The sequence below is a fragment of the Arvicola amphibius genome, chromosome 12 (genome assembly GCF_903992535.2).
Source record: "Arvicola amphibius chromosome 12, mArvAmp1.2, whole genome shotgun sequence".
In the NCBI taxonomy this organism is placed as follows: Eukaryota; Metazoa; Chordata; class Mammalia; order Rodentia; family Cricetidae; genus Arvicola; species Arvicola amphibius.
In genome coordinates, this window is record NC_052058.2 from 166,358,449 (window position 1) to 166,422,049 (window position 63,601).

The 63,601-nt window shown below is 43.9% G+C and overlaps 2 protein-coding genes across 6 annotated transcripts; both read left to right on the top strand.

The window, feature by feature from the left end:
• The first annotated feature begins 7,973 nt into the window (after positions 1-7,973).
• Lipt2 (lipoyl(octanoyl) transferase 2) lies at positions 7,974-9,559 on the top strand. Of its 2 annotated transcripts, XM_038314035.1 has the most exons (3): positions 7,974-8,463; positions 8,581-8,738; positions 8,894-9,028. In XM_038314035.1, exons 1-2 carry the CDS (start codon positions 7,998-8,000, stop codon positions 8,727-8,729), a joined length of 615 nt encoding a protein of 204 aa, XP_038169963.1. In that variant the 5' UTR covers positions 7,974-7,997; the 3' UTR covers positions 8,730-8,738; positions 8,894-9,028. The 2 variants fall into 2 exon arrangements, with proteins under 2 accessions (XP_038169963.1, XP_038169962.1); XM_038314034.1 differs by lacking the exon at positions 8,581-8,738 and having other exon boundaries at positions 8,894-9,559.
• An 11,502-nt stretch (positions 9,560-21,061) lies between these two features.
• Positions 21,062-27,765, top strand: Kcne3 (potassium voltage-gated channel subfamily E regulatory subunit 3). Of its 4 annotated transcripts, XM_038314266.1 has the most exons (5): positions 21,062-21,150; positions 21,231-21,412; positions 22,124-22,316; positions 24,975-25,115; positions 27,036-27,765. In XM_038314266.1, the coding sequence occupies exon 5, from the start codon at positions 27,076-27,078 to the stop codon at positions 27,391-27,393; it is 318 nt and encodes a 105-aa protein (XP_038170194.1). In that variant the 5' UTR covers positions 21,062-21,150; positions 21,231-21,412; positions 22,124-22,316; positions 24,975-25,115; positions 27,036-27,075; the 3' UTR covers positions 27,394-27,765. The 4 variants fall into 4 exon arrangements, with proteins under 4 accessions (XP_038170194.1, XP_038170193.1, XP_038170195.1 ...); XM_038314265.1 differs by lacking the exon at positions 22,124-22,316; XM_038314267.1 differs by lacking the exon at positions 22,124-22,316 and having other exon boundaries at positions 21,076-21,150; positions 21,231-21,292.
• The last annotated feature ends 35,836 nt before the right edge of the window (positions 27,766-63,601 follow it).

The following is a 63,601-nucleotide window of genomic DNA, read 5'->3' on the forward strand; positions in this document are numbered from 1 at the left end:
CCCAGCCAAGGAGAAGGTGTGGGTGGCTTCCCTGGGTGGGAGCTCATAGCCAGGGAACACTAGATTGTTCCTTAGATAGCTGACAAGACGTCCTCACTCCTGGTGGATGTGTCCTGGGTAAAATGGCTCGAGTTGCAAAGCTGATAGATTTCTGTAGTTCGGGAGGCCACGCTCATTCTTACTAAGGATCTCCTCACCAGAGCTAAGCTGTCCGCCTGTGCTCATTGCGCGCAGTCTAAATTCTTTGTGATCTGCACAGCAAGGCAAATAGTAAATAAAGTCACTGACCTTATATAACTTAAACATCTTTGGTACCATGAGTCAAAAGGCATCGTTCTAAAAAGATATTATTTTCATTTCTCAATTGATGTATAAGGGAGAGAGACTTATGGCTTTGTGCATATGCATGCAGTGCTTGTGGGAGCTGGAAGATGGGGCAGATACTCTGGAACTGAAGTAGCAGGCAGTTAGGAGCTTGCCCAACATGGGTGCTGGAGTCTGAGCTTGGGTCTTTGGCTAGAGCAGTCCTTGCTCTTTACCACTGAGCCATTACTCAAGCAAAGAAGGCATTGTTTTGTTGAAAGAAAATTTTCTGAGTACAAACTGCTTTGACTGAGTGTTTCAAAGTTTACAGACCCCTAGCGCTGTGTAGAGCAGGAAGCTCCCACCATGCTTCTCTGGCCGGATCCCTGAAAATGTTTTTCCTCTAACCACACAATGTCTGTTTGACTTTCACTTGGCAAAGAAGCGTCATACCATTCATGCCCATCTCCTGATGCTGTCCCAGTTAACAAGGCGCCAAATGATCTGTTATCTGGCACCAAAATGCCCACAGAAACGACGGTAACATCAATGTGTCAGGGTAGGTGAGCATTTTCCCCATGGCTTGTTAGCTTTCAGTTGGCATTATTATCAAAATGGAATAGAACGTTAAAACGTTTTTTGGATAAGTTCAGGCCCCTACAGGAATTTCTATAAACCAGGCCTTGAGAGACTCTGTTCTAAATATTTCCAAAACCCGGGCTATCTTTCCCTGAAGAGCTATAAAACAGGGCCAGGGTGCTGTAGAGAAGCAACCACATATGCATTACTGCTGTTTCCCCTATCCGCTGGCAAACTTCTCCTTACCCTTTGAGATTTTTTCCTGGAAACCATTTTTGACTCACACAAGTTGATCAGGTCTTAACCTCCTTTGCACCCTTATCTTACATGACACACTCAGCCCCCAGTTCTTAGACAAGATGGTTTCACTTCCTGTCTGGTACCCTAGACTGCAAGCTCCATGAAAGCAGGGTCTGAGTCTATTCCTCTCCAGACCCTCCCTTCCCCATGCAGGACAGGCTCAGGAATAAAGAGTGAGTGAGCTCAGCTCTAGAATATCAAGCTCCACCAGTCAGGTTAGCGTTTTCTTTCCTTCTCCAACTCCCAGTTTGGTGCCTGCAAAAGCTTGGAAAGAGCAACTCATAGACTTGCTCTGCGTGGGTGATAAAAGCTCCCCTGTAGGGCTCGAAAGCTTCCCTACTTTGTTCTTGAACTAGCAGAGATGCAAACAAGGAAAATCACCTGCCTCAGGGCACCCAGGTCAGATATGATTGCATTAACTCAGAAGTTATGTGCTGGCTACTTCCATTTTTTCCAGCACATTGTCTGTTTGTTACTTATTCATTTAGATGTTTTTGGTCAGCGCTGCCACAGGGAAAAGCAATGTTCCCTGTGACCTCACCTCCTGGTGGCACTGTTTTGAGAACAAACTGGATTCTCACGGTTCTCCCAATGGTGGCAGGGTGCCCACGTCGGGCAAGGTATTTTTCATATTGAAAAGAAACAAAGATAGCATCAGACCTCATTTGTAATTTTCCCAGAGCAGCCTGAATCTAAAAATCTCTTTGTTTCCATTCTCAGCTTATAAGGCTTCCTTTTGTCCTTAGTAAAGTAGACCAGAAAAGTGCAGTTGTGGGAGGGGGACCTTTTACTTATTTACATATATATTTATTTCTAGACGTATTTGTTTTTACAACATGGGCCAAAATGGACATCCTGAAATGCCCACCCACCTTACTTCCTTAATATAGATATCTCATTTCTCTCCCATGGCCCCAAACACTAGTGTCATCCCTGACCCCGGACATCCTTCTTCCTTCCAGACCGGGAGGCAGCTCAGCTCCTCATGCCTGGCCTTCTCAGTGGGCCATCCTGGCTCAGACCTCACAACCACCAGACCCTCTTTCAACATTTAATCACTTCCGCTCCCAACACCCTGCCAATTCTTCCCTCACCTCGCTTCTTGGCCACGGTCCTGGAACCCAGTGGGAGAGAAATCTAAGCAGGAAGAGGAGGAGAATGTGGTCCCACAGTCGAGTGTTATTTATGGAAATACACCGTAGCAAACTATAGAACACACGATGATATGGATACACGGAAATAAATTTTTTGAAAATTAAAAACACAAATGATAAATTATAGTTTTGTTTCACCGTGTAAATCACTACCACATTGTCTTAGTCAGGGTTTCCATTGCCGTGATAAAACACCATGATCAAAAGTGACTTGGGGAGGAGGGATTGAATAGTTTGAATTAAGACGGAGGCATGGCTTCATGTACATGGTGCTCCGAGAGTCAAGACCCCCTAGCCTGTAAGTGACCTTTGGGGCTGTCCTCGGTCTGGTCTTTTTATAGCAGTATCCACCTGCTCTTTATTTCTCCAGCCAATCAATGCCCCCAACCCTTTACACAGGCTCTTTTCCCTGCCTGGAATGTTTCTTGGTCATCACCAGTTTGGCCTTCAGCCTCCTGAGAGAGACCTTTCTGTGGACATTGTCTCAGAATATTCTCCCTCTTTCCTGTCTATCGCTAGCCCAACAGACTGATGAACTACCTGACTTAGCCAGAGAGACAGGGACTGTAATATTCACAGATCTGTCTTGTTGTTGAAGATGCTTCCTGATCCTTTAGGGCAAAGTTCATGGCTCCTTCTTCTGTGTCTTTGTGTGCATTGTCATTGTCTGTGGACGTGTCTGTCTCTGCCCCAAGATTGGCAGCTTCTTGAAGACAAGGACAAAAACACACTTTCATTTACTTTATTTTGTGGGTTTTTCTTTTGTTCTCTCTCTCTCTCTCTCTCTCTCTCTCTCTCTCTCTCTCTCTCTCTCTCTCTCTCTCTCCCTTCCTTTCTTCTTTTGAAGCATGTTTTCATGTAGTTCAGGCTAGCCTTATCAAACTAATTATGTAGCTATGTAGCCCTAATTGACTTTGAGTTCCTGATTTTACTACCTAGATTTCCCAATTGCTAATATTACAGGGATGAGCCATCATATCTAGCAAAATCTTATTTTGAATTCCTGTCACCTATTACAGGATGGAGAAGTGAGGGGCAGGGCAGTATTTCATTGGGTGGATCCACCCACATGCTGAAGGGAAAGGCTGGGGCTCAGTAGGCACAAAGGAACTCAGCAACTCCATTCCTTTCAGACACAAACCTGAAATAACTGTAAGACAGAACTAGGGGGCCAGACATCAATAAAAACAGGTGGCCCAGGTGGTCCAACTCTCAGGGTGCCTCTGCTGCAGTTTCCTCAGAGTTCTGCATCCAGAACAGCTTCAAGGCTGATAGTTGAGATGGGCCAGCCTCACAGACTACTACAGCCAGACTTCCAATAAGCTTTATATTTTCCCATCATACTGAGACTAGAAAACATCTAGCATTCCCAGGACAAGAACGTTACCCTAATTTTTTCAGAGTTCCCTAAAGATACCAGTGTCCCCAGACAACAGGAAGCAATCTAGAGAACACAATGCCCACATTCCCAAGAGTTGAGGTGGGTGAGTTTTGGTCTTTTGGTGGGATATGGATATTTGTCATCATTTAGGGGAGTTGGTTACAAAGTGTTATAGGTCATGGTCAGAAAAAAAATGAGAAAAAGGAGATTAGATTCAGGGATCTCTTTCTGAAGAGAAAAAGGGAGGATATAGTATAGAAATGATGGGATAAAAGGGTGGATTGTGGAATCTACTTTTGAACAACTAGTATTCTCAAATATTTTACACTGGTATAGATTTTTGTATATTTGATGAGGAATCTCTGTCAGCCAATGAACTTTAAGAGGTGGGACCAAGTTGGGGCATGACCTTTTGGGTACCCAGGGTTCGCTCTCTCTGTGGTTCCCCTGCTACACAGCTAAGCTTGGAGTTCTCATTCCTGTTTTGTGAGTTTGCCTCTTATAATAAAGAAAAATATACTTGGTCTACCTTGTAGCTAGCCTGATATTTCTCAACCCAAGATAATTCAACATATATTGATACAAATTTAAGGTTATTTTTGTTATACTGTATATATGTTTCTATTCTTGTTTAAGATATTGTACCTATGCAGTTCATTTAAAACATAGTGTAAAGTTTTAATCCTTGAAATCTATTTAGGATAATAAAGAAATACAGGTTAGGGCTGGAGAGATGGCTCAGAGGTTAAGAACACTGACTGTTCTTCCAGAGGTCCTGAGTTCAATTCCCAGCAACCACATGATGGCTCACAACCATCTATAGTGTGATCTGATGCCCTCTTCTGGTGTGCAGGCATGCATGCATGCAGATAAGAATGTTGTATATGGAAGAAATAAATAAATCTTATAAAAAAGAAATGCAGGTTAATAGTCATCTCTAACAATCAAATTTATAGTCATGTTAGGTAAGTTTTCAAGATGAAACAAAGATATATTTTAGATAGGTGGTCTTTAAACACTTCAAAACCTACAGAATATGGCATTTAAAATGTTTTAATAGCATAAGACTTTGCATGACAGTGAGCCACATCTGCTCCTGACAGCACAAATTTACTTCCCAAAGCAGCACTGTGACAGATGAAGTTGACTTTCTCTTGGGGGTCGCCAGCCACCAAATAATGACACAGAGACTTTTATTATTAATTATGAAAGTTTGGACTTTAGGTTAGACTTGTTCCCAACTAGCTCTTATAACTCAAATTAACTGTTTTCATCTACATTCTGTCATGTGGCTTTTACCTCGCCCCCCATTCTGTATGTCGGACTCATTCTGTGTCTCATTGGCGTCTCTCGAGCACTGGGATTTATCTCCAGTTCCTTTCTCTCCCTGGAAGTCCAGCCTGTTCTCTCCTGCCTAGCTATTGGCCATTCAGGTCTTTATTAAACCAATCAGAAGGCAGCCTAGGCAGAGATACTCTTTACAGCATACAAAAAGATTGTCCCACAGATTCTGGCTTTCCTGCTTATTCTACTTCATACCAGGACACGTTGTAGGTAGAACCTCTGGCTTTGTCTTCTACAGGAACCAAATCACTGCCATTGCTTTCCCCACCCTACATGTAACTATTTAGGTGCTCCGGAACAGGGCTTTATGCAATCCCATTTCCCAATTTCTCTTTTTCTCCCGGACCCTGGGGCTATCTAAATGTCATGTTTATTTTCTAAACCACATCCCCACCATTGATGACTCACAATAACTCTTGTCATCTGCTCTGAAACCTCCTATTATAGATGTTTGCCCATGCCAGTCTGTCCACCTCGTTAATTCTTGGCATTGAGCCTTGTCCTGGATGTTATTCTTATTCTGTTCTTCCTCTTTTCACTTCCTGCCTCATCCACACCCTGTGTTACTGGAGATATTAAGAGTCAAAATCTATCCCAGCACTTGGGAGTCAGAGGCAGGCGGAGCTCCGTGAGTTCGAGGCTAGCCTGGTCTACATAGTGAGTTCTAGGACAGCCAGAGCAAACAGCGAGACCCTGCCTCAAAAAAAACAAAACAAAACAAAACAAAACAAAAACCCTCAAAACCACCACCAACAGCAAACAAGAGTCAAAGCCTGGGACCTGACAGTTCTAATCAGTTGGGCTTGGCCGTCTGTGCTCTAGGCCAGCTAAGCAGACGGTGTAGAAGTGAAGAGCAGAGAAGAGATTTAACGCTGTCACATGAGTAAGAACAGAGAAGCCCAATGACCCCCTCTGCCTCCACATCCCCAAGTCCATCCCTCAGGTCCTGATATGAGGTTTTGGTTTAAACAGAGGGCAGTCCTGGGCAGGGTGTGGTCCACCCATCATTACTTGGACTCTAATCTCTCCTGCAAGATTATGCAGGAGAAAGACTGTGTGGAATCTCTTGTAGGGAGACAAACTCCCCCATCAGCCTTTTCCTTTACCCAGCAGGAGACTCCTTGAGAAATTCTATTTCTTGAGGTCCACTCTTGCAGTAGTCTAATAGCTGAAGGGAAGGTACAAGTGTCTCTTTAGTATATTTTCATTCCTGCCAGGTAGTTACACCAGGACTATTCCTCAGTTACATGAAGATTCATATTTATGTTTGAGAGACTTCACCCTTAGCCCCACACATATCCCATAGTGTACGGGGTTGTTCAGACAAAGCTCTCTCTCTCTCTCTCTCTCTCTCTCTCTCTCTCTCTCTCTCTCTCTACCCCCCCCCCCAGCCCACAGCTCTTGTAGCCATCAGGCCCAGCATCCTGAGATAGCAAGCTTTTCAAGAGCCCGAAAACACCTGTCAACAACAGCCCCTCACCCTTCACCGGGCATCTTAGCTCCAGGCTCCTTTCTTGGTGTCATCAGAGGAATCCAGGTTCCCTCTTTTGGATTCTTAGTCTCTTAGTAATATAATTTTAAAACAAATTGAGTAGAATTGTATTAGAACTTAGGAGAAAAACAATCAGACAAGCAGGCTGAAAAATCTCATTGGTTGCCAAGGGGGCTGAGGAGAAAGGGGACAAAGCCACGGCTTTTGAGGTGGAGGTGGACGCTTTCACAGCACAGATGGGAGACTTCTGAGAAAGTAAAGAGCGCCAGAAAAGCAGGCTTAGGTTTTAGGCCAATATCTGAAACAGAAAAAAAGAAAAGGGGGGGAAGATATGCTTAGTGGCCAGAGCAGAACAGAGGTATTGTGTCCCAGGTCAGAGGCTTGCACCAGAGACACGTGACTGGATTAGAACTAGAGACTGGTTATTAAGGAAAGAAAAACACTCCCTAAGAATGGGAGTGCACGAGTGAGCTAAGTAAAAGTCTCACAGAATGAGGCTCGGGATTCTTTATAGGACTTTTACATGACACCTACCTCTCTCCAAATGGTAGTTCTGGGGGCTTTTCTGGCACATGCGGTGTTGTATGAAGCTCAGGTGGGGAAGGGTTTCTGGGTCAGCTGGCGTCGTTCACAAATTAATCTTGATGTTCTAGCCTCCAGCCCCTGTCCTTCCCTCAGTTTTGGGGAAAAGGTTGCTGGTGACTCACCCGAGTTCCCCTCAGAGATCAGCTCTCCATAATGGAAGGAACCTCCACAAGGCAACAATGCCTTTCCTGGGGTAGCTTGTTTCTGTGATTCATCAATGCAGGACACCATTTCTGCCTGCTTGCTTTAATATGGAATAATTCTAATGAGTCCGGCCAGAGTCAACTACAGCCTCTGCCTGCTTCCATCACGTCTTACAGATTTTTTTTAAAAGTCCTGTCTGTCTTGGAGCTCACTCTGTAGATCAGACTGGCTTCGAACCCTTGAACTCTGAGATCCGCTGAAGTGTGCACCACCACCCCTCAGCTTGTTTTACAGACTCTTAAAGCAACTCCTATGTCCCACGCCAAACCACAATAAACCTCCTTGCACACTAATCTCCCTTTCAGTTTTTGAGGAACTCAGCATATCATTGAGTTCTGGTTGTTTTTTATGTTATTGTTGCTTGCTTTTTCTTCCAACAGTATACAGCTTTAATAATAGCTTGTCAGTTGTGAACACCTCAGCTCCCAGAGCTGGATCTTCGTTCCTCACACACTGCACACTGCTGGGTCAGGCTTTTGGGTCTATGTCCTGCAGATCGCAGCACGTACTGATCATAGGAACGAATGGGAGGGTCAGGCCGGTCAGTAGGCGGGAACGGGAACCCACACCGGAACCGCAGCTCATGGGCGTGGCCCTGAGTCCCCGCCCCGAGACCCGACAGAAGGCGGAGCTCCGGCACGCTGCAGCCCTGGCAATGCAGCTGCCAGCGGTCCGGCTGGTGTGGCTCGGGCGGGCTCAGTACTCCGAACTGCTGGCGCTGCAGGAGCAGTGGCTGCGGCGGCTGCAGGCTGACCCTCGCCCGGGGGCCCCGTCGGGGACCCAGGCGGGCGCGCTCTTGGTGTGCGAGCCGGCGGGGCCCGTGTACACCGGCGGGCTACGCGGAGGCCTGACGCCCGAGGAGATTACACGGCTGAGGGCCTTGGGAGCCGAGGTGCGCGCCACCGGCCGCGGCGGCCTGGCTACTTTCCACGGCCCGGGGCAGCTGCTGTGCCACCCTGTGCTGGACCTGCGGCGCCTAGGCCTGCGCCTGCGCACCCACGTGGCGGCGCTGGAGGCGTGCGCCGTGCGCCTGTGCGAGCTCCGGGGGCTGCGGGGAGCCCGAGCGCGGCCGCCACCCTACACCGGTGTCTGGCTGGGCGAGCGCAAGATCTGCGCTATCGGTGAGCGAGCCGGGGCGGAACCGGGGCGGAGCCGGGGACAGGGCCAACCCCGGGCAATTCTGGGCTCCGACTACCCCTGACCTGCCTGCCTCAAGGATATTTAATTTTCCGAGACAGGAGAGTCCTCTAGTTCAGCACTCATGGATGGAGAAACACCAGGCATGAATTGCCAAGTTACTTCCTATGACTCACAACGGGAGGACAGAATGCCAAATGTCAAACTTCCAAAGCAACGTAGTCCCTGTATTAAGGAATCTCGAAAATAAGAAAGGCTGGTGTGTAACCACAGCCCCCGCCCCCACACCTCATAGAATTAGTTCCCTACCCAGTCTGTGCTTCAAGCCCACTTACCTTTTATGCACTAGTGGTATCCCGAGGCTCCACGGAAGGGAAGTAGAGCTATTCTAAGACATTTTGGCTTGCCTTGCAGGAGTCCGCTGTGGAAGACACATCACATCCCACGGCCTGGCTCTGAACTGTTCTACAGACCTCACTTGGTTTGAGCACATTGTGCCCTGTGGACTTGTTGGGACAGGAGTCACTTCCCTGAGTGAGGCGCTCCAGAGACTTGTCACTGTGGATGAAGTAATGCCATCTTTCCTTGTGGCCTTCCAGGAGACTTTCAAGTGCACGTTAATCTCTGAGGACAGCCCCAGCTGATGGGTACTCATGGTGGTCCTGCGATAGAACGGCCCTAGTCTGACTTGAGTCCCCAGAACCCCATTCTAGAACTACTCTGTGATTTTCTGACGATGACCGAGGACAGATCCTGAGCTCTGAGCTATTGCTTCATGGGTCTCCCCACCTATCTCACGGATCGAGATGAAAACATTATGAAAAGTCACATGCTTCCATGTTTCTCGGCTTGGCGACACTCCAGTGTTATAAACTGTCGTTTCTTAATTACTTTCTCAGTGCTGTATCTAACATCGATTTTGGTCCATAGGTCTTTTGAGTTCCTCCGTGGCCCAGGTGCAGTGATGGGATTTCATTCTCAAGAGACCTGGATCTGTCTGTCTTCAATAAAGGGGACAACCTCTTCAAAAAATAAAATGAGATTTTTGCCTTTGGGGGTTGAATCCCTCAGGTTTGATAATTTACCTGTTTGTGTTTGGGGGTCAGCAGAGATGGGTTAAGAGGCCCTGGAACTTTCACAATATGAAACACTGTCTCCCTAGGCATGAGAGGAGTTACATGGCTTAATGCCAGGTAAAGTAGCTGACAACAGTATTAACATAGAGCCAATTCTTAGTAACTAGTCTCATGATTGTTAACCTTCTGCTCTCCATTGGTTTTCTTAAGGAAACTATCCCCAGGTCCTATAACTTCCCCTCATGGCAGCAGGGTCTTTAAGAACAGAACTGTGGGGCCTGGAGAGATGGCTCAGCGGTTAAGAAGAACACTGGCTGCTCTTCCAGAGGACTCAGCTTCAATTCCCAGCACCCACATAGCAGCTCACAACTGTCTGTAACTCTAGTTCCAGGGAATCTGACATCTTCACACCAAATAAAGTGCACATAAAATAAATAGATTTAAAAAAAAGAATAGGTTGGGCAGCGGTGGCGCATGCCTTTAATCCCAGCACTTGGGAGGCAGAGGCAGGCAGATCTCTGTGAGTTTGAGGTCAGCCTGGTCTACAAGAGCTAGTTCCAGGACAGGCTCCAAAGCCGCAGAGAAAGCCTGTCTCCAAAAACAAAAACAAAAACAAAACAAAAAAGAATAAGCCTCTGAGTGATTTATTTGGGAGCTGGGTGGTGGTCCCCCAAGAGTAAAACATCACACAGCACACTAACTGGGGACTACAGGAGCCTAGAGGTGACTTTTCTGATTCAAGTCACCACATGTATGTATGCCAAATACATGAAATTAGTACGCCATAGAGACGATCACTCTCACGCTCACATCAGTTATTCTCAAGAGCCAGGACATGGAAATGGGGGCACCCAGAGTGACCTCAGCTGATGAACGGATGAAGGTTTACGTGATGCGTGTGCAATGGAATGCTATTCAGCCTTGTTTGGATGAATCTAGAGGACATCCATGAGTGAAACAAATCAGATTCAGAAAAATCAAATGCTGTGTGGTCTCGCTTATATTTGCGTCCTAGTTACATTCCTGTCGCGTTAATAAAACACCTGGCCAGCCGGGCGGTGGTGGCGCACGCCTTTAATCCCAGCACTCGGGAGGCAGAGGCAGGCGGATCTCTGTGAGTTCGAGACCAGCCTGGTCTACAAGAGCTAGATCCAGGACAGGCTCCAAAGCCATATATACATATATATATGTATATGTATATATATATATATATAAATACCACATTGTACCCATAAAGAGATACAATTATTTTAGTCAAATATAAAGCTTATTAGACATATCATATATATAATATGTGATATATATATATATATACATATATAATATACTTTTATTCCCAGCAACTGGGAGGCAGAGGCAGGCAGAGCTCTATAAATTCAAGCTAAACCTGGTCTACAGAGTAAGACCCTGTCTCAATAAATAAATAAATAAGCTTAATAAAATAAGAGGAGCATGATTTATTTATCCCTGGTCTCTAGCTCAGAGTCTGGTACAGAATAGATTACAGCAAGTAGTGTATGATACTTATTAATACTCACCCATGTTTTTGGCTCCCTGCTCTCTGGACACAGGATAAGAATGTACTTCCTGACACCCCGGAGTCGGGCAGAGCCAGGTAATGTGTGCTAATAAGTGAGCTATGAATATGGTTAGCGTCTCCCTTCCCAGCTGGAGCCCTGAGTAGCTGCTGCCAGACTTCAAGGCTCTTTCCATACAGAACAGGACCCATTGACATTAAAGAGGACACCTGCTTCCGGGGGACCACAATAAGCAGAGTCTCATCTGATGCTAGCACAGACAGTTCACCTAAAGGGGAGGTTGTCAGTTAACACAGCATAGACTCATCTGTCCCAACTACCGTGATACATTTATGATACTTGGGGCACTTTATCTGCAAGTATAGGAACCTACTGTAACATAGGCAAAACGAACCCAAAACATCTGGACTCAGTGGTATATACATATTTAATCTCGGCACTCGGGGGAAGAGGACTCTTTGTGAGTGAGTCAAGGCGAGATGTTATTAGAAAAGGTTCTGGAATCTTAACAGTCTAAGAGGAGAGTGTCAGCAAGGCTCACAGAATAGGACCAGAGCAGAACACGAAGCCTTGGTGGACGAAAACTCCTGGAAAGAAGCTGTGACTGCAAAGGCAGGACAACCAATTAAATATCAATGATGTGTAGACGTTGGAATGTTGGAGGACCAGACCCCGATGGAAGTTTGTCTTGAGTTAGCTTTAGCCCCCTAAAGAGCCATTCCTTGCCTGTTTGTGTTGGACCTAGCAACCTATGACTTGTAGATAAAGCCACACACAACTTCATGGCAAACAGGTGTTAACTTAAAACCCCATTCCCCACAGACTGTATGAATGGTATTGGATAGCATCATATTTGCTCTAGAATAAACCGTCTCTCATCCCCCTTGCTTTGAGAGCACTGGCACCCTTAGGGAACCCAGGTAGCCTTCTCTCTGCTATTGTTTGCTGTGTGCTTCAGCAAACTTTCTCTATTTCCCAGTCCACATCAAAGGACTACGTGACTGCTGGGCTGGAGTCAAGGATTGAGCAGGCCAGTGGGTGCCAGACTTCCAGGTTCTAGAGATATGGATGGACAGAAGGCAGTGGATGAGAACCAGGTTTGGGTAGGAAGATGCTAAGTTAAGGTTGTTGTTTTGTTTTTGTTTTGATTTTTTTTATAGGAAAAAAGGTTTGATGTAGCTCACAGTTCAAAGGTATGAACCAACAAGATGGGTTAGTCAAGGTGGCAGAAGTTTAATGCAGTTGTCCACATCACATCCACAATCAGGAAGCAGAAAGTGATAAATGCAAGCTGCTGCTGCCCAGCTCTTTATCTAAGGGGTAAAAATGATAAGACTGACTGATTGCCTTCTTTCTATATAAATTAATGATTAATTTTGTGCTACCAGCACTTACTGAACGTGGACTATGGCAATATTTTTCCAGTGAAAAGTTATTTCATTTAATCCTTACAATAACCCTGTACATTTCAGTTCAGTTCGTGCAAACCTAGCATATTTTGGTAGCAAAACCATGAGTTAATTGGACTACTCACCCATTAGCTCACACTTGGGAAGACCTATGATGGTGTAAACTGTCAACTAGGCAGGATCTAGAATAACTTGGGAGGATGTACTGAACCAAAGTGGGAATATCTGTCACAGGTGATACTGTTCACTGCCTGGGACTCTCTGTAACCAAGTTAAGTTGTTGATGGATCCAGTTTGAGACAGTCACGGGAGATGAACATGGAGAAAGCTCAGAGACAGCTGGCTATATGGATCTGGTGCATGGGTGTGGTGAGCCCTAGGAGAGAGAGGAAGGCTGTGATGGATGAGACGCAGGCTGAAGAGGAGCAGGCAGAGGAGACGGACAAGAAGGTAGCCCGGAAATGGTGCTGGTTGTAGAAAGAAGCTGCGCTTCTTTTGTTTGCCTAGCAGCTTGTCAGTATAGGACGATTTTATGGGTGGGACGATTTTATGGGTGAGAACAGGTAGGATGGGGCTGGAGGGATGGCTCAGCAGCTAAGAGCAGGTGTTGCTCTTGTAGAGAACCAAGGTTCAGTTCCCAGCATCCACATGGGGATTCACAACCATCTGTAACTCCAGTTCAGGGGATCCAACGCCCTCTTCTTATACACATGAAACAAAACACATAGGTTTCTAAAACATGCCACTGAGAAGCCAGGTGTTTTGAATGAGATCATATACATATAGATGGTCAGGGTAGAAGGCTGTTCTCTAAAGGGAATGAGGCTTCTGTCCTGAAGGAAAGGAGCCTCCAACAGCAGGTGGGCAGAGCCAGGGAGGATAGGGGGCAGAATACCAGAGTTTAGCGGAGGTTGGCTTGTGGCATCATGTCAGGCTGCTGGTGCAGATTCCTGGCTCTCCTTCCTGACAGGACAGATCTCACCTCCGGTTTCCCACTGGGGACCTTCCTTCAGGAAGGAAGCTGAGCAAGAGGAAGATATGTAGCTCCCTGGCCTCCCCCTGGAGAAAGCCCCCCTGTTGTTTGTTCAGAAGCTTTTCCTCATGCGTAAACAGATTGTCCAGGGTCTGGTGGGCCAGTGTTGAGGGTACGGACGTGACTGGCTGCAGTTAATGGTCTAGGATCTTGTTCCTTCAGTGAGGATGACCAGGAAACCAGACGGAACCAGCTTTGGGAACATGGCCAGGTGTATCTTGCTGCATACAAAAACCCTCTCTTAAAGTTTGGCATCAGTTTTCCGTGTTGTTATATGGTCTTTATAATTAACATATTTTTGCTTGTTTGTTTGTTTGTTTGTTTTTTCAGATCTCAATATGCAGTCCAGGCAGGTCTTAAACTCAATACACCTCTCCTTCCTAAGTCCCCCAAGTATTAGGATTGTGAGTGTGCACAACTTGGCATATGATTTGTGTTTTTGAATGATTTAATTTTGTTTTACTAAAAGCTTTTATTGGTTTTTATTTGTTTGTTTGCCCAAGTTTGCTATGAAGCAGCAGAACTTGAAATCCTGGTCTTTCTGCCTTCACCTCCTAAGTGCTTGGATTATAGGAGTCTGCCACCAGGCCTGGCCTTCATCATTTAATAATGCACGCAGAATAAAAATTTAAATAGTGCATGTATGCAGAATAAAAATTTAAGGGTATAGCATGTTGAAATGTAAGAGTTGTTCCAGTCCCTCAGCCCTGCAACCCCGGCCTTCTTCCCTGGAAACTTAAGTATATGTTTTAGAATATTTGCGCGTGTGTAAATGTATGCATATATGTGTGCATGCACATGTAAATGAATGCACATATGTGCTTATGCCACCCTTTCTCACATAGTAGCGTATCGTGTGCTAACCCTCTGCTTAGGATGTTGCTTCAGATCAGCACATAATGTTACACCCAGCCCGTTATGTGTCATGGGGAAGGAGAGAGAGAACACTTATGAGTTCCAAAGATTTATTAAATCACCACATAAGCGGGTCATTGATCGATCAGGGCTGTGGTACAAGCAAGGACTTGGGAGCCTCGTTTCTCCTGACAGCCCTGAGCAGGGGCAGAAGTGGGGTTTTTAAGCATAACATTTATCGCCAAGCTACAGTTATAATTTTTCACCAGTCAGGATTTATAGATTAGGGGCTTCCTTGAATGTTCCATCATTGTCGACTGATATACAATGCAAGCCTCTCAATCCAACCAATCAACTTCATTTGTTCCTTCTGTTCTTGGGAACAGCCATAATGTTTCCAGAGAACTAAAGATGTATGATGACCATTTCTACGGTTTAGGGAGGAAGTTGGTCAGCCACTGGAAAGTTCTCAGCTTCTCTAGGGCTTGGGAGCCTGAACTTTATTTCATCCTGCAGGTAAAGGGGAGGTTGAAGTAAAAATGGCACTACTCAGGCCAAGGTGATTTGGCCTACTCCCTCTGAGCCCCACATTGGAGCACCGGACTGAGCTCCCAAGGTCCTGATGAGGAGCAGAAGGAGAGAGAACATGAGAAAGAAAGTCAGGACCGTGAGGAGTGCGTTCACCCATGGAGACGGTGGGACAGATCTAACGGGAGATCACCAACTCCAGTTGGAATGGGACTGACGGAACATGAGACCAAACCAGACTCTCTGAATGTGGTTGACGGTGGAGGCTGACTGAGAAGCCAAGGACAATGGCGATGGGCTTGGATTCTACGGCGTGGACGGGCTCTGTGTGGGCCTTGTCAGCTTGGTTGATTACCTTCCTGGACCTGGGGGGAGTTGGGAGGACCTTGGACTTAACATAGAGTAGGGAACCCTGATGGCTCCTTGGCCTGGAGAGGGAGGGGGGGGGTATGGGTGGAGGGGAGGGGGAGGGAGGGGGAGGAGGAGGGGAGGAGATGGAAATTTTTAAATAAAAAAAAATAAACCAAAGAAAACCAAAAAAAAAACCATTTCACTTTGTTAAAGGACTATTCAGTATTCCATTGAATGATTTTCTGTGCCTTGTTTATTTAACTAGTTCCTAGTGGAGACATTAAGGTTGGTACTAATCTTTTGTTTTTGAAAACAAGACTGTGGGGCTGGGGTTATCACTCAGTTGGTAGAGTGCTTGCCCGGAGTGCTTGAAACTCTGTTCATTACCCACCTCTGCAGGAAACAAGGCATGGTGGGGTGTCCTTGTTATCCTGGCATTTAAGAGCTGAAGGCAGGAGAATCAGAAGTTCAATATTATCCTCCAATACATATCAAGTTCAAGGCCATCCTGGGATACATGAGACTGTGTCTTAAAAGAACAACAAAGAGACACTAGACTAAGGTCATAGTATTTATTTTTCCGAATTCCCAGAATTATGAACTTCTATATATGAAAGATTAACTTTGGTAGCTTGCTTATTTTCTTGTTGTTGTTGTTTTGTTTGTTTGTGCAGTGTTACTAGGTAGCTGTGCCCGCCTTTGCCTCCTGACTGCTGAGACTAAACGAATGTGCCGCCCAAGCCACTGCCTTCTGCTTTTGTTTTATATCTGCATTGCTAGCACAGAGGAGGAAGTGGTGGTTTAATAGCTTGCATGATGAGCCTTTATATTTGTCCTTCTGCTGATACACATCAGTGTTCAGTCCGGGGCTTCTGCCTCCCGAGTGCTGGGATTAAAGGCGTGCGCCACCATCGCCCGGTGATGAGCCTTTATATTTGTCCTTCTGCTGATACACATCAGTGTTCAGTCCGTGGCTTCCCAGGGAAGCCTTACTCACATACCCCAGATCTTCCTCCTGAGCTGGCCCTTTGCCCGTTTCTGTTAGCACGCGATGGAGTCTACCTTGTGCATGTTGAACAAGCGCTCCACACAAAGCTCAACCCCAGAACCCTTTCGTCTTTTGCTTTGTCAGGGTTTCACGTGGCCCAGGACCAGAACTTAATTGATCCTCTTGCCTCCATATCCCAGGTTCTGGGTTACAGGTCAACAATTATGCCCAGCCTAGCAGGCTCACAACATATACATAAACTTATATTATTACGATTGTTGCTGTTGTTGTTATTGGCTTTTTGAGAGTGTTTCATTATAGCCTTGGCTGGACTGGAGCTTGCTATGTAGATCAGGCTGGCCACCAGCTCATAAAATTGTCCTACCGCTGCCTCCCAAGTGGTAGGATTAAAGTTGTAAACCACCACGCCCAGGCGAACACATAAATTTAAAAAGTAATAAATATTTAGCCGGATGGTGGTGGTGCACGCCTTTAATCCCCACACTCGGGAGACAGAGGCAGGTAGATCTTTGTGAGTTCAAGACCAGCCTGGTCTATAAGAGCTAGTTCCAGGACAGGCTCCAAAGCTATTAGAGAAATCCTGTCTCAAAAAACAAACAAAGAGCTAGTTCCAGGACAGGCACCAAACTATACAGAGAAAACCTATTAAGAAAACAAACAAAAACAAAACAAAAATAAAAGCAGTAAATCTTTTAAAAAGGAAAATCATTTTTTAACCTAAACCAAAATCTGTTACCAACATTGTCATACTTGGGCCCTCCCGGAATGTCTCCCCCGAGGCCTTTCTTGGGCATAACCCTCATGTCTCCTGGTGGCCCTGACCACACTGTGCCATAGTTCCTTGTCTATGTGTCCAAAACCATCCAGACTGTGAGCTCTGCAGCCAGCGTGGTAGCTGCACACCTGTGGCTTCATTCCAGAAGCAATGTCCAGAAATGGTCTGCAAAATCAGAAAGCGGATTAATTCTCAGTTGGGGGTCTTTCCAAGCAAAACATTCTTGATTCTTCTATTTTCATGTAAGATGGTTCCTAGACCCCATGGCACCCCTCAGTAGGCTTCTATTGGCCAATGTGTCCTCAGTCTGTCCAGCCCATTCTAGGAGTCACAGCCTTGCAGCAGAGACACACCTGTAGACAAAATGAGTAATCAAGTTAAGGCCCCACTTTCCTAATGCATCTCTTCATGTATGACCTATTTGTGATTAGGTCCTTGTCCGAAGACCTTTTTCTGGGAGATCCAAATTCACTTCTGACACATCAAGTAGGAAAACCTCAGTCAGGACCAGCGTTTTGGTCTTTAGTAGCCTTGTGTTGGTTTACAAATATTGAAAAACTCCAAAGCACAGCCCTTCCTTTCAAAAGTTGCTGATCTGGTGGAGAAACCCATAATGACTCCTCCGTAAGTATGCTGGCAAGTTTTATGTTGACTAAAAGTTGCTGATCTGGTGGAGAAACCCATAATGACTCCTCCGTAAGTATGCTGGCAAGTTTTATGTTGACTTGATATAAGTTAGAGTCATCTGAGAGGAGGGAGCCTCAGTTGAGAAAATGTCTCCATAAGATGAACTGTAGGCAAGCCTGTAAGACATTTTAATTAGTGATTGTGGGTGGAGCCATCCCCAGGTTAGTGGTCTTGGGTTCTATAAGAAAGCAGGCTAAGCAAGCCATGATGAACAAGCCAGTAAGCAGCACCCCTCCACGGCCTCTGCATCAGCTCCTGCCTCCAGGTTCCTGCCCTGTTTAAGTTCCTGTCCTGACTTCCTTCAGTGATGAACAGGAATGTGGACACAAGAAAAATAAATTCTTTCCTCTCCAAGGTGCGTTGGTCATCACAGCAACAATAATCCTAAATCCTCGGGGTGCTTTCCAAGCTGTGCCTTCATTTGCTTTTCAGGACCCTCTGAGATTTGCAGGACCAAGATTCCTGTTTGGCAGGCAATGATCCTGAAGTGTAAAGTAATTTGGCCCAGGTCCCAGAGCCAATGATGTCCTCAGCTGGCTTTTCCCTCCACTGCACTGAAGGCTTTACTGTCTAGGAGACTACTAGACTCAGAAGAATTAGGAGATTCTGCCTGACTGAGTTCAGATGTGCTCCAGGAAAGACAGCCACATCTGTTGCTTGTCTTCCAAACATCTGATGATTTTTGAGGTGAATGATTTGAAGCACCCAAAGAAACAAACAGCGTACTTATGAGCCAGGGATCACCACCCTTAGACTGGAGGCCTCCCCAACCAGGCATATTTTCAATGAGTTTGGAGATTTGAGAAGTCAGGGAGATTTTTCTCACCTCAGAAGGCACTCTCTCTAAGAAGAGAAAATCCCTTTAATCAGAGTGATATTGTAAGGAAAGGGAAAATAGATGGGAATGGATCCTAGAGAGAGAGAGGAGGACATCTGACTTCATGCAGGAGACCTTTCTGCGAGGAAGTACGTCCAGGCAGAGAGAATAGCACAGCTAAAGGCCGGGAGAGATGGAGAGCACACGGGTACTTTCCAAATTGAAGGTTGCTGTCTTCTACTTCCCGAGATGTTTCACACCCTCCTCTCACACACCTTACTTCTCTTGCTCCCACCACTTCATCTCCTCACCCCCAGACCCAAGACTGGGAGGGAACACAAGAAGAACCACCCATCCTGCCTGTCGTCATTGCCTCTGTTAGATCCTTCTGCTTGTCCCTCCGTGTGCCAGTGTTCTGCCCCCCACAGGCCTCCTGGCTCTGGAGCTTGCATCTGGGTTAAGCCAAGAGGAGGCAGTGGTAGAAAGCCAAGGGCAGGAGGGGAAGAGAGACTGGTATTTATTCCAGCATGGTTGGTTGTAACTCCACCCCTGTCCTTCACCAGATTCTTGGAAATCCCCATCCCCTCTACCTTTCATTCCCCTGCTGGCTTCCCTTCCTGCCGCTGCTAACCAGTGTACTGCCCTGCTCCTCGCTGGTTTCCTAAGCCCTCATCATACTTTCTTTAAATCGTCCCGGTTCAGGTGTCACCTGTTTTCTGCTGAATGTGAGACGGAGATTGAGGGGGAGCTGGAGCTCTGGACTCAGCGTGTGTCATTTAAGGACGAGTGAGTTGTCAGACCTGGGAGTCTGATGCCAACAGGATTCAGCCTGGAGGCTGAAAAGCACCCTGCCTTTCCTTCAGGCTTTCTCCAAGTGTATCTTTTCTTGGAGAGTTTTCCTTGAGAGCACAATGTCAAGTGATCTCCATGGCCATAACCATCATTCATTCATTCATTCATTCTTCATTCTTCACTTAACAAATTCATCTTAGCATCTACTCTGTGCTAGATTTGGTACTGAGAATGACTTGGTACCCAGCTCTGTCCCAGGGTTGGAGTCAATCATAACCCTGGATGGGAAGTGTTGGGTTAAAGGGAACAACAGTTGTTCTTAGTTGCTGAACCATCTTTTCCACCCTATGTGTGTTTTTTTGTTTGTTTGTTTGGTGTGTGTGTGTGTGTTTGTGTGTGTGTGTGTGTGTGTGTGTGTATTTTGCCTGCATATATGTCTGTGCTCCACTTGTATGTCAGGTGCCCTCAAGGCTAGTGTTGAGCATCACTGGGAGTCTTGTTTTTTAAAATACTGATTTCTGGGCCCTAGTTCTTCTGAATCAGAGCCTCTGGGAGGAGCCTGAAGTCTACTTTACTGAAACCAGCACTCCCTTGGTTTGTAGACTGGAAACTAAGAGCATACCTAGGTGGCCAGGTGCCTTCTCTGAGAAGTATTCTCCAGTTTAGGGAGGAATGGATGCATAGAAGCGTATGGCACAGAAACAACACAGCAATGATGTGTTTTGAAGATTAGAAATTATGCATAAGATGCCTACCACATGACAGGTTCCCCCCGCCCTCATCCTAAGCACTTCTTAGATAATCACATACTAAAACTCTGTGATTGAAATTGCATGCCTCAGAAATACTGCAGTAGATCTCTGCAAGGGTGTGAGGAAGCTCATCTGAATGCGTTGTGTGGCCCTCCGCTGGTAAAAAGAGCTTGAATAAGTGGTCCCTAAGTCCCTGAGAGGCTGGTCCATGTTTCTGTCATCTTCCTGTTGATGGCCTCCTGGCCCCATTTCCAGGCTTACCTGGGCTTCTTCTCTTTTACATAGCCTGTAACATCATCAGAAACAATTTGAATGAGGACCCAGTGATCTGGGGCAGACACCCATTAAGATGTGGCTGGATGCAAGTTGATCGGGAACGCCTGAGGGTCTACTGAAGGAGGAGGCACCTGCTGGAGTGTAATGGATTCTGAGTTTGCGCTCTGACTAACTTGCTTGGTAAGTATAGATAAGTCACATACACACACACAAACCCCGCGCACCCCCAAATTTGGGCATCTGCAAACTGGAAAACAGGGTTTGTGTTAGAATCACATTTTTTTTTTTCCTGGCTATTACTGTTTTAGTATCTTGGATTCCGAGAACACGTCTGACCCTACCATAAGTCTGTGATAGAAAGGTGATACCCAGCTGTGAGGAAACTAAGGCCACAGTAGGGAGCGGCACAGGGCCACACAACCACACAGGTGCCACACCAACTCCACCAATGGCTAGCCCTTGGTCTGGGTCTCTGGAGATCAGCTTTTTGCTAAGTTGGCTAAGACATAGAGACACAAATTGTGAGACCGAGAAAAATTTGGTCTCAGGTCCAGGAAGCGGGCGGTTCCCCACAACCGGGTGAGGCTAAGGAGCTGGGCGGAGGCGCGCGAAGCTAGCCAGCGGTGAAGCTGGTGTGCTAGCACAGGGCGGGGCCGGAGGAGGGGACACGCTGGGAAGGGAAAAAACGGGATCGTGAGCAGTGCAGAGCTGTGACGGCAAGGAGCGCTGCTGGGCATCATAGCAGCGCTCACAGGGGAAGATCGCAGAGGCAGGTAAGGCGCACGCACAGGGTTGGAGAAGTGCAGGGGTTTCCGTCTCCTCGGCGAGGTTCAGTATGTGTTTTTCTTAACAGGGAGGACCCGGTTTGGGGTGCTACTAAAATACCGAGTGGATCCTCCCCAGAGAGAAGAGCAGGTATCCCCCAGCAACACAAGTAGATGAAAGTTTAGCTGATCGTGGAAATCGTGGAAGGCTAACACACGTCCTCCCACTACTCCGTCCAGGCAGCAAAGGCTCCTCCATTCCTGCAGACAGGTGAAGATGTAGAACACCTACAGGTCTGCAGGGGGTACTCATGGAAGCAACATTCCAGGAGTCGGTCTTGCTCGACCAAAGCCGCGGGCTCTGCAGAACTAACTGCCTTGCCCTTTCTGCTCTTCACTGTGACTAGCCTTCTGCGACCAGTTCCCAGGAAAGCGCGGGACTCCCAAAGCAACTTCTGTGGCTAGTAGCAGATCTAGGTTGGAAGGCAGGCATCTTGGTTTCTAGTTTTCAGGCAGGGTAAACCTGTACGGGTCAACCATGGCTCTGTGACTTGGGCTTTCTTTTCTAAAAATCGCCCCCTGTAGAATGGATTGCATGCTCCAGTTGCTCCACATAAACCACATTAGGGCACAAGGGAATGTTTGGGAGGTCTCTTATCTCAGCCAGTGTGCAAAAGCCCAGGTAGCAATCCCTCCTAATTCCTACTTCCTAAGCCTCATTCATTTGCATGTGAGAAAACTGAGGCCCCTATCTAGGGTCACACCGGGGGGCCAAATTGAATTAGAACCAGTGTTTCTTCGCCCCTAGCTCAGTACCCTATTTCACGTGCAGATATCGAATAAACACATTCTCTCTGGCACTCAGCCACTTTGTCAATGCCAAATGGAGGGTTGCTATGCTGGAAGTGTTAAAAAACTGCTTTTAAAGTCTGTTAACACCCTAAGATGAAAACCAACAAGCAACTTTCTTCACACTTCTCAGGGCACATTCCTATCTGTAAATGTGGGGGTACTTGAAGTAGCTTCTCAGAGGGAGGCCAGACAAGACCAAGAACCTCCGGTCTACACGCGGCTACACATACTGGATCAGTAGGGGGCAGAAACCCAGATCTCCTCGTTCTCACACTGCGGGAGGCACTTCTAAATGGCGAGGGAGGCAGGATTCACCGGAAAAGGTGGGAGACAATGCAGGAGGACCACGGTTCGGAGATTCACGAAAAGAAATAAGAACCGCCTGGTTTCTGTGGAGGGTGGGAGGGCCACGGCAGGGAGTGGCACACAGGGGGACTGTTCTTGGTAATAAGGGGTGAATTTATTATGTAAGTTTTATATATATGTGTATATGTATATATAATATATATTATATATATGATGTGGAGACAGCTGGGGAACCATGTCAGGAGCCTTCCCAGCAATATTCTCTTGCCTTTGCTGCTTCCAAAACACTTCCCCATCTATTGTCTCTTCCAGTGTTCACGAGGTAAGCCAGGCATGGGTAATTGCCCCCATCTTACAGATGCCTTTCAGAGGAAAGAAACGCAGTATTCAAGGCCACACAGCCAGACACAAGCCAAGGCTGGGCTCATGAAAGGCTCCCTTGAAAGGCAAGATCACAGGCTGAGTGTGTACGGTTTGTGGGTGTGGACGGCCACACCTAGGTACACAGGGAAGAGTGTTGCAAAACCATTTACTGATGTTTGGGGGCCAAGAATGTTTGCCCTTTGGATAAACGGGTTCAGATCAGATGCAGGAAGTGTCTGGGCTTCCAAAGAAGGCTCACTATTTCCCTTGCCTGTTTCATTACCACCTGATCAAGGAGCCTCTCCTTTCCCTAAGACAGCCTGTCTTGATCTAACTTAGAGTTATTACTTCTCTGTTTTCCTCTGAAATCATTGAATGCTGTTTTCAGGAATCTGTTGGGAGGAGAGTTAAGGGGTGGGGGGCTCTCTAATAGAAGAGGTATTGGTTCACTTGTTCTCTTGTTCTTCAGTGCTTGCTGTGTAAACAGGCCTGGAGAAAAAAGAAATGCATGAGGCCCAGCTCCTTGCCTGGAAATCTCCAAGCACATGTGCACACACACTGGGCCCACATGTCCACTCACCCACAATGGCTGAGGAGCAGGGTTTTCTTTCCTTCCTTTTTTTTTTTTTTTTTTTTTTTTTCCTGTAGCAGGGTTTTCTAACGAGGCTGTTTTCAAAGCCCTCTGGTAACAACAAGAGAAACTAGTTATTGAGTGGAAGAGGGGCAGATGTCTTGGGAAGGGACGAATGGATGAGTTTGCTGAGCAAATGGAAAGTACCAAGGAATTTCTGCTTAAGAAAACAGTTTAAGCAAAGGCAGGAGACATGAAGTGCAGGCAATGTCTACTGAGTCCATGGCTTGGAGCTCACCGCCGTGGGCACAGACTGAGAAAGCCATAGGGAGGTGGAGCCAGTGGCAGGGGCTCATCCACAGGAGTTTGACAATCACCACTTCTTTTTAGTTCGCTCAAGAGAGTACATGATACGGCTTCTGTGTTCCTCCCGTCAGAACTCCAAATGTCCCGGGAGGGTCTGATAGGTGAAAGGTTGCTTGCCTCTCCACTCCACTCAGTGAATTCCACTTTGTCCTTCACTTGCCCCTTACTTCCATTTCCTACACAATCTGTCTCTTTCCTGGGATAGACCGCCCACACAGGTAGGAAGCTAGGAGGAAAAGGGTACAAGTCAATCAGTTGGCCCTCGGTTTACCTAGGCCATGACGTCAGGTGTAAGTTAATCCAGAGACTCAGGAATATCTTAATCCACTAGAAAGACTCTGCAGCCTTCTCCGTCTCGGGCTGAGATACCTCTTGAAAGCTCCCAGAGGCTGCTTCCTCTAGCCAACCCAATCTCCCAAGATCTCACAACATGGCTCTGTGATTCATACCATCACAGGACGTTTGAGCTGACCATGACCCCTTCATTTTGCAGATGCAGATAGAAGAAGCTGAGATCCAAAACCATGGAAATCACATGCCCAAAGTCACACAAGTGGCAGCTGGACCAAGACTGCTGCCTAGGCTTCCATTTCCTCTGCTGTAAAATGTGGACATTTAGCCTTAATGAATTCTGAAGGCCCTCCAGTCTAGCCCCTGCACTACATAGACCACCACCACCATCTGTGTCATTACAGCCGTGACTTACAGAATACTCTTTAATCTTCACAGCAAAGCCATGCTACAGAGAGTTAATTCTGTAACATGTTTAATTACTTTATGACATCAGAGGACAACTTTTAGGAGTTGTTTCTCTCTTTTCACCATGTAGATTCCAGGATCAAACTCAGGCCATCAGGGTTAGCAACAGGCACCTTTCCTCACTGAGCCAACCCAGTGGTCTGCTGGGACACATCCATACACTGTCTGTCCACACATATTTGATTAGCAGCGTTCCACTTATTTCTATGAAACTGAAGACTCCCATTTTACCACTCAGCTCATTCTACTGGGTTCTAGAAAGCTTCTGCTAAGGTGCCAGCACCCTGGAGAAAGAGAAGATTTTTAGGTTGTACCATTGGCTGGTCCACAGGTTAAATATGGGATTTATTTAAATCCCAAAGTCACCCAGTTAAGACGTTATGAACCTGGGACTGGGAGACGACAATCAGATGCTCCTTGGCCATCACACAGTTCTTGTAGCTACAGCTCTAGCTGTTGCAGGAAGGGAGAGGAGTGGTAGGGTGGGGCCAGAACCCACAGAAAGATGATTGTACAACTCTTAGGAACTGACGTTGGGGGATCCACCCTTGGTTCTGAGGTTTGTGTGACTGGTTCCTTTCTCTTCCGCCTCTCTTGCCTCTTCCCCAATTCCTAGCTCTCAGCCTTCCTGTCAACGCCAAGACTCTGGCTGTATCCAGATGCACCCTGGTGAGATCAAGGAACTGAGGAGTTGTGGGACATCCACAAGGAGATTCTCAAAGATGTCTCAGAGCCAGCGGAGTTTCTGTACTGTTTGGTGAGTTCTCCAGATTTGTGCCCTAGCAGTCAAAATCCCTTTCCAAGGAAGGATACCCAAGAAAACTGACCAGGAGCAGAGAGATCTCACTTCTGCTGTATGGATGCTCAGGGTTTAAAAACTGAGTGTATGTGCTTCTCAAAATGAAAAGCACATTACTCCTCTGTAATGTAATAAAAGAATGCATACGTACAGCAAGCTTGGGAAGCATAACAACCTTATTAGTTATAGTTAAAAATGCATAACTCCATAAGTCTGCCCTCTTAACCATATGAGTGTTACCAGTCTTCACATTGCCGTGGCATAAATCTCTAGAATTTTGCTTCCTGCACCAGAAACTTTACACTCAGTGTTCAACAACTCCCACTGATGATTTTTTTTTTTGATAGATAAGGAAGCCATATCCATCCTGGAAGCTAACTTTCTTCTGAGTGGGCTTGTCTAGATCCATGCTGGTTGTCTGTATTTGTCTGTAAATTTGTCTGGGGCTTTTCTTCCTTCAACCTTCCTGTTAGTCATCTATCCCTGCTCCTGCTTTGTCATGCCTTCTATCCTGGTCCAGGACTCAGCACCCTGTCTCCAAACATCTTTGTCACTAACCTGCCTCAACTCTCACCCCTGCCAGGTCACATAGCAGCTACACAGTTATTGATCTGCTCATTTTACCCTCTTAAAATGCAATGGTATCTTTAAAGCCAACTACAGGATCAAGTTCCAGCACATGGCACTCCAGTGATTTGGCCCCATCAATTTCTTCCGTCCTTCAACCTGTCCCCTCCTTCTGTCCATCTTCCATTCCAACATCTTTATGTGATCTTCCATTCTTCTAGACACTTTATGCACTGTCTTGTTGATGTACCATTGTTTATATCTTTCCTGTCCTTGCCTTCTTTATCTCTTAGGACGGTTCAAAGTCCAGCTCAAACCACTCCATCCCATTGAACGTTCCCTAAGCCCTAAGGAGTGTTAATCACTTTAGGTAGCTCTTTTACATAGCTCCTGTGTTGTCACCTGTATCATATGAGGCTGGCCTTGAGGGTGATACTGGGTTTGTGCTTTCTCTAGGCACCAGCACAGACCCTAATCTGAGAAAATAATGATTGTCTGAGTGACTCATTGAGTCATTAATTTCACCGTGATGTTCCTGCTTGCCACTGGCCCATACGGAGGAAAACTCAGATTTCTTGCCTCTTACATCTTAATTCAGGAATCTATGTTCTTTTCCCTCTTTCATCCAGACAAGAGCACAGTGGATGGCAGAGAACCCCAAAGGTCTTTCATAGAATGTAGGCCAGTCCTGGGTAGAAGTATGGTGCTGCTATATTATTTTGATTATGTTCCCCTCGTTCTTCATAGTGCTGCCATGAGTATGGTGAGAACTATCTTTTCTAGGGGAGAGACCTGGTAGGTAAAGCCATGTTTGATACATATAGGTGATAATAATATTTCCTGACAGTTCTCCCTTGGTGAACTGTTTGGTCTATTCTGGAGTCCTCAAAAAAGACACTGCTTACTACTCCCTGATCATGAACAAGCTACTTAATTGTTTGGGGCCTCAGTTTCCCTGTGCATAAAATGGGAGGAGCTAGATTAAAATAACCTCTAAAGTTCTTGTCGCCTGGTCTAGTTGATTTATACAATCCAAGAAAAATAGAGAGTAATATGGTTTTCAATGGCCAGGAAAAGCTCTATTCCACACACACGGTGGGATGTGTCTGTGAGGGCTCACATACAGCAGTGAGGAAAGTGGACGTAACCCTTCCTATCACTGAGCCCGTGGCTTAGTGGAGAAGACAGACAAGCAAAGTAGAGTGGGGAAGAGTCATGGTATTGGGTCTCAAGCCTAGGTCAGCAAAATGGGGAAGTTGTTCAAGCTGTTGGTAACAGAGACACCCCTTCCCTTTCTCCTCTTACCATCAGATCACGTTCCAGTTCTTCCTGTACCTCAATCTCTGTTGCTATGGAGACTTCCAATGGGACTGAGACCTGGTACAAGAGCCTCCATGCTGTGCTGAAGGCTCTGAATGCCACCCTTCACAGTCACTTGCTTTGCCGTCCTGGGCCAGGGCCAGGACCTGGGCCAGACAATCAAACTGAAGAACGTCGAGCTAGCCTTCCTGGCCGTAATGACAACTCCTACATGTATATTCTCTTTGTCATGTTCCTATTTGCTGTCACCGTGGGCAGTCTCATCCTGGGATACACCCGTTCACGCAAGGTGGACAAACGTAGTGACCCCTATCATGTGTACATCAAGAACCGCGTGTCTATGATCTGATGTGAGGTGCCCAAAAATGACGGAAGAGTCCGATGCCTGAGGATTGTCTTCTTGGGCCCCCAGAACTCTGGACCCTCTCAAGCCTTAGTGTCTCTATCGATACAAGGGCAACAAGAAATTGGTAAGAGAGATTGTCGTTGGGACCAGAGAAGAAGGGCTGGTAGGCCTGGCCTTGTGGATAAGATATTTTTTTCCAGATAAAGATAGGCATTATATACTAAGAGCCCATGAACAAATACATAGAAGTATGGCTACTGGTGAGTAGGAGAAGAGGAAGAGGAAGGGAAATGGAGCAGAAGACGCTCTGGAAACATAATCTTTTAATGTGTGATCTTCAAACATGAGAAACCTTGATAAAACCAGGTAATACTACTTGTTTGTGTTAATTCATGTTTTATTTCTTTAAACATACAACACATGTGGGTTTTGCCTCATCTGCCAACAAAGCGGAACAGGTGCCTTGACTGGAATCCAGGAACTCTTGTCTTTTTGCCTAGGACTTTTCAGTGATACATGGAGTAAGAGCCTGGCCCAAACAACTTGAGGTGGAGCACAGTAGTGCACACCTGTAATCCTAGTGCTCAAAGACCGAGAAGGGAGGATCATTTGAGTTCAGGAGTTCAAGACCAGCCTGGGCAAGCTCTATCTTGGTAGATAGTTGGGGAGGGGGTAGTAAGAAATATCTTACTTTTACAAATATTACCAAAAACATGCCATTGTGTTAATGTATTGCTCAAGCACTTCGAAGATCTTGACAGAGACTGCAAAGAGCAGAGGTCTTAGCATTATATTCACTAGCAACATGGTCATGTGCCTCTTGAGCCATGTCACCAGGCTCCTCCTTGTCATGTCTCCAATGCCAGGGACTTCACTACCTCGGGTGTAGCTTCTTCTACTCTGAATTCTGTGAGAAATGTTCTAACACCAACTTCAAGTTTGTTTCTAGGGGATTACTTTTTTACCTAGGAGATGGCCCTGTTGAAGGATACAGTGTCTAAAAGGCTTGGTTCAAAGGGAAATCCAATGGGCATCTTACTTTTAAAGTTGTTATAACTTTATCTGGTTGGAAGTTTTTCGTTTTTGTTAACCTGACACAATCTAGAGTCATCTCGGAACCTCAGCTGAGAAAATGCCCCCATCAGACTGGCCTATAGGTAAGCCTGTGAGTTATTTTCTTGATTGATGATTGGTGTGAAAGGACCCAGGCCACTGTGAGTAGTGTCATCCTTGGGCAGTGGTCCTGGGTTTACAGGAAAGCAAACTGAACAAGCCAGATGGAAGGAGCCAGCATGTAGCTTTCCCCATAGATTCTGCTTCGGTTCCTAGCGCCAGGTTCCTGCCCCAATTTCCTTCAGTGATAGATATGACCTGAAAGATGTAAGATAAAATAAACCCTTTCATCCCCAGGTTTCTTTTGGTTATGAAGTTTATCACAGCACTAAAAACCCTAACTAAAACAGCTGTGTACTTCTCTTTTTGGTTCTTTCATTTTTCTCCTTAGTGTAATGAAATAAACTTTAAGGTTTAATGTCAGGGCTTATCAGTTCTGCCCTTATATTCACTACATTAGGCTGAAGCACATAAAAGTGCTATTTATATCAGTCAAAAGCAGGTGAATATCAATTGTTTCACAGGGTTATACCTAATTTATATACCATGGTGAGTGAATTCTTCATCAGCGATTCTGAAGCCATCTGAGGGATCCCCGTGTGCTTCCCAGAAGGCCCCATGGAAACAAACATGTTTGTATTCAGCAACCCCTCATAGAATTTTGATAGCAGTTATCTCAATGGTGTAGAATTATAGGTGATTTTCCCTTCCCGTTTTAGCAGTGTGTGTGATACTTGACTTATATGACCCGACATATGATGCCTGCATTATATTTTTTTATTTTTTTATTTTTTTTGGTTTTTCGAGACAGGGTTTCTCTGCAGCTTTTAGAGCCTGTCCTGGAGCTAGCTCTTGTAGACCAGGCTGGTCTCGAACTCACAGAGATCCGCCTGCCTCTGCCTCCCGAGTGCTGGGATTAAAGGCGTGCGCCACCACCGCCCGGCTGATGCCTGCATTATAAAGGGCAGGAAAACTGCTTCTCCCAGTAAAACCAAATGTTTCTCAGCCAAGAGCACTAATTGCTCTTGCAGAGGATCCAGGTTTGCTTCCCCAGCTCCATGTGGCTCACAACCATCTGACTCCTGTTGTAGGGGATCCAATGCCCTCTTCTGGCCACCAAGGGCACAAGGCATGCTCGTGATACACTGACAGACATACATCCAGGCAAACATCCATACACATAAAATACAAATGAATAAATCTTTAAAAACAATAAAATAAATGCTTCTGTGTTTATTGAATGGAGGCTCAAACGAGCCTATGTTGGATGAGCAGTTATGTTGGACCTCTACAAAAGTGTTGAAGTCCGTGCCCTGAGCACCTTTTCATGAGAGAAAAGAGGTGACTTCCTTAAGGACATATGACAAGGCAAGATAGCAGATTTAGGAGTCTACAGCCACTGGGACTCCAGAGTCTCTCTCCTCTAAACACCCTCATAAATGGTAGACTGCAATTGAGTACCGCGTTGAGTGGTCTGGTGAAAGAGGACAGAAGTGTTTTTGAGAAATGAGATTAACTTGATCTGCAGGATTTAGAGAATGGGAGAACTGGAACTGAGCTCTGAAGTGTAGGATAAATAGGATAAATAGGTAGAGCAAATGGAGAAAATGAGACAAGGGGAGCTTGGAGCAGAGACTTTCACACACGCTGTCCTTGGAAACTGGAAGAATGCACAGAAGCTGCCCCTGTGTGGCTGCTCTTTGACTCCGTCCCCATCTGTGGAGGAGGCTCAGCACACACTTACACTCACCAGGAGACTTAACTCTAATTCCTTTACTTTCAAAGGATGATGATGATCAGCCGATGATTTCAAACAGAAGCTGCAGAGACAAATGTTTCATCTTGAGAAAGCCTTCAAGTTTAACAGATGTGATGGAAATTGGGCAGGATGGTGCATGCTTGCAATTCCAGCACTTGGGAAGTGGTGGCAGGTAGAGCCCTGGGACTCACTGGACATCCAGTACAGCCTACTTGGAAAGTACCAGCTCAATGAGAGATCACAAAACAAAATGGATGGTATCTGAGAGACAGCAGCTGAAGCTGTCCTCTGGCCTCCATACGCACACATGTACATATATGTACCTGTGCGCAGACGCATGTACACCACATACCAAAAAAGGAGGGAAAGGAAGTGTTTGTGGATGTTTATGGAAGTGGAAGTTTAGTAAGACTTGATCAGGAGGTACAATAGAGTGTGGTCCATGGATGGTGACCCAAGTAGGTTGATGGCACTGCTTCGTTTTTGTTCAGTGACCCAGGACAATGACTCCAACCTGCGTGTATTACTCAGCGTCATTCTGGTTGAAGCATATCTACTAGAAATCTCATTTCTTACCAGGTGGTGCTGCTGCATGCCTTTAATCCCAGCACTCAGGAGGCAGAGACAGGCAGATCTCTGTGAGTGTGAGGCCAACCTGATCTACAGAGCTAGTTCCAGGACAGGTTCCAAAGCTACAGAGAAACCCTGTCTCAAAAAAAAAAAAAAGAAAGAAAAGAAAAGAAAAAGGAATCTCATTTCTTAGTGAGGAGAAACTGAAGATAAAAGTCCAGGACCAGAGGTTTACTTATAAAGCACACTTGGCAAAAGCTGCATACATTTCATTTGCTCAGGTCCATTCATGAGCGCTTAGCCCACAGCAGGCTGTAAGGGAAGCTGGCACACAAGGTCTATCTGGCTACCCACATTCCAGCCAATGTCTATTACATAGTTGGACAGCTAGTAGGGTTGAGTCCACCCTTCTCTCTGCTGATATAACTGGTCAAGATCAAAATACTTATAACACTGCTAGAAAGAAGAAATGCTGCTACTTTCATTGGATCTTCTCAAGAGGGCAATTATGGAAATCTTAGGAGCATAAATAACCACATCTGTCTTGTAAATGTGGCTGCGTGACTTTTGATCTTCCCCCCGATGGCACCATCGAGTCTAGTCTCTGTTCTCACTGGGGTGGTCATATTAACATAGCAGGGTAAGCACAGGAGGCATGGACAAAGCAAAGCTTTCAGAGCCAGCCCTCTATTGAAAAGATTCTTCTTTCAAGTGCTACCGAGAATTCTGAACATGATCTGCCTGATGAAACCAGAGAGCCCATCCGTAGCAGTGGTTAACCCTCAACAGAGTGAGCCTTGCGGCTAAGCGAGTCAGAAGCAAGTCAGAAGGGAAGGAAGGGGGAAGAAAGCTAGTGTTAGATGAACAACAGCACCCTTTGCTACACACTGCCATGAGCCAAAGGTTTCATCTCTTTCTGGGGGCTGCTGAAGCCAGTGATGAGCTGATATAAATAAGATGCTCTGATCTCATCCCTTCAGCTTGGGACAACGCTGAGCTACCATCTCAGTTCCAGAACCCCCGGGTCAGCTAAGGCTTCCACTGCAACCGTACTATGCCTTAGCTTTGTCCTCTGCCCACTCCTGCTTCCTTAATTCTTTACCCCCAATCTTCTCAGAGTCTCCCATCAAAAAACGTTCTGTGCCTAACTCCGCTTCTAAGAAATCAGTTTCTCCTCAAGAACTGCATTGACACCGAGCCCATTCCTCTGTCCTGACAGAGGCAGTTACTGGTTGTAATGTACTGAAATAAAAGGAAAACCAATAGACTAGCAATGCTAACTAGTGACTAGAAAGAACTAGCCACTAGATGGCGCAGCATTACGCTTCTACAGCTCCTCCACAGCATAGACTGTCTCTAGTTGACTCATTGTTTTCTTCCTTCCTTCCTTCACATAATCTGTAGAGTCCTCCCTCTTTCCCCACCCCTCTCTACTTCCCACTTGCATGATGATCTGACGTAATAGGATCAGTTGTGAAATATGGTAGGCTCAGGGAAGGTAGTCGTGGGAACCACCCCAGAAGATGAAGAGTTTGAGAAATTTATATAACTGAGTCGATCTATCAGTTCTCTGTTGTGGGGTTCATAAAAAGAAATATTCCCCTATTTAGGAAAACATTTAGTCTTTGGAAGGTTGGAGAGCTTTCTTTACTTCAGGGGGAAATACTTGAAGGTCTTTTTTCCATTGTATAAATTTCTAAAGGAATAGGGTTTGATTGTCTAGGGGAGGAACAGCCCTACAGACTACAGGGAAGAGAGCTGGGTTATACAAGCCTTGGAAGATGGAGGGGTAATGGGGGCCTGTGTTTAGCCTTCTCTCAGTCTCTGCCCAGTCACTGATGATGGCAGTGATGAGCGCAAGGTCACCAGAGGAATGGACACCCAGCTAAATGAGCAGCTGGAGGCTGGATCCTTCTGCCTGGACACTCAGGAATCCCATAATACACTAAACTGGAAGCCATAGCATATACAAAGGACCTGGTATAGACCTGTGCATGCTGCTTCGGTCTCTGGGAGTCCATGTGAGTTTTGGTGATGCTGATTTAGAAGACCTTGGTTTCCTGGTGTCGTCCATCCCCTCTGGCCTTTATATACTTATGGCTTTCTCTTCCATAGGGTTCCCTGAGCCTTGCGGGGAGGGATCTGATACGGGCATCTCACTTAGGGCGGAGTGTCCCAAGGTCTCTCACTCTCTGTATAGTATTTGGCTGAGGAGGAGGAACATTCTCTGATGATGGCCAAATAAGACACTAATCTATGACTACAGCAGACTACCATTAAGGAGTCATTTTACGTTGTGGGGTTTTTGTTTGTGAATGGATATTACTTAATTTTGATATTTATCGTGGATTATCTTATTTTCCCCGTCTATCGTGATTGGAAGTTTTTCTGAGAACAATACTCTGAGGTGGCATCTGTAGTCTCTTAGAGTTTGTCATATATCTTTCTGGCTTTTAGAGTCTCCATTGAGAAGTCAGGTGTCAGTCCCATAGTTCTGCCTTTATATGTTACTAGGTCTTTTTGCCTAGCAGCTTTTAATATTCTTTCTTTGTTTTGTGTGTTTGGTCTTTATCATGTGCCGAGGGAGATTTACTTTTTGGTCCAATCTATTTAGTGTTCTTTGTGTTTCTTGTACTTTGATAGATATCTCCTTTTGGTTAGGGACATTTTCTTTTATGATTTTTGGTGAAAATATTTTTTGTGCCTTTGCCTGGGTTTCTTTTCCTTCCTCTATTGCTATTATTTTTTAGGTTTGGTCTTTTCACAGCGTCTCAGATTTCCTGGATGTTTTATGCCAGTTTTTTTCAGATTTAACATTTTCTTTGATTATGGTATTCATTTTTTTAAATTGTGTCTTTAGTGCCCGAGACTCTCTATTTCATCTCTTGTATTCTGTTGGCGAGGCTTGCCTTCCAAGTTCCTGTTCGCATTCCTAAATTGTTCATTTCCAGATTTCCCTCAGTTTGGGTTTTCTTTATTGGTTCCATTTCCACTTTTAGGTCTTGAACTGTTTTATCATTTTCTTCCATTATTTGTGTTTTCATAAGTTTCTCTAAGGGATTAATTTCATCTTCAAGGACATCTATCATGTCCATAGAGGTTATTTTAAGGTCTTTTTCTTGTGCTTAGCTATGTTGCAAAACTCAGGGTTGCTGGGCTCTAGTGGAGATGTATTGTCCTGTTATTGTGTTTCTATACTGGCATCTAAGCATCTGGGATTGGGAAGACTGTAATTCTAGGTGCTGATATCTGGTCTTGACTTTGCTGGGTCGGTGTTTTGTGCCTTGGTCTCTATTGCCTTTCTGGTTCTTAGGAGAGTGTGGTAGCTGTGTGTTGTCTGGTAGGACACTTTTCTGGAATCCTGATAAGTGTGGTCACTGTGGGTTCCAGGTAAAATGTGTGGTAAAATGCATCTCTAGGTGTGCAGAACTGTCACTTAGGAGTGGGGATGTGCTGGGAGGAGATGCTAAAGGGTCCACAAAAAAAAAAAAAAAAAAAAGAGATAGAAAGGCAGGGTGTTTCACCAGGATCTACTTCATCCCCTGGGAATGGTGGCAGAGTAAAGAGGGGCCTCAGCAGGTAGTCTGTTACAGAGTTGAGGATGAGACTGGGGATTTGGAGGAATGGAGGGAGAGGGGATGATCTGCAGTCAGTCTATCTGCTCCCTGGCTGGAGTCAATCAGTTCTTGTTGTTTATTTGTTTGTTTTTCTTTCTTTGAGTGAAGAAATGTGATGTTCTTGTATTGGTTACCAACAAGTCAAATAATTTACAGTAGTTGAAATTCTAAGATCATAATAGCAAATCTAATTTGACTACATCAATAAAAGCACAGTAATGTCTATTAAGGGATTAAAATGCATTAAATGAATTGTTTGTTTAATCTTCACAGCATACCTATAAGGAAATACCAAGGCTGAAGGAATTTAAATGACTAAGGTCACATGTAAGTAAATGGTAAAACGAGGCATGCTGAACGTCACATCTAACTTCCAGACCTGTCATTCTGACATTTAGTCAATTACTCTTTAATTCGTTGAACCATCAAGTACTCTGACAGTAAATGGGATCAATAAAGCTATTTTGTCTAATAGACAGATCTAGTAGTTTATAGAACAAAGGATTCTTAGAATTGTAGAGAGTTTTCACCGGGAGCTGGCACAGTGGGAGAACAAAAGCTTCAGAGAAGATGGACTGGTCTAGAAGCCTGGTTCTGCTCATCACTTCTCATGGGACCTTGAGCAATTTATTTAACTAGTCAGATTCTAAACTTCTATATCCACATGCCACACACACACACACACACACACACACACACACACATATACATTCTCATTAAATTGATATAAATGTTAGATACAACGGTACATAGATAAATTATGTAATTTTCCTGACCATTATAAAATAAAAATATGCATCCCCTTTTTAAAAATCATTAAAAAGATGATAGATAACAGCAAAGTCCTAAGCCAACAGTAGGGAACTGGGTGTACTGGTGTGTGTCTATAAGACCAGCATTCTGAAGTGGCAGCAGGATGATAGAGGTTGAGACCAGTCAGAGTTATAGAGCAAGAACTGTCTCAAAAATAGCAAATAAATACTCACCGAATGGCTCAGTCTTGCTGCATAAGCATGAGGACCTGAGTTCAGATTCTTAACCTACATGCAGTGTGAGGCCAAAAACTGGCAGATCCCAGGGGCTTAATAGCTGAATTGATAAGCCCCAGGCTCAGTGAAGAATTCAAGAGTCTCTAAAGAGTGGGAAGAAAGAAGGCAGAGACCAATAGAGGCAAACGCCTGACTTCTATCTCTGGCATCTATGTGTATACGCCAGGCAAGCACACTTGCACACACATGTATAACGCTCCACACACAGATAAAATAAACTAGTGAACAAATAAAGTATAGAGCTCTTATGGCCTGATGTCATAACCATGTCTTGCACGGAGCAAGTATGTATAAAGTATAATCAGTTTCCCTCTCTAGATTACTGATTATAATTCTCTTATTTTCAGATGAGAGGATTGAAGTTCACAGAAAAGCAAAACTGCAAACTTTGGCAGAGTCAGGGTCACCCCTGAGATCTGATTGTTCTCAGCATTTCTCAGGTGTGCTGTGGATGATGAAAGTAGATATCATTTGAACCTAATTTCTTACTAACAATCAAGTTTCTAAACAGAGAGAGGGTGAAATAGACCACATTTTGAGAGAGATTCAGGGACTTTTCTCTCTGCAGCATGAATCCCAAAGACAGATGGAATAGAGAACAAAATATTTGATAATATGGGCTTCTTAAAGGGGCATATTAAATATCTCTCAGAATACTATCCTGTAGATTGCTTAAGGGCATAGAATTTTCTGTGGGCTTTGATCTGTGTGCTGAGGTTGTTCATATTGTAAGTTAGAAGCAAACAGATTCCTTCCATTAGGCAGTTCTCTTGGTATCCTCGTCCCTGCCTGAGGATATAAAAATAATGAAAACCAGATTTTAGGAAAAGCATACTTGTTTGGAGTCACCCAGTTGCATCCAAAAGGGCAAATTTAATATGCCATTCTCCCAGGAATAAGACTACAGAAACAAAACATGCTTCGTGCCATCCCCCCACATTCTTTCCATTCTGGTTTCCTCACAGCCAACATACTAACTACAGAAGTAATAGCTGAAGTTATACAGTTATATTTGTATAATTTTATATAAAACAAAGTTACACAAGCCAGAAAAATCAAAATTTTCATCTTAGTTCCTCCATTTATCAGCCATTTGACTTACATCAATTCATCTGCTCACCTCTTTATTCTCTGAATTAAATTTAATCACTCTCTGCTCCTTGAACGACCATAATTTAGATTTCACATGCAACCTTCTGCCCCAGGCTCATGGAAACCTCTATGGAACACAGCTCAAAAAACACCAGATAGGATATCTGTTGATCCCTTAGCTCCAGTGATCTGTGGTTCAAGACATCTTCTTGCTGTGGCTTTGGTTTTTGTGTGCACATGAGTGTATGTGTACGTGGCTGTGTGTACGTGACTCTGTGTGTGTGTGTGTGTGTGTGTGTGTGTGTGTGTGTGTGTGTGAAGTACCTTCAGAGGCCAGAGGCATTACACTCCCCTGTAACTAGAATTACAGGTGAGCCACCTGACCAAGGTATTGGAAAACACACTCTAGTCCTCTGCAAAGAGCGGCATAACTGCTTGGCCATCTCTCAAGCCTGCTTTTATGCCTGTTTGACATAGAGTTCTCAGTAAAACAGCTCTTCTGTGTTCCCATGATTCCTTACTCTTATTAAAACATGAGTCACTGGTGAGATTACTCCAGCCACGATGACATAAAAAAAACCAAACCTGCATGATAAACCTACTGCTGAATTTGCACTCATTCTGTGATTCTGAGGATTCTGTTAGACTCACATCATTTAGCTCCTCACCTGCCCTAGAATGAATCCTCTCCCAGCAGAGGAAAGCCTGTACCAGTTCTGTGTGAACTGGGCTTCTTGTATTGGAGCTCCTATTCGGATTCTCCAGGAAGCCAAGAAGATACCCAGATGGAGTGGAAATTCAAGCAGTCTTTCTGAGGGGGGAAAAGATCTGTGAAGGATCCAGGGATGAGGCGTCCAGAACAGGTGGGAGGGCTTCAGATGGTAATTACCCATTTCAAAAGGTGGAGGAAGGGAAACTGGGTAGGGGGAGTCCAAGTCTTCCCTGCAGTCTAAGAAAGTCTTAACGATGATAACGAGGATCAGAGACTGCCTGTTTGAGAACCCCACATTGGGCATGCGTGCAGTGCTTGGTCAGCAGGGGAAAAGCCAAGGGAACTATAATGAGGGTAGGGCAGGGCTGCGGTAACACTGCAGCTAGAGGCCCACATCTAACACACTCCTTGCAGCAGCTGCTCCCTGTGACTGCTGCATTGCACATGCCTACATGCTGCGAATCCCAACAGTGGACACAGCTAAACTCAACTAAGGCTTCTTGTGCACATTTACTACAAACAACTATAAGCATACAAAGAATTGTGTTGGGCACTACATGAGTTTGTCCACATCCCTTCTCCAGAGGGAAGGTGAAGCTCATCTGGGATGGCTTCAGGTAAAAAGGCAAGTCTTTCGAGCCTGCCTTGGCTTCCATGTATATTAAGACTATGTGGCCGGGCGGTAGTGGCACATGGCTTTAATCCCAGCATTCAGGAAGGCAGAGGCAGGTGGTTCTCTGTGAGTCAAGGCCAGCCTGGTCTACAGGGAGAGTTCCAGTACAGTCAGGGCTGCTCTACAGAGGAGTTCTGTCTTGAAAAACCAAAACCAAAAAAAGACTATGGCAGGCTTAGTAAATCAGAAATAAATCCTTAGGAAGCCCAAGGTAGATCTGGATTAAATACCCCTCAGCCTGGGGAAGCTTAGAGCAGACTTCCAAAGACTTCATGCCGACTACTGGATGCACTGAAGAAGTGCTTTTACTAAGACACTTGGAGACATTAGAAACATCTTGGAATTGCTCTGACAGTCCACTGAGCGGTGTGGAAGCAGCTAAACCCTAGGGCCCCACCAGCCAAGGTTTAGGATTTGCTTAGCCCAGTGCCTGTTTTCGCTCCTGGATTTGATTCAGATTTTGAGGTGAAGATAGAGGGAAGACAAAGGAACTGGAAGGGAGCGGGACTAAAGAGGTGAGTGGGCAGTCACTCCAGTTTCATCCCCAGACTCAGTAGTGATCATCTGGCAAAAAGAGAAAATACCTATGGCAGAAAGAACACTGTCTATGATTTCTAAGTCCCATTTCTTATTCCTGGCAGTCTTATGCCACTTGTCACTCAGTGCCTCTCTGGAGCTGACTGTGCCTCTTGGTTTTAATCATAAGCACTACACCAAATACCCTTTAAGATTCTTCCATTGAGGAGCCTAGGTTTTTGTTTGTTTGTTGTGTGTGTGTGTGTGTGTGTGTGTGTGTGTGTGTTTGAGACAGAAATAGCCCAGACTTGAACTCCTGACCTCCCTGCTTCTACCTCCTGAGTGGTAGTGGTGTCACAGTTGGGTGCCACCATGCCCCACCAACAGTATAAGATTTAACAGCCTCCTTAAAATGAGAGAGAGCGATGAAGAGGAAAGGAGAGAGAGATATTAGAATAAAAGAATTTCCCGTGTAGCCAGAGTAGAATGTCCTATGTAGTATAATGTCAGCAACAACATAAAACACTCGGCACAATGTTGTAATCTCACCAGGTGGCTAACTAACAGGTGCTGTGACATCACGGAAGTGGAACTCATTTTGTGATCAAGATACACAGGCATTGAAACAGGACTCTGTCCTATCTTTGTACAGAGGTGCAGATGGTGAGAGAAAAATTTCACTTGACAGTCAGTTCTAAGAATTCTGATGTTCACAAGCACGTGTACCTGCAATGTGACGAAGGCTTCTTAAAGATGAAGCTGTTCTTTACGCCCCTTTTAATCTACATCTGCTGATTATCCTCACCCCGTTGAGGATTCTGGGAGTGGAAAGTATGCCGGAATTTCCCCCAGGCTTGATATTTTAGGATTTAAAAACAAGAGGAGTTCATGCTCCCTTACTTATTTCTCCCATTGAGAAAAAAAATGCCTCAAAACAAAAAAACTACAGTCAAGGGCATAAAATAATTAGCAGTCAATCATGAGAAGGCCAAACAATCCTCGGGTTTCTGATACTCAGCCTTGCAGGCGAGGCCCTCCCAGAGTGGATCAGGTTCTCTCCTGTTTTGAATTAAACATCATTGAGGACTATAGATGAAAACACAAGCTCTTGATCTAGTCCCTGATAGACAAACCTCAGGGACAGCAGGAGACTAGCAGGAGACAGGGAGAGGGAGAGAGAGAGAGAGAGAGAGAGAGAGAGAGAGAGAGAGAGAGAGAGAGAGAGAGAGAGAGAGAGAGAGGAGACAGAGAGACCAGCAGGGAAAGAGGGAGAGAGAGAGAGAGAAGGAGAGAGAGGAGGGTGGTGATAGATGCGAGAGAGACGCTCGGGTACTCGTCTAAGATTACTGTGGTTCTGTTTTATCACGCGAATAAGACTAATCAGATCAGATATCACTCTCTCGTAGCTCCCGCTCTGCTCTATGCCGCCCCTCTTCAGCAGGGAGAGGGTGATCTGGGTGCCATGGGAAACCAGACTGCAGAGAAGGAAGAAGGGATTGTAGTGCAGTGGAGGACACCAGAGCAGCCACAGCGGGGTCGTGTCCTGGTCAATAAATAAGGGCAGGTTAGGCAGCTCACCCAGAACTAGGTGAGACTTGCCTGGGCGCTACAGGTTTCAGTCTGCTAATTCACACTGGCTCTTGGATCTCAATCTAAACGTTATTTCCTTGTCAAGGCAGAGAGCAAACAAGCTCACAGTTGTGCCGGTTACAGGCTGCACACTCTGACGATGTGCTGAACACAGAGTTTTACGTTTAAATTTTTTTTAAAACTTACCTATGTATATAGGTGTTTTGCCACATACATGTCTATGCATCATGTGTATGCAGCACAGAAGCCCGAAGAGGCCATCAGATTCCCTGGAACTGAAGTTATAAAGACTGTGAACCACTGTGTCCGTGCTGGGAACCAACCCTGGTCCTCTGGAAGAGCAACCAGAATTCTTAACTGCTGAGTCATCTCTCCACCTAAAATTCATACATTTTAAAAACAGTTCAGACAGTTGGACCTCAAGGATTTTGAGGAAGAGCAGAGGTCCTGCTGAGAATCCTTTCCTATTATCTTAACACTCCCATCCCAAATGTGCTTCTGAAGGACTCCGGCTATCACGGCCCATACACTGCCAGTCTCCTAGTCTGTTACACATGCTTGGCTGTCAGCATTGGGAAAACCATCCTGTTCAACACCACCTAAAATGGCATTTGCCTTAGCACAGACACAATGTATTTGTTGACTGGATGAACAAATTATTCCGAGCCACTGAAGTGCTGGAGTAGATAAAGAACCCTGTATCCTGGAAACAGTAATAGCCATATCCTGGCTTCAAGACCTCTCTTTACCCACTGTGTGACTTTGGGCCCCAGTATTCTTAAGATTTTTCTTTTTTACATCTACGTATTTACTTTGGGGGTGGGGTGGGCTATTCACAAGCCATGGCACCTGCATGGAAGTTAGAAGACAACTTCAGAGTTGGCTCTCCTCATCTCTATAGGCTTCATGGATGGAATCAGGCCATCAAGACTGCAGGAGACTGTTCTGCCTACTGAACCATCTTGCCCCAGTATTCTGGATAAAAAATAGAATCAACCCTGCCTTGTCTGCCTCAGAAGGTCCTTGTGAGAAGCAACTCTGAGGAACCATCTGATAAGCTATCTCCAGCAGAAAATAAAGGACTTCTGGATTCGGAAATACTTTTTTGGGGGAAGGGAGATCTCTAGAGACAGAATCATTAAAATGTGAAGGACAAACTTATTTTTCACGTTAGCAAGGCAAAAGTTGTATCTGGAAATACACACAGCGATTTTACAAGGTAAATTTTTGTAGTGAGGAGGCTGTGGGCTGCATTCCTGCCGCCCTGCTTTCGGCCTCCTGACTAGCTTATGCCCCAAAATAATTACACAGAAACTGTATTCTTTTAAATACTGCCTGGCCCATTATTTTCAGCCTCTTACTCACATCTTGACTAACCCATATCTAATAATCTTTGTAACACCACGAATGGTGTCTTACCGGGAAAGATTCAGCATATCTGACCTGGTGGCCGGCTTCATCGCATCTGGCATCTCTCTGAGGAGAGGCACGGCAGTCTGCCTAACTTAGGAGAGGCATAGCATCTGACTGAGCCATCTACCTCACTTCCTTCTTCCTGTTCTGTCTACTCCGCCCACCTAAGGGCTGGCCAATCAAATGGGCCAGGCAGTTTCTTTATTAGCCAATGGGAATCCTCCATCAAAATTTTTGTTGTTGTTTTGAGATAAAGTCTTATATAGCTCAGGCTGGCCTTAAACTCGCTATGGAGGCTAGGGCATCTTGAACTCCTGATCCTCCTGCCTCAGCTCCCCAAGTCTTGGGGTTATGGATATGTATCACTCTCAACAACTGGATTCTTATTCTTCCTGCCTTCCCACGTGTCTGCCCCTCTAAGTCTCAGCTTACAGTTACAGACTGGTTTCTTCAGCACTGAAAGGGATATGGTCATTAGAAGCTTCTGGTTTTGTCTTGAAGCTTTTCCCTCTGAGAAAGACTGGCTGCTTTATTTCCAACTGAAAAGATATCTCTCCCTCCCGGTTTGAAGTGTTTATCCTCTCTCCAAGGGGGAGGGAGTGACAAGATTAGTGGGGGGATCAATGCTATAGATGAAGGTGGGGTGCTGTTCGAAGCAGACGACATGATGAATGCTTACTTCAATATTCTGAAGACCGTTCTCCAGCTGGTTACTGAAATATCATCATTTACAATCAGCTACATTTGGGTTGGCCCTGCTTCTACAAAATCATTTCCCTCAGTATGTTCTCCCAGAGTTCCCAAAGATAAAGGGCAGAAGGCAGACAGGAAACCAAGTGAGTTCACACCATGCTGTCCTCCACAAGTCTCCACTAAGATTTTATCGTACATCTAGAAAAGGTAGTTCTAGAACTGATAGCTATAAAGTTCCTCTGCTCACCATCAGGTACTGCTTCCTCTGGGCTTTGGTCAGTCTGTGGCTCAAGTGCCAATGTTACTGAACTTCACGCCTAAGCTATTCGATGCTGCCATCTGCCTGCTTTGATTCCCCAATCATAGCAGCTCCTTCTTGTCTTCTGTACAACACAGACAGCTTACAGGTGGAGAAACCAGAGTCTCTAAGAGGGAATTCTTATTCTAAACCACATAATAGAAAGGACCTTGTAGCTAAGCCAAGATCAGATGCCAGGTTACAAGGAACTTGATTTTCCCATCATCCTTCCCTTTGTTTTTCTGCACTTTTATGAACTAGGGGATGAACAAACCCTTAACTCCACACCTTCCCATTCCTTTGTCTGTAGCACGATTAATAAAAACTCAGAGACAGATATGGGGTTCAACCTGAAGACCACAAAACAAAGCAACCAGGCACTGGCTCTTACCTCTACCTCAGTTAAAAAATGGTTGACCCTGCCTCCAGGAAACTTCAGAATGAGACTGAGACTAAGAGCTGTCTCTTCCCATCTTAAAATCCTCTGTAGTTCTGGGATTAAGGGCGTGCACCACTACCGCCTGGTTTCTATGGCAAACTAGTGTGGCTACTGGGATTAAAAAGGTGTGTATCGTTGCTGCCTGGTCTGTAAGGCTGGCCAGTGTGGCTGTTCTACTTTTCTTATCTTCAGACAAGCTTTATTTATTAAAATACAAATGAAATGCCACTACATTTGTCTCTCTGGGTCATTTCACAATGTTACTGTTTATTTATTCCCCAGGTCTCTGATACACCAACCTTTGTCTTATTTTCTGTTGACAGGAATGAAATTCCAACACCCAAGGTCCCTTCCTACTTCTGAGGTGTTAACTGTAGCAAGGCTCACTATTTAAGCAAACTAGTCTTGATTTGTAAAATAATTTCGGGCATTATCCTGGCTAACTCGTACTTACTTCTCTGATATTCTATAATACTTTATTATTTATAATAATATTTGATTTGGTCTGGTTCCTCAGTTTGGGTCAAGCATATTTCCTGCAAACAAGCCTACAATGCTTTATACTTCCTGCAACAAATGATTTTCCATGTTTTACAGTTCCTGTGCATTTGCTTTGTCTCTTCTTCACACCACTGAAATTTCTATTTCCTCCAGGGCCCAGCAAAGAGTCCAGCACATGACGAATGTTGCATAACTATTTGTTGAATGAAAGACAAGTCTTTGACTCCCTGGCTCCTGATTGTTTACAGTAGTAGATCATGGTGGTACTCAAATAACAATAAAAAATGTGAAGGACTTGTTTGCTGAACGTATAATGTAAGTGCTAAAGACTCTTCATCCTAAAAGCACTGCAAGACGAACCTTCTCTGCATCTGACACAAAGACAAAAGAAAGTACTATAGTGTAGGGAGAAAAGAGAGTCATGAATGAGTGAAGTCCTGAATGGATGTGCTCTTGTAGATATAGGCATTGCCAAGTTAAGGGTCCTGAAGCCTCAGGCCCACAGAGGAATGACAAAGCCTTCCTCCTGGAGTGTGAGGCAGAGGGAAATGGCAAAGACTTCTCTGGTCTAGGTTCAGAAAATGGCAAAGCCTTTCTTTGGTCTGAGTGTGAACGTTGATAGTATATGCAGAAAATATCCACCATAGCTCTCCCCTAAATATTTATGGCCTGAAGAGTGCCCTCCAGCAGAGACTGCTCCAATGAGATTAGCTAAGTCTGCCCCCTTTATTCAGCTGCACATCATAAACTTTGCCTCCTGTTTATCTGTGTGGGATAACCTGCCTCTTTGTTCAGCGGTGTGCAATAACCCTGCCTCCCTGTTCAACTCTACTCAATGAGTGGCTGAGCTTTCAGAGTGCTTCAGCTTCTCTGGTAGCTGACCCTCGTTTTCCTGTGTGCCCATGGATCCATCTGTCTGTCTTTTCTTCATTCCCTCACCACCCTAGTCAGGTCACACATAGGCGTGACATAGCCATTTATCCACAAAGGTGTTGACACTGTTAATATTTGTAAGATTAGTGCTTCTGACACAAGTAAATATCATCATCAGAAATGAATGCTGCCTTGGGATGTTGCCTTCTCTATGGCAGGCTAGACTATTTGATCTGCTTGTTCCCAGTCTACCAGGTGCCCATGTCTTGAGTAACTGTCAGCCTCTAGGCTATGTTTTACTTGTGTTGCCTCATCTATAACCAGTCATTGTGAAAAGTTCTTTCTTTCTTTTTTTTTAAGACAGGTTTTCTCTGTGAAGCTGTCCTGGAACTCTCTCTATAGTCTGGGCTGACCTCAGATTCAGAGATCCACCTGTCTCTACCTCCAAAGTTCTGGGATTAAAAGTGTGCACCACCACAAACACCCAATTTGGAAGGATCTATTTTTTATTGCCATTTAGCAGATGATAGTACTAAGATGCAGGAGGCCCTGTGACTTGCCCAGAGTCACAGAGCTATTGAGTGCTGGGACTAGGGCTCAAAAGTGATGATTGTTCTGAGTCACTAAGCTGTAAGACTCTTCTTTCAAATACTTTTTTCTAGAAAAACCCTTTACCTTGCTTTGACTGGCCTACTTCTCTAGACAGATCTTAGAACTTTTCCATTCCATGGATCTGGTTAATTTTATCAAGAATTCAAGGAGCCAGGTGTGGTAGTGCACACCTTTAGTCCCAGAATTTGGGAGGCAGAGGCAGGCAGATCTCAGTGAGGCTAGACTAGTCCATATATCAAGTTCCAGAGACTCTGTCACGAGAGAGAGAGAGAGAGAGAGAGAGAGAGAGAGAGAGAGAGAGAGAGAAAGAGAGAGAGAGAAATTTAAAGGAGACTTAAATATTATCTTATCACATCTCTCATATTTAAAAGTTTTTAGATTTATTTTATAACAAATTTTATCTTATTTTAAATGTTTATTTTAAAACATATAAACATTTTGCCAACTGTATGTTTCTACAGTACATCATCCTGGTGCCTTTGGAGGTCAGAAGAGGGGATCAGATCTCCTGGAACAGAAGTTAAGGATGGTTGTGAACCACCATACAAGTGCTGGGAACTGAACTTGTCCATCAGCAAGAACAAGTGCTCTTTAGAACGGCAGGATCCAAGCTTATTTACTGATTATGACACTGTAGATGGAGATATACCACCCCTAAAATCTTCTGGTTCTATGGGATAAGATATTGCAAAAAAAATAAGGGTAGCCACTGGGTACTCAAAATGTTAACCCTAGGACCATAGGTCAAATTGTGTGTGTGTGTGTGTGTGTGTGTGTGTGTGTGTGTGATCAAAATATGTAAGCTGGGTCCCTTCTCTATTATTTGATCAGCTGCAGAGTTAAGTGAGAAGGATTTGGAAAATGTCCCAGAGAGAATCTCCATGGCCTTAGACTCTGGGATTATTCAGAGTATTCTGCAGCTGTGTACAGACACAGGGAGAAAACATCATTGTTCTTGTTTACACATTATTCTGATTACTGAAAGCTTATTTTTATTAAATTAAACCTGATTCGCATTTTCTCAAAAAAATTTCCTTCAGGACCTTTGTCTTTACTTTAGTCAACTGATAGAAACCTTTCACATTGGTAGATGTGTGCACAATGCCTCGAAGATAGCGTAATAAAGGTTGCCACCTCCAATTGCACACAAGTCCAGTATCCCTGTGATAATTCACACTGTTTTTTTTATTGTGTCTGGAACCAAGAAGTACTCACTAAAAATTGCTCAGCAAGTACTTTTGTACTACATTAACTAAAATAATTGTGTTTTGGGTTCTTTGCCAGGAAAGTGGAGAAAAACTCAAGCCACTGTAACTCTGGCTCTTAGCAGCTCAGAGGGAAATGCCTTAGGAAAAGCTGAGACCTTAGGGATGTTGTTAACAGTCTGATATTTTCAAATCATCTGGGAGTATTTAATTTGTTCACTAAAAGGAGCAACACAGTCTCTAGAGTATGGTCAGAAGAATGCTGTTGTGTCTATAGGTTACAGTGCTGTATTGAATGCTGTAAAATAAGGAAATAGAGCATCTGAGGGGAGACAGTGCAGTCAGCGAGGTGCTTACTGGCCAGGGATGAGGATGTAAGTCCCATTCCTAAGATCCTCAATAAAAAACAAGTGGGGTGTGCTGGCTCATGTCTGTGAACTCAGTGTTGGAAGGCACAAGTAGGCAGGTTGATGCAATCCGTCGCCTGGCCAGCCAGCCAGTCTAGCTTACCTGGTGAGCTCCAGGCCATTAGGAGAAGACCCTGTTGCAAAGACCAAGGCGAGCAGCTTTGGTGGAACAATACCAGAGGTTTTTCCTCAGGCCTTCCCACATGCACCTGCACACATGTACATCTTTGTACACATGAACACACACACACACACACGTCAGAAAGGTGCATTTTCACTTATGTTACTCTTTATAGTTTACAAAATGTTTTCTTGTCTCTCATCCTACTTGAGCCTTCCAGTAATTTTGTCAGATAGACAGACGGTATTAGCACGAATTTCAGAGAAACTCAATGGGTAACTGGGTTTAGTTTCATAAAAATAGATTTCAGTAATCAGAACTATGTCCAGCCTGGGCTCATATGGAAAATTGGTACAGAGCTATGATTAGTCCCATGATCCTCCTAGAGAAAAAGGCAAAATGACGTAACTAGTTTAAGTAGGAAATTACCGACTGACCGGCTTACGCAGCTGTAAGCCACAGAAGACACAATTATCTTCCTTGCGTCCATTCCCTTTCCTGTTAGTTCTCTTGATTTTCATCATCCTTCTCCCAGCTGCTTCTGGGGATGGTAAATGACCCCGACTTGAGCTGCAGAGCATATGTCTCAGGCTTGTGTTAGCACAGTTCTTTCTCCTTGCCTTGGTTACCTGCTCAGGGACAGGCATATACGCTATGTACACCTGGAAAAGCAAGGGAAGCTAAGCCAAGGGTGCTGGGAAAGAATATTCTGACCAAGTACCTGGAAATTAGTATTTGTCTCCCACTAAACATACAACTGCTTTTTTGTACTTCAATAGAAAGCACCCGTATAGTGAGATCTTTGAAGGCAGCGTCTGAGCGAACTCAACTGTCTCAGGAGCTCTACAGGCTTCTCCTTCTGACTTCCGGTGGGGGTGGAGGGAAGGAAGCCTGGGGATAAGTTCTGCACAGTTCAGCTGTCTCTGACAGGGCCATCCCAAACCCTATTTGTCATCCCTGGAGCTACTGAAAGCCTCTCTTCCATAGTTTTATAGGGCATGAAATGACTTTAGCACAGTTTTCTCTCAAGTGACAGAAAACTCAACTCAAACATTAATGGGACTCCTATTACTTGCCTGTATGCCACAGAGGATACAGTTCACAGTAGTAAAATGATGCCACGATCTAATAATAACTCCATAAAGTGGAATGGGGAAGTTGCAGAAACCAGGACCTTGGGGATTGGCTTCTGGATTTCCACAATAACGGACTTGCTTACTCTTTTCATCTTTCATCTTCAACCTTTTTTTTTTTCCATTTGGTTTTCAAGACAGGGTTTCTCTGTGTAACAGCCTTGACTGTCCTGGCACTCACTTTGTATACCATGCTGGCCTCAAACTCACAGGGATCCACCTGCCTCTGCCTCCTCAGTGCTGGAATTAAAGGTGTGCACCACCACACTCAGCCTCTCCTCAACCTTTCTTATTATTTGCAGGAATTTGATCACCTGGCGCTTCAGAACATTGATGGTGGTTCTCAATAGGAAAGAGAAGTCTTTCAGACTGGGTGGTGTGAGAACAGTCTAAAATGAGACAGTCTTTATATAAGAATACCATAGCGACCGGGCAATGTCTTAGGGCTAGAAAGAACCTGGTGGGGAGACATAGCCATTTATGAACCTGAAGGAATGAGGGGAAGGAGCAGCAGCTGGAACTAGAGATGGGCAAGGCTGGATAGAGGGTCACCTGACAAAGGACCAATGAGATGACGATCCCGCCTCTGTGTCTGACCACCTCACTCCTGTTACTGCTGAAGTTCTCCATGGCTCCACTTCCACTGGATGCCTGAAGGGAAGGGAGCTTGTGGAGGGATTCTACACAGGCCAGCCTCCTGAGGCATAGAGTGGACTGGAGGATAGGTTTAAGGGTGCAAGTGGAAGACAGCCAAAGCACTAAAACTAGCGACCTCGGTAGAGTGAGAGTACTTCTTCTCCAGAACAATTGAAACGTCAACGCCTGAAGGGATTCTAGCCCTGTTTGGAGCAGTGAATCACTTCTTACAGCAACTATATACACATATAAGCCGTTTCTTATGCTCAACAAACAGTCCATCGAATTGATCTGTGAAGTGGCTACTGCGTGGAGGTTTATTATAACACATGCATATCATCAAAGAATAGGCTGTACACTTAGATATTACCTAGTTTTCCACCGACCTTTTTTTTTTTTTCGAGACAGGGTTTCTCTGTGGCTTTAGAGCCTGTCCTGGAACTAGCTCTTGTAGACCAGGCTGGTCTCGAACTCACAGAGATCCGCCTGCCTCTGCCTCCCGAGTGCTGGGATTAAAGGCGTGCGCCACCATCGCCCGGCTCCACCGACCCTTTTAACTGAAAAATATAACACTAGGGTTACCAAAAGGCATAAGAGGTCATCAGGGCAGTGTTACAATACACATACTTGGTTTTTAAAAATTATATTATAAGTGCCTTATATCTATTGTAATAAATGTTAGATTATATAATTATTTCACTACTTCTTAAATGAAAACCAAGTACTTGAATATTACGGTGCCAAAACTTTGGAGATGCGATTTTCCCCCCTTTTCTGGAGATTTTCTGTGGCTAATTGTGGAGAACTGTAGCCATCTGTTCATTCACTGACATTTTCAAGCTATTTTTTGCAGACTGTATTCATTACTATGTATGGTCAGTGAAGCCTCTGCCCAATTACTTCAATGCTTGACCCAATGGGGAGGTCTTTAGATGCCTGAAGTCAAACAGAAAGAAATAAAAAAAAAAAATTCTTCTCCTGGTCTAAACTAAAACACGGCAGCAAAGCACGGCCCACCGTCAGCCGAGGGTAGCCTCAAGACGTTTGAAGCAAGCTCTTCCCAAGGCAGGTCTCAATCTCATGATCCTCCTGCCTCTACTTCTCCAGTTACTGGGATTTTATCTTGCCTCCCTTCTCTGGCTCATTCATGGTTCAAAAAAAAAAAAATTAAAATGCAAAGCGTTTTACAAAAGTTTGTTTCTGAACTTGTGCACGTGTGTTTTTGTCTGTGTGGTGGGATGTGTGAGTGGAGAGCAGGCTCCCATAGAGTCCAAAGGCATCTGACACCCCCGGAGCTAGAGTATAAGTGGTTGTGAGCTGCCTGGTGGTGGATGCTGGGAACTGAGTTCGGATCCTCTGCAAGAGCAACACACGCTTGTCACCAGCTGAGCTATCTCTAGCCCCACTAACAAACATTTGATAACACATTGTACTGGTCAAGGTCTGAGAGGGAGGAGGGATGAGCTAGCTGACAGGAGCCCAGAGACACCAGTCCTTCAAGGTAATTACGAAACTCACAATCATTTCGGAACAATAGAATAATGTGGTAGAAAAAAGCCTTGAGTGAAGGGAAGATAACATTGGAGAGACAAAGTCAAACTTTACCTAAATACACCTGTGTTTATATAAGTTTCCTTCTTCTCAGTTGTCGTGAGACATCTTGCCCATTATTTCCAGGGTCCACCTCCTCACTCACTACATCTCACCTCCTCCATAGAACACAAAATAGTTTTAAATTATAAAATATCATATGGTATATTTTTTAAATGTCTTACAATGTATAGTATACATCTTTACCTTGGACATGAGATGTTTGGTCAATAAGTAAGTTTCTGTTAAAGACAGCTGTAGAATATGTAACCAGTAGAGTTGCTGCAAAATAAAACAGATGGGCTGTGGGGGAGGGGACAGGGCAACAGACGACTGGATCGCTGATCCAAGACTTAAAATGTTTGCATATTAGTTGCAACGAAGATGAGTCATCATTACTAACTCAGCAAATATGAAATAATTTTAAATAGGCCATAATATAGTGAAAAGAAACAAATATCATGAAGACAGTCCAATATGCATACTCATTTTCACTTGATTAAATGAAAACAAAGTATTAGTAGGGAAAGCCATCAACACAATAAAAGTATATCTTAATTATTAGCTAAATAAAAATACTTGAGTCAAAAATCACGCATTATGTTTTTGGTGCACTAAATTTAATTGTCAGAAGCTGCTTCTGAGTGGAATGCATTCAGTCTTTCTGAAATAGAATACTTATCTCCAAGGCTACTATTATAAAGTTGGAACAGGACATCCTTCTCTCAGTATGTCATAAAGGCAGCTTCTTTTGTGCATCGTTGCAACTCAGGCATTATAAAGAGAGCTTATGGAGCAGTCAAATGAAAAGCCGAGGGCAAGTAGAAAAGAACAGAAGTCAAGCATCACATTGCTCAAATTACACAGCACGGAGAGCCGTGGAACAAATGGCTTCTCAAGGGTCCTGCATCACCACAGCCCTTTCCGCCAATGTGAGATTAGGGAAACAAGACAAAAGGGCAGTTTTATAATAAATAAGTGACGTAACCCAAGTTAGTGAATCCTCAGGAAACAGTTCCTGAGCTTAAGTGAGTCACCATCAGCTCTAAGCAGTAGAAATTTCCTGTCCTTATTTTAGGGAAGAAGTATGCTTCTTTCCCTATTTAAGTCAGCACTGCAATCAAGAATACATAACAAAAATATATTTTGAAAACTATAGGCTGGCGAGATGTCTCCGTGAGTAACAGCATCTGTTGCCAAACTGACAACCTTAGATTCCCGGGAGTCACATTGTGGTCAAAGAGAACTGGCTCCTGAATATTGTCCTCTGACATCTACGTACATGCTGTGACACACTGCTCTCCACTTCCATAAAAAATACAGTTAATACAAAATAAAAAACATTTTTCAAAATATAAAATGAAAGCTGGTTCTTCCTCTGTAGCGCTACAAGCCAGAATAAATTCTAAAACTGCGTCTGCGCCAGCAGAACCCCAGGAGGTAGCTGTGCCCAGAGCAGTATTGGGTAAAAGAAACTGCTAAGTGGGTATTTGTTTGTTTGTGTGTATGTGTACAGTGTCAGATCTCCTAGGACAGTTACAGACAGCTGTGAGATGCCACGTGGGTGCTGGGCATTGAACCCAGCATCCTCTGAAAGAGCAGCGAGTGCTCTTAACCGCTGAGCCATCTCTCCAGACTGGCCACAGCTCTCTTCTGAGTCAGTCTCAGCCTGGTAGTTATTGCCTGTCTCCAGGGCTGTAAGAATTAAGCTGGTTTAACATCCCATGACTATCTGCAAGTTGGAGACTGCAGCTTCACTTCCAGGAGAGCAAATGCCGAGTCCATCACATTCCTGATCATAGGGAGCAGGGTGCAATGAAAGATGCACTGGGTGGGCCCAGTGCTGGCGTTCAGCCGACTAAGGATGCTAAAGCAGTGTGTATGGGAGGGGGTGGGGTGCCGAGGCTACACAGAACTTACCTACTCCACCAAACATTAGGTTCTCCATGTCCTATGTGACCTGCATCCTGCTGTTTAGCATAATGGCTGTCTTTTTAAATTTCTTACGAAATAATGTGACATGATTAGCACAGAAACATCCACATAGATCCTAGCTTTCACTGGTTCTCATGCCTAAAACCACTCCGTGTTTCTGCACCTGTACTAAAACCTTCCTTTGCTCTCAGTCCAGTATTCAAAACAATCTCTTCTCCCTAAGGCCTCTAGTTCCCATAGTAACCAAAAGACATGTACAAAGGGGAAAAAAATAACTTAGCAAGGCTAGCTGCAGAGTCTGAGCTATCCCTAGCCGACTTGCTGAGACCATATCCCCTTTCATCTTGAATAGACATAATAAATAAACCACACTCTTTGTGGTTGGTTTTAACTATTTAATACATTAGTTTACAAGGAGAGAGGGAGACTGGCTGAACCTGTTTTAAAGGCTTATTGCCAATTGTTAGGGTCATTTGCTTTCATTGCTCCAGGTTTTTAAAGATTAAATGAAAATATTTCCAAAATGAGTCGTAAAGGATTTAAAGAAAATATCAATCACTCTAGACAAATAAAACATCACATTTCTAGACCACAGAGAATATTTTTTTTTAAAAAAAAAAAAATAGGTAGTCCACAGAACTGTCTTGGCTAACCTTGGCCTGAGATCAAACATTGAAATAATCTCTCCAAGGGTTTGGTGGGCACATAGTACAGAAGGAAGGGGCAAAGTGTCTAACAATCATCTGAACAACTCCTTCATGAGGCCAAATTATTATTTCCTCTGATGTAAGGATCCATGTACTCAACCATAAGAGGAAAGTGCCTGTTACCCTTTTTGTAAGTTCATTTCCTCTTGAGTTTCCTATGGGGCTCATATATGATGTTTTGATGCCTTCCCTAGAGTCTTTCTTTCTTTTTTCTTTTGCAGTAACGGAGATGGATTCCACCATCTTGCACATGTTACGTAAGTACCCTACCACTGAGCTAGAGCCATAGCCCCTTTTTGTTTTGAGACTACATCTCATCACGTTGCCCAAGATGGTCCTGAACTTGCAATCTTTCTGCCACACGCTACACAATAGCAAGAACTGCAGACATTTTGTTCTGCCTGGTCTCTCCGGGGTATTTTGATGCTGCTGCGTATTCAAGAGCTTAGGGGAGTATGACCATTCTGTCTTTAATTCTGCCTTTGGCAGGCTCCTCTCTGCCTCTCTGTCCTCTTTGTCATGCCATTCCCAGTCCTTAACAAATACAGCTGGATCATCTCCATAAACTACTTGTTCATTTCCTCATGTTGGCAGAACTTCATATTTACGTAGGAGTTCTTGCCCGAGGCTCCCCAGTCCCAGCCTGCCAGGAGGGAATCATGTTTAATCTGAGGCACTGATGTGGCTTCATGCACCTTGCCATGGAGTCATTAAACAGGTGTACACATTTGCCAAGGACTTCTGGAAAAAGTTTCTCAGGCTAATAAAAACCATGCACCATTCTTTTCTACCCTTGGAAATATTTGGCTTCAGAAGATGCATGAGAATGGTATAGCTTTCTGCATCTAGGGCGACAGAGGTGACAACGGGTTCCGAACTGCTGCCTAAACTAATCCTGGCGTGGGCTCAGCGCAAAGCTTCTTGTTTCTGGAACTGTTGTGCACTCCTATATAAGTCACTGAGGTTTGGTTTGTTATTTCTTGTCAAGATAGTCTAACATTTTTTTTCCTAGATGGTTAAGGAGTTATTGGCTTTCCATCTAATTTATAACAAACAAAATTGATAGAGATAATTAACACCAGAATAAAACTGATAACGAAAATTAAACATGGAACAGCAAAACAAGCAGACCTGAGAGGCTCAGTCAGTTGAATTCCCTGAGAAGCAGCCAGCTTGGCAGCCTGGCCATTTCCCCCAGGGTCTCAAGGACTCGTGGGAAAGCAGTTTAAAGGGGGTCAGCAGGCATATGTGATATGACCCTTTCTTGCCTACCATGTCTACATATTGCAAAACATAAAGAAAAAATTAAGAGGCTGAAGAGAAGGCTCAGTTGGTAAGGTGCCTGTTACAAAGGTGTGAGGACTTGAGTTCAGTCTGCAGCATCCATGTAAAAGCCAGGTGTGCGGTGTGCAGCTGCAATCCCAGCACCAGGGAGGTGGAGGCAGGAGGATGCCTGGCGCTTGCTGACCATTCAGTCTAGCTAAGCCAGTGAGCTCCAGGTTCAGTGAGAGACTCTGCCTCAAAAAATAAAGTGGAGAATGGTTGAGGAAGACACCTAATGTCAACCTCTGGCCTCCACAGTCATGTACACACACATGCACCTGTACCCGCACACATATGCACACACACAAATGCATCTACACAAAAGATAAACTCTTAAGTATATGCATTACAGATACTATATAATATGTATGTACTTAATAATAACGTGTTTTATATATGCATATAACTTGTACAAACATAATTTTGTTCAGACATATACTTAATAGCTTTACAAACTTATAATTATGTGTATAACTTATTGGTTTACAAAGACATTTTCAAACAATAAAATCAGCAGGAAATTATAGCTTTTATTCCTCACCTTAACAGCAATACATTTTTTTCCTCTGTTGAAAATTAGTCATTTATCCAGGATATACGAGAGTGAGGAAATGCTAACATAAAATGATAGTCTCTAAACAAGAGCTCACTCCAACAGATTTAATTCCCCTCTGTATCTATATACTGTGCTGTCCACATATTATATTAGAAGCTGGATCTTATATTTCATTAGAAAAGGAACCATTGTCAGGGCTAGAAAACCAGCTTCATGGATTTTAAAGTTCAGAATGACAGATATTAAAATACTCTCGGTGAAGAATGTTAGCACACACTTAAAGAGGAGGCTTAATTCTGAGCTTTCAAACACAGCAGGCTTCTTGAACATTTTTCTTCACTAGCCACGTAACTGCCACAGTATGAAGCAGGCAAATGCCATTCATCAGGGGGCAAATAATCCAGGCAACAAGAGTATGGGGGGAGCCCTTGGTTTGCTTATCAGTGTGTTCCTGAAGACTGTATGGAACAAAATTAGGTACACAGTATAAAGAGAATGAATAAATAGAAAAGAATTGGAGTTTTTCAGGAAGAACTAAGAAAGGTGATTGACAGACGTGAAACAGAAAGAAGGAAAGAAAGAAAGGAAAGAGTGAATGAAGAGGAAAATGTGTGGTAAGTCCGGGAAAATGAATCAAATCAGTATGGATGGCACCTGTTTTTGTCTTTTTTATCAGCTTGTTTTCCCTTTTCCTTATTCCAGTAACAGAACTCTGAACTTCCCCGAGAATGGGCTCCTGTTTCACTTTCCATTTTATGTGAGGATAGCAGTATGAGTCACACACACTACGCCCTGCAGTGAACACAAATTTTATCTTCTGAAGCAGAGGCAATTCTCCGTATTCTGTGGTTGCTAGTTAGGAAGGCATTTCCTGGAGATGTGTGTAGTCATGAATATCTTGTCTGAAATTCAAGTAGGAAAGACTGGAAGGAAAGCAAGTAATGAAGCTGGAGGATGGAGGACACAGGGTTTCTGCAGCTAGTTCTGTCCCTGCCCTTCTCAAGCACATACACAAATACATTCAACTAAAGAAACCTGGAGCTATCTATGAGGATAGTTACTTTAAAAACATATGAAACATAAAATTTACTGTCAGTCATTTTAAGTGTATATTTCAATGGCATTGAAGTACATTTGCATTATAGTAAGAAACTCAGTTTTCTGTTTAAGGTAGGGTGTTTGATTTTTGTCATTTACAATAAAAGATGTGGTAGCTTTGTTTTTATTTTCATTACTATTCTTTCATTGTTTTATTATGGTATAAGGATCCTGTAGCTATTTGAGACACCATTTCACCATATTTTGAAAGCATTTTCTCTTAATCAATAGCTTACCAAGTCATTTTTCCCTCCCTTCCTTCATTCCCTCCACCCATTCTGGGAACTGAATCCAGGGCCTCACATATACTAGGCAAATGCTCTATACACCAAGGTTGGTCAAATAATTTTCTTAAGGCTGACTTGCTAATTTTAATGATGCAATTGATCATTTTTATTGTTTGTTTGCTTGTTTGTTTGTTTAATACAGGTTCTCTCTTTGTAGCCTTGGCTGGTTTAGAACTTGCTATGTTCTATATAACCAGGCTGGCCTTGAACACATAGAGGTTTGACTGCTGTGGGATAATTCTCTTGTACACTGATTGGCAGGCAGGAAGTACAAGCGTGGCAACCAGACTAAGAGAATTCTGGGAAGAGGAGAGGCAGAGATGCAGTCTCCAGACAAACACAAAGGAAGCAAGATGAGAATGCTGCACTGAGTAAAGGTACCAAGCCATGTGGTTAAACATAGACAAGAATTATGGGTTAAAAGTTGTAACAGCTAGTTAATAATAATCCTGAGCTAATAGGTCAAAGTTTATAGCTAATAATTATAATTAATAAGCCTCTGTATGTTTCTTTGGGACTGAACAGTTGTGGGACCAGGTGGGACAGAAACTTCCATCTACAGGTCTGCCTGCCTTTGCTTCCTGGATGCTGGGTATAAAGGCATTTGACACCACACCCAGCCCATAATTGGTCAGTTTTACATTTCCATTCTCAATGCACTCTAGGCTAAGAAACCTTTACCTGTTCCCAAGTTGCAAAGATACTCTGCTTCCTTCTAGAAGACTTCAGCTTCTGTGATCTATAGAAAATTATTTTTTATATATCCTATGAGGTAAAGGATTGAGGTGGATCCCCAACCCTGATATACAGTGGCAATGCATGGTAAAGACATCCCTCATTTTTCATTGGCTTGTTTTGTTGCTTTTGTTGAGGACCAAAGACTATGAGTCTGTTTGGGGCCTCTTCAGTCTGTTAAATTGATATGTGAATCTACCCTAATGCTGGCACCACATATTCTGTTGATCAGTGTAGCTTACAGAAGGCTCGATTCCCCTGCCTCCTGCAAAGAGTTAAGACCAACTCGGCATCTTATTGGGTAGTATTGTCTTGTTATTAGGTAAGACTATCTTTACCCAAAAAGAGTTATTAATGTATGCTCAATTATTAAGTATGATAGATTGGAACTCAAAGAGAGTGTCTTCTTCGTTACACTTGTTCATTCAGCAACATTTCATCCACATCAGCATGGAGGGGCTTACAGCAGCTCTCGGTATCCAATAGCCTACCTATTTTGTTTTCTTTGTTTAGAATGCCTTACCCCTTCTGCCAACTCTGTTGTTCAGATAGACCAGAAAATAAAACCATTTATATATGCATAAAAAACAAAATACTGAAGAATTCATTTAAGATTCATAAGACCTATACACTGAAAGCTGCATAACTCTGCTGAGAGAAGTTAAGCAAAGTCTTTAAAAAAACAAATATCATTTTTATGAATTGGAAGGCTCAGGGTCTGTAGATGTGTAGTATATGTATATATTGGTGTGCTCATATATGTGCATGTGTGTGTGTGTAGGCCCGAGGTTAATCCACTGAACCAGGAATTCACCAATTCAGATAAACTGGTTAGAGATTTCTGGGGTCCTCTGTCTTCACATTCTCAGTGCCAGGGTTACAGTTGCATGCTACCTTGCCACGATTTTACATAGGTGCTGGAGCTAACTCAGGTGCTCATGTATGTAAGACAAGCACTTTAGGGACTGAGCCTTCTCCCTAGTCCCCAACTGTTTTTTTTTTTTTTTTTTTTTTCTTTTTTTTTTTTTGGTTTTTCGAGACAGGGTTTCCCTGTAGTTTCTAGAGCCTGTCCTGGAGCTAGCTCTTGTAGACCAGGCTGGCCTCGAACTCAGAGATCCGCCTGCCTCTGCCTCCCGAGTGCTGGGATTAAAGGCGTGCGCCACCACCGCCCGGCCCAACTGTGTATTTTTTTGTTGTTTTTTTCGAGACAGAGTTTCTCTGAAGCTTTTTTAGAACCTGTCCTGGAACTAGCTCTTGTAGACCAGGCTGGCCTCGAACTCACAGAGATCCGCCTGCCTCTGCCTCCCGAGCTAACTGTGTATTTTTTTTTTTTTTTGGTTTTTCGAGACAGGGTTTCCCTGTAGTTTCTAGAGCCTGTCCTGGAACTAGCTCTTGTAGACCAGGCTGGCCTCGAACTCAGAGATCCGCCTGCAACTGTGTATTTTTAAGATGTCATTTATCCCTACATAGACTTGAAGATTAACATAACTGCAATAATAACCTAGCAGTCCCCCATTCTAGCCTTTCTATCCTAATCTTTCAAAAGACCTAGAAAATCCAAGTATTCTTGAAAAACAGTTACAAAGTTGGAGAACCTAAGCTACTTGACTCCAAGCCTTCAAGTCCAGCTGTTTATTCCTCCAGGATGTCTTCTACAGCCTTTGGGGTCACAGCCTATTCCCTGCAGTCCCACAATATGACCACTGTTATAAAGGACTCATCATATCGTTTCTCAGTGAGGTGTACTACTGAAAGCTCCGAAGGCAGAGCCCGGGCTTGTCTGTCTTGCTTAGCCCTGCGTCCAGAATGCAGGTACTCATCACATTAACTTAAACTTAATTTATGTAACAGTTAACATTTTAGAAGGAAACTCAAAAAAGTCCATCTTCGGCCTGAGAACTACTTATTCAGGTAGCCAAGATTAATTGATTCTATTTTATTTAAAAAATATTCCTTCCGTGAGAGAACTAAAAAGACCCAGTGTGTGTGTGTGTTTGTGTGTTTGTGTGTGTGTGTGCGCACGCGCGTGCAAGTGCACACATACTTATATTTGGACAAAGTTGGGTGGGTAGGAAAGGAGGATATGTCTGGGGGAGGAGTGAATATGACCAAACATATTGTAGGAAATTCTCAATGAACTAATAATAAGATTAAAACCATGAAATTTAATTCCCAAGAAAATAGGTCAATTATCTGCAATCAAGTTTCTGAAATATTTGTAGTATATTGTCCTGTAATTAAACCCTTAATAACTTAGATAAATGAATAATGCAGAAAACTAGAGAAGCTTTATGCACACAGGTATCCATTATTGTTTTATTTATTATAAGAGCAAAAACTGGAGATGACTGAAGAATCCTACAAAATGAGAATCACAAAAATACACATCAACTTGACATACTATTTCATAGCTATTAAGTAATAATAAAAATATACTAACTACCCCATGAGGTTATTTGTGCTAACCATCTTGCTAATAAAAAACTGAATAACACATTTTAAGCTTCTTTAGAGTTATAAAGGAGAAATGACAACCCAGTATGAACAGACGAGGCCAAAGGTGAAGGGAAAATGTTAGAACAGAAAGAACTGGACAAAACGTGGCTTTTGACCTGAAAGTATTCACCAGTCTTGAAAACTCTGAACTTTCATTTTAAGATTCTAGTGGGCAAATAAGACAGATAAGACAACCCACGGTTTTTACAAAGTTGATAGTCTGACAGGAAAACCTCTTCACAAAACATGGAGACCCCAACACATTGAGGAGAAACTAGAAGATCAATGATGTACATGGAATTACAGTTTCTAGAAACTCACGAAAATTCCAGAGTATTTCAAATCTCAACATGGCTGAACTCCCAGGAATGTGGCAAATCCTCCCCAGAGCTGAGAATATTCACTGAGAGTCTAGATTTACTCCCACAAAAGATTTTTTAAGTATAATGTCCAACATATACATATGAACAAAAAAGGACTCATTCATAAAAACTAAATTCTATTAAAGATCTAGAAAAAATAATAGGTAATAAAATACTAAAGCATAGGTATTTTAGATGACAAACAACTATACTAATTATATATATAGTTAGTATATATATATGTATAAATACATACATAAAGCTTGAAGATCTCTGCAGAGCTAGAAAGTCAGTGAAACGTGATTCCAAATTTGCAAATCTAAAGTAAGTCTATAAACAGAAATAAAGTAACTAAAATAAAAAAAACCTAAAGGTGAAGTTTCTGTGTTGGTGAGTATGTCAAGGCATTACGAATGTGGAGGGTCTTGAGAAGTCATGGAGGTATGATGTCATATTTTCCATCTGTCTTATTTAGAGTTTCTATTGCTGCAATGAAACATTGTGACCAAAAAAATCAAGTTAGGGAGGAAAACTTCCACATTGCTGTTCATCACTGACGGATGTCAGGACAGGAACTCAAATGGGGCAGGAACCTGGAAGCAGGAGTGGAGACTGAAGTCATGGAAGGGTACTGCATACTTGCTTGCTCCCCATGGCTTGCTCAAACTGCTTTCTTATAAAACCCAGGACCACCAGCCCAGAGATGGCACCACCCACAACAGGCTGGGCCCTCCCCCATCAATCACTAATTGAGAAAATGGCCTACAGTTGAATCTTATGGAAAATTTTTCTCAGTTGTGGTTCCCTCCTTCAGATGACTCTAGTTTGTGTGTCAAGCTGACATTAGACTTGCCAGAACACCATCTAAGTAAAGATTAACCTCAACTTTTTGCAAATTATTTCAAAAATCAAAATAAAAGAGCACATTGTAAGTCATTTTATGAGAACAATATTGCTTTGAACACAAGCAAATATATCACAAGAATATATTTTTTAAAGTCTCATGAATATAGCCACATAACTTAACCATATAAGCAAAACAAACAAAAATACCATGACAAAGAAAAGTAAGACATGACTTTTAAAACTTTATCTTCAATCATCTGAACATGGGATTTTGTCCATTGTTTGGTAGTTTTCAGAATACACATTTTGTGCTTATTTTGTTAAATGTATTACTAAACAATCCATTCTTTTTGATGCTACTGAAAATATTTTCAACTAAATTCCACATATTTCAAGTGTATAGACTTGATTTTATATGTTGATTTTATATCTTGAAACCACATAGAATCCATTTATTGATTCTAATTAAATTTTTATATACAGATTTCATAGATGAGTAGAATGGCTTTATGGTTTTATTTCTTTTCTGACATGAATGCCTTTGACATTTTTTTTTTTTTGCTTTGTTTGCCCTAGTTAGACCCTAGTATAGTATTGAATGGAAGCAGCAATGCCAGATCCTTTCTTCTTGTGCCTCACCATGCAGGGTACAGTCTTGCATTATTAAGTACAGTTTTTTAACTGTAGATTTCTTGTGAATGCCGAATATCAGGATGGCAAAGTTGCCCTCTGTTCCTACTGTGCTGCATGTTTTTGTCTGTATTTATTGAGATACCAAGTGAAAAAGAAAGAATTGATCATGCTACAAGACAGACAGATCCTTCTTTTCTTAAACATGGTCTCACCCTGTAACCCAGGTTGGCCTGGAACTCAGTATATAACCCAGGCTAGCCTTAAACTCACAGCAATCCTCCAAAGTGACGAAATTACAGGCATGAGCCACTGCCATGCACCGCGTCCCCGGTCAGCGCTCTATGCGCTAGACCACAGTTCGCGAGCTTCGGGAAAGGGGCTGGAGGTTGAGAATACACACGCAGAGACAGATCGACACGCAGACCTTCAAACACTGGTACCAAAAGCCCATCTTTAATAGCACCATGGAGGCTTAAATACACTGCAGTCAATGGCCAACAGGTGAAAATCCCATCCTCTGATCCTCTAAGCTAGGCACAGCTTCTAGTAACTTCAGTTAGAAGGTTCTAGCAGGGAAGAGCAGCTGAAGGCCAGGTCTCGTTAGTCCCAACATCCAGCTGAAGGCCAGGACTCATTAGTCCCAACAAGCCACCATGCCTGCTAAAATGGGTAAACATTAGAAAAAATTATGCTACTTAAAAGAAACTAATAACAATATCACGTGAATGACATGATGATTCCATTTAGAACAGGGAAATCACTATAGAGATAGAAAAGAGATTTGTGGTTGCTTATACCTGAGGTGAAGACTTGAGTGGCAAGAGGACTGGCAGTGAAGGGCACAGGGTTTATGGGATTGTAGTTTATGGCATTTCAATTGTATTATAATAAATAAAGACTGCCTGAAGATCAGAGAGTAAAACAGGCCCACTGGTCAGCCTTACAGACCAGATTATGGTAACATATACCTTAAATCCCAGTAGCCACACTAGTTACCGTAGAAACTGGGCAGTGCATGCCTTTAATCCCAGCCATAGAGAGGATTATAAAATAGGAAGAAACAGCTCTCAGACACACAGTCTCATTCTGAGATTCTGGGAGGCAGGGTCACCATTTCAGACTGAGGTCAGGGTAAGAGCTAGTGACTGGCTGTTTTGCTTTTCTGATCTTTAGGTTGAACCCCAATTTCTGATCCTGAATTTTTATCAGTCGTGCTTCATAGGATGGTAAAAATGTTCTCAAACTCAAAAAAAAAAATCAAATGTGTGTGTATGTGTGAATAAATTTTAAAAATCATTTAATTATATACTCTAAGTGAATATATAATATAATGTATTATATTATATATTTTATGAATCATATCTATGTACAGATACTGAAAGTGGAATGAGGTGTTCACACGCAGGCACCAACACTTCCACAAACACGAGAGCAGGAGCCTCCTTACAGTTTGTACCCTGGGTTTATCACTTTGCTTCACTATAGTCCTACTGTGTCTGCAGCCACTCCCCGTCACACCAAGATCCCCCTTTCCCCTTTTGTTTTTGTTATGTCTCCTTGCATCTGACGAGGCCTAAAGGAGAATATTGATTACATGATTCTAGCTGGAGAGATGGCTCAGAGGGTAAGAGAATTGCCTGCTCTTCCAAAGGTCCTGAGTTCAATTCCCAGCAACCACATGGTGGCTCACATGATTCTTCCTTACACCTCCCCCCCACACACACACACATTCTTTTCTTCACTTTTTTTCTGAGACTGGATTTGTCTTTGTAGCCTGGGCTGTCCTGGAACTCGCTCTGAAGACCAAGCTGACCTCAGACTCACAGAGATCCACCTGACTCTGCCTCCCAAGTGCTGGGATTAAAGGCATGTTCCACCACCACCTGGGAAGACACACACTTCCTTAACGCAAACCTAACTAGGGTTTATGACAAGTATCTCTATAAGCAACAAGAAGAGAATACACTCTTTTTGTAGTGGTCACAGAACAAAATGACAATTTCTTCAACATTTAATGTCTTGGTTGGCAGGCAAGATGGCTCAGCAAGTGAAGGTACTTGCCACCCCGCCTGATGATCCAAGTTCCATCCCAAGGACTCGCATGGTGGAAGGAGAGAATTGAGTCCCACAATTGTATGCTGACTTTTACACATATGCTGTCACCCCCGACACACACACATGCTATGCACATACACACAATAATAAGCAAATAATTTAAATCTTAAAAAGATTTAACGTCTTGTTTCTGAATTGTATTTACTGCGACCACCTCCAGGACCTGCTGAGGTTTTAGAGGGGATGGTTTGTGATAGCTCCTCTTGGTTGTCAACTTGACTGTAACTGGCGTCCAATAAAACACTCCTGTAAGAAATTTCCTTGACTGGATTATCTGAAGCAGGAAAATCCAGCCTAAATGTGGCCAGCCTGGATAATAGGACATGGTAGAAGGGAACTCTTTTTCTTTCTTGTTTGCCCTCATTCTCGCTGGTAAGTTCATCTATCCTGTAGCCGGTTCGTTCCTTCGCCAATATATCACAGCCTATGTCTTTGGGCTTCCATTATAAACTGAAGATGAGCCATTCTCCAGGAATCCTCTAGGCCCGCAGTGCTATCCCAGGCCT

Excerpts from the sequence above, each read along its gene's own strand:
- Lipt2 (XM_038314034.1), top strand. The coding sequence starts at position 7,998 with ATGCAGCTGCCAGCGGTCCGGCTGGTGTGGCTCGGGCGGGCTCAGTAC. Across the intron at positions 8,464-8,893 it reads GCGCAAGATCTGCGCTATCG|GAGTCCGCTGTGGAAGACAC; the intron begins GTGAGCGAGCCG and ends CTTGCCTTGCAG.
- Kcne3 (XM_038314266.1), top strand. The coding sequence starts at position 27,076 with ATGGAGACTTCCAATGGGACTGAGACCTGGTACAAGAGCCTCCATGCT.